The sequence below is a fragment of the Nerophis ophidion genome, linkage group LG10 (assembly GCF_033978795.1).
Source record: "Nerophis ophidion isolate RoL-2023_Sa linkage group LG10, RoL_Noph_v1.0, whole genome shotgun sequence".
NCBI classification, from domain to species: domain Eukaryota; kingdom Metazoa; phylum Chordata; class Actinopteri; order Syngnathiformes; family Syngnathidae; genus Nerophis; species Nerophis ophidion.
Genome location: NC_084620.1, coordinates 56,463,305 through 56,535,393, shown reverse-complemented (window position 1 = coordinate 56,535,393; position 72,089 = coordinate 56,463,305). Strand labels below are relative to the sequence as shown.

Genomic DNA, 72,089 nt, shown 5'->3' with positions numbered 1-72,089 from the left:
AATATTGTCATTTTAATTAAATGAGTTAATTTTAACTGATTTTAAAATTGTTTTAACAACAATCATTATCCCATGTAAAATGTAGAAATTAACACAATAAATGCAATAACTTAATTTTCATTTACTTTATTAATTTTGATTGGTTTATTTTTAATAGCATTTTAACTATTTTTAAATAATTTAATAATTGCTCTCACATTTAAAATCGAAAATAAAATGTAATAAATGATGACATATGTTGATTTTAATTTAATTCAATCATTTTAATAGACATTTGCTTTTTTCTTATCCATTTTATATTTTTGATATCAAACATATCAAATGTGTAATTAAATATATATTGAATACATATCAAAATATTTTTATTTTAATTTACTTTATTTTAATAGATGTTTGTATTATTCTTTTGTATATAATTTATTGATAACTGCCCTCATATAAAATCTGTAATTAAATACACATGAAATAAATAAATAAAAATGTAACAGATGTTTATAAATGTTTTATTTATAATTTCTAAAGTTTTTATTTTTAAAATAATGTGATAATTGCTCTCACATATAAAATCTGTAACTAAATATCTATAATTAAAAAATAAAATGTCTTCTTTTTAATTAACTTTACTAATTTCAACGGATGTTTATAAATGTTTTATTCATCATTTAAAGTGTTTTTATTTTTCAAAATTTTTCTCACATTTAAAATCTGAATTTTAATATATGTTAAATAACAAAGAGTCTTCTTTTTAATTCCCTTTATTTATTTTAACGGATGTTTATATATTTTTTATTTATTTATAATTTTTTTAATGTTTTTATTTTTCCAAAATATTTAATAATTGCTATCACATTTTAAATCTGTAACTAAATACATATTACATAAAAAAAGGTCTTATTTGTTATTGATTTTATTCATTGTAATAGATGTTTATATATTTGTATTCACTTAGCATTTTTGAAATGTTTCTATTTTTCCAAAATATTAAATTAATAATTGCTATCATATTTAAAATCTGTCTCTGAATCCATGTTACATAAATGACAAAATGTCTTCTTTTTTGTATTAATATATTTATTTTATCGGATGTTTATGTTTTTATTAATTTATCTTTTTTGAAATGTATTTAATTTTCCCAAATATTTAATTCATAATTGTAATCACATTTAAAATCTGTAATTAAATATTTATTTAAAAAATACATATATTATTTGTAATTCACTTTTTTCATTTTAAGGGATGTTTACGTATTTTTTATTCATTTATAATTTTTTAAATGTTTTCATTTTTCCCAAATATTTAATTGATAATGGCTATCATATTTAAAATCCATGATTAAATATATTTTAAATAAATAAAACGTACCATTTTTAATTCACTTTTTTATTTCAACAGATAGTTTATTCATCAATTTGAAATGTTTTTATTTTTGCTAAATATTTAAATAACTATCACATTTAAAATCTTTAATTAAACATTAATTAAATAAAACATTATTTTTTCTTCACTTTTTTTTATTTTAACTGTTTGTATATTTTTGTTCTGTTATCATGTTTTTATTGTCCCAAAATATTTAATTAATAATTGCTATTACATTTAAAGTTTGTAATTAAATTTATATGAAATTAAAAAAAAAAAAAAAATGTATTCACTTTTTTTTAATTTAAAGTATGTTTATATATTTTTTTTAATTAATTTATTATTTTTGTAATGTTTTTATTTTTCCCAAACATTAAATCAATAATTGTTACCTCTTTTAAAAACTGCATCTAAATATTTATTAAATACATTTATTATTTTTAATTCACTTTTTTTATTTCAACGGATGTTTATGTATTTTTTATTCATTTATGATGTTTGAAATGTTTTTATTTGTCTTAAATCTTTAAAAATTGCTACCACACTTAAAATCTGTAATTAAACACAAATGTATTCCTTTTAATTCACTTTTTTTTTATTTTAATGTATTTTTATATATGTTTAGTCATTTAACATTTTTAAATGTTTTTATTTTTCCCAAATATTGAATTAATAATTGCTATCACATTTAAAATCTGTAACTGAACACATATTACATAAAAAAAACTAAATGTCTTCTTTTTAATTAAATGTATTTATTTTATCGGATGTTTGTATATATTTTTATTTATCATTTTTGAAATGTTTCTATTTTTCCCAAATATTTAATTAATAATTTCTATCACATTTAAAATCTGCAACTAATACATGTTACATAAACAACACGCTGTCTTGTTTTTAATTAAATATATTTATGTTATCGGATGTTTAGATGTTTTAATTCATTCATAATTTTTTAAATATTTTTATTTTTCCCAAGTATTTAATAATTACTCTCACATTTAAAAACTGGAATTAGATATATTTTCAATAAATACGATTTATTTTTAATTCACTTTATTTTAACGGATGTTTGTATATCTTTTATTCATTTAGCATTTTTGAAATGTTTTTATTTTTCCAAAATATTTTAATAATTGCTCTCACATATCAAATCTGTAATAAAATATCTATAATTAAAAAAGTTGCAAAATGTGTTCTTTCTAATTAACTTTACTAATTTCAACGGATGTTTATGAATGTTTTTATTCATTTAAATTGTTTATATTTTTAAAATAATCACACATCTACAATCTGAAATTTAATATTTGTTAAATAAATAATAAAAGGTATTCCTTTTAATTCCCTTTATTCATTTTAATGGATGTTTACATATTTTTATTTATTTGTTATTTTTTAAATGTTTTTATTTTTCCAAAATATTTTAATTGCTATCACATTTAAAATCCGTAATTAAATATATATTACAAAAATAAGATCCATTATTTTTATTTAACTTTTTTTATTTTAACGGATATTTATATATGTTTCCTTATTTATAATTTTTGAAATATGTATTTTTCCAAAAATATTTAATTAATAATTGCTATCATATTTAAAATCTGTAAATTAAATATATATTAAATAAAAAATTAAAAAAACGTATTATTTTTTAATTCAGATTAATTTTTAATTTAGTGACTGCAGTTATTATTTAAATATTTGGGAAAAATGAAAAAACATTTTAAAAAATTATGAACGAATAAACATATATAAACATCTGTTAAAATAAAAATAAAAGAGTGAATTAAAAATAATACCGTGGATGGATGGATGGATGGTATTTTTAATTAACTTTTTAAAAATATATATATATATATTTTAAAGGATATTTTATATGTTTATTCGCTTATCATATTTTAAAGGTTTTTATTTTTTAAAAATATTTTAATAATTGCTATCACACCTAAAATCCGTAATTAAATATATATTGAAAAAATAAAATGCATTTTTTTTAAAGGCTGTTTCTATATGTTGCTTCATTTTATAATATTTGAAATATCTTTATTTTTCCAAAAATATGTAATTAATAATTGCTATCACATTTAAAATTTGCAAAATAAATATATATTAAATAAATAAAACGTATTTTTCAATTTACATTATTTTTTTATTTGGTGACAGCAGTTATTATTTAAATAATTTGGGAAAAATAAAAAAAATTCAAAAATGATAAATGAATAATGTATAAACATCCGTTAAAAAAAAATTAAAAGACGAATTTAAAATAATACCATGGATGGATGGTATCATTTTTTATTCACTTTTTAAAATTATATTAACGGATATTTGTATATGTTTATTAATTTATATAATTTTTAAATATTTTTATTATTCAAAAATATTTTAATAATTGCTATCACATTTAAAATACGTAATTAAAAATACATTAAAAAAATAAAATGCATTATTTTTAGTTAAAAATGTTTATTTTAACGGATGTTTTTATATATTTCTTCATTTATATTTTTTGAAATATCTTTATTTTTCCAAAAATATTTAATTAATAATTGCTATCACATTTAAAATCTGGAAATTAAATATATATTAAATAAATTCAACATATTTTTTTTATTCACATTAATTTTTAATTTAGTGACAGCAGTTATTTAAATATTTGGAAAAAAAACATTTAAAAAATTATAAATGAATATACATATATAAAAATCCGTTAAAACAAAAATAAAAAAGTGAATTAAAAATAATACCATGGATGGATGGATGGTATTTTTAATTCACTGTTTTTATCATTATTTTGACGGATATTTATATGTTTATTAATTTATCATTTTTTGAATGTTTTTATTTTTCCAAAAATATTTCAATAATTGCTACCACATTTAAAATCCGTAATTAAATATATATTAAATAAACAAAATTCATTATTTTTACTTGACTTGTTTTATATTAACGGATGTTTATATATATATATATATATATATATATATATATATATATATATATATATATATATATATATATATATATATATATCCTTTAAAATAAAATTAAAAAAGTGAATTAAAAATAATACCATGGATGGATGGTATTATTTTTAATTCACTTGTTTTTATTATTATTTAAACGGATATTTATATTTGAATATTAATTATTTTTTAAATGTTTTTTATTTTTCCCAAAATATTTGAATAACTTATAAAAATACTACTCAGGATGGATGGATGGTATTATTTTAAATTCCCTTTTTTATTTTTATTTTAACAAATGTTTATATATGTTCATTCATTCATCATTTTTAAATGTTTTTAATTCTTCCCAAATATTTAAATAATAACTGCTATCACGAAATTAAAAAATAATGTGAATTATAAATAATACGTTTTATTTATTTAATATATATACCATCCATCCATACGGTATTATTTTAATTTACTTTTTTATTTTTATTTTATTTGTATATGTTTATTCATTGATCATTTTTAAAATGTTTTTTTTTTTCCCCAAATATTTAAATAACTTATAAAAAATAATAACATGGATGGATGGTATTATTTTTAGTTTCTTTTTTTTTTTTTGTATTTTTAATTTTAACGGATGTGTGTGTTTATTCATTCATTAATTTTAAATGTTTTTAATTTTCCCAAATACTTGAATAATAACTGCTATCACTAAATTAAAATGTATTTGAATTAAAAATTATACATTTTATTTATTTATTATTTATACCATCCATCAATGGTATTTCTTTTAATTCACTTTTTTATCATATTTTAATGGGTATTTATGTTTATTCATTAATCATTTTTAAATGTTTTTATTTTTCCCCAAAATATTTAAAAAATAACTATCATAAATAACAAAAAAATTTTATTTTGATTTAAGTATATTCCTTTTATCGATTGTTTAAATTCTATTATTTGGGTTCGTCATTTTTAAATTGTTTTATTTCTATAATGACGACATAATTACTGCTATTAAAATAATGCTATTAACTATTAATGGATACAGTATTTCCTTGAATTGCCGCAGGGTCACACTTCACCTGTCATCATTTTCAAAATGGAGGAGGCTGATTTTAATACCGGTAATTTGAAATCGCATAAAGGGAAGAAGATTAAGAGCTATTCAGTAGGATTTAAGGTCCAAGCTTACATCACACTCATTTTTTTTACTGTATGCCTTTGGTAAGTGCAGGAGTGAGAAGAGGTTTTAAAATAATTAGCGCATGCTTACTTTTACCGCATGCCTTTGGTAAGCGCAGGAGTGAGAAGAGGTTTCAAAATAATTAGTGCCATGGCGGTTATTCAATGAAATATGGTATAGACCAGGGGTAGGGAACCTATGGCTCTAGAGCCAGATGTGGCCTCTTTGATGACTGCATCTGGCTCTCGGATAAATCTGAGCTGACATTAACAGGATAAGTAATGAATAATTCCACTTGTAATCATAGTGTAGAAAATAACATTCAAAATATAAAACATTCTCATGCATTTTTATGTTCAAGAAGTTGCGTTAACGGTAAGAAGTATTTTATTTATTATTGGTTAGCGTTGGGCTTGGGGGTTCTTCAGACCACCAAGCACTGACATGAGAGCCTGTTTTAGGGTAAAATATTGTTTTATTTTTGATCAATTAGTCTCTCAGTTGCTTTCCAGCAATTGTCTTTTTGTCTTTCGTCCTCACTCGCGCTCTGGCTCCAGCCCCAACCCTGTCTCTCCTGCTGGCTTATAACAGAGCGACAGGTGATTAGATGAAAAGGCCCAGGTGGGACCATCTACGCACGCACCTGTCGCTGATTTCGAAGCTGATTCCTGGCAACATCCCGCTTTGCTACCCCCCCTCGACAATTTGCTTCAGACTAACAATGTTATTACAAAGAATAAGAGACCTATTATACTCTGGAAATGTTGGTCTTACTTAAAAATGCACGCGTTTAGTTTTGTTCGGTGTTAAAAATGGGGAAAAAATGTAAAAATATTTGGCTTCTTGGCTCTCTCAGCCAAAAAGGTTCCTGTCCCCTGGAATATACCATTCATCAATTCTTATGGTATTCTTAATTCCCTTTTTTTATTTTAACGGATATTTATGTTTGTTCATTTATTATTTAAAAAATATATATTTTTCCCAAAATATTTAAATAACTGCTATCACTAAATGACATAAATAACAAAATATCTTATTTTGACTTAATTATATTCCTTTTATTGGATGTTTAAATTATACTATTTGGATTCGTCATTTTTAAATGTTTGTTTTATTTCTATAATGATGACATTATAGAAATAAAACAGCGCTCCTGCTCCAGCCCCAACCCTGTCTCTCCTGCTGGCTGCTGCTTACAACAGAGCGACAGGTGATTAGATAAAAAGGCCCAGGTGGGACCATGTACGCACCGGTCGCTGATTTCGAGGCCGGTCCTGGCACACCCCAGTTCGCTGCAGGCCGCCAGGCCACGCCCCCTCCACAGTTAGCTCGAGAATAACAACGTTATTACAAAGAACAAAAGACGTATTATACTCTAGAAATGTTGGTCTTACTTAAAAATGCACGCGTTTAGTTTTGTTCGGTGTTAAAAATGGGGAAAAAAATTTAAAAATATTTGGCTTCTTGGCTCTCTCAGCCAAAAAGGTTCCCGACCCCTGGAATATACCATCCATCCATTCTTATGGTATTATTTTTAATTCCCTTTTTTTATTTTAACGGATATTTGTTTGTTCATTTAATATTTGAAAAATGTGAGTGTGAATGTTGTCTATTGGTGTTGGCCCTGTAATGAGTTGGTGACTTGTCCAGGATGTACCCTGCCTTCCGCCCGATTGTAGCTGAGATAGGCGCCGGCGCCCCCCGCCACCCCGAAAGGGAATAAGCGGTAGAAAATGGATGGATCGATATTCCTTTTATCGGATGTTTAAATTATACTATTTGCATTCGTCATTTTTAAATGTTTCTTTTATTTTTATAGCAGGGGTCGGGAACCTTTTTTGGCTGAGAGAGCCAAAAAGCCAAATATTTTGAAATAAATTTCCGTAAGAGCCATATAATATTTTTTTTAACACTTAACACAACTAAAGGCGTGCATTTTACTTAAAAAATGCACGCCTTTAGTTGTGTTAAGTGTTAAAAAAAATATTATATGGCTCTTACGGAAATTTATTTCAAAATATTTGGCTTTTTGGCCACACAGAGTGTGGCGCATAACACCAAGAGTGCCAAAGTTGTTTTATATTGAAGGACACAACGCCAGTGACTAGGATGGCGGAAGCGGGAATCAAACCTGCAACCCTCAAGTTGCTGACACGGCCGCTCTACCAACCGAGGTATGGCATTCCGGGTATTTATAATGTTGTTTTTATAATGTGTTTGTGTTTGTCATTCTTGTTTGATGTGGGTTCACAGAGTGTGGCGCACACCACCAAGAGTGCCAAAGTTGTTTAATACTGAAGGACACAACGCCAGTGACTAGGATGGCGGAAGCGGGAATCGAACCTGCAGCCCTCAAGTTGCTGACACGGCCGCTCTACCGACCGAGCTACGGCATTCCGGGTATTTATAATGTTGTGTTTATAATGTGTTTGTGTTTGTCATTCTTGTTTGATGTGGGTTCACAGAGTGTGGCGCACACCACCAAGAGTGCCAAAGTTGTTTTATATTGAAGGACACAACGCCAGTGACTAGGATGGCGGAAGCGGGAATCGAACCTGCAACCCTCAAGTTGCTTGCAAGGCCGCTCTACCAACCGAGCTATGGCATTCCGGGTATTTATTATGTTGTGTTTATAATGTGTTTGTCATTCTTGTTTGATGTGGGTTCACAGAGTGTGGCGCATAACGCCAAGAGTGCCAAAGTTGTTTTATATTGAAGGACACAACGCCAGTGACTAGGATGGCGGAAGCGGGAATCGAACCTGCAACCCTCAAGTTGCTGACACGGCCGCTCTACCAACCGAGCTATGGCATTCCGGGTATTTATTATGTTGTGTTTATAATGTGTTTGTCATTCTTGTTTGATGTGGGTTCACCGAGTGTGGCGCATACCACCAAGAGTGCCAAAGTTGTTTTGTATTGAAGGACACAACGCCAGTGACTAGGATGGCGGAAGCGGGAATCGAACCTGCAACCCTCAATTTGCTGACACGGCCGCTCTACCGACCGAGGTATGGCATTCCGGGTATTTATAATGTTGTGTTTATAATGTGTTTGTCATTCTTGTTTGATGTGGGTTCACAGAGTGTGGCGCATAACACCAAGAGTGCCAAAGTTGTTTTATATCACGACCATCAGTGTGACCTGTATGGCTGTAGAATAAGTCCACCATAGAGAAAAAACAAACAAAAAAAAACCCTCCTCCGCCATTTTAGAAATGAGGACAGGGGAAGTGCATCAATAATGCATCATTTCGTGTCAACTATTAATGGATAAATGTTTTTTTTTTTTTTTTACATGGGCATTTCAAATCTACCTAAGTGTGTGTGTGTGTGTGTGTGTGTGTGTGTGTGTGTGTGTGTGTGTGTGTGTGTTCTTGGTGTAAAATAAATCATCAGCAGAGTGCAGGTCGATGCTGTTAATTTCAGGTTGAAATTGACACACTAATTATAAACTGGAAGACTGGCGGGAGAGATTACAGACCCCCCCTCCTCCTCCTTTATCAGATTCCCCCCCCCCCCCCCCCCTCTCCTATTTTCGCAATTAAACATGCTAAAAGCATTTTCTCGGCCCCTGCAGGATGAAACCCGGCCATCAGATTCATTGTGATGTATTAGATGCAATAAATTATCCCCGTGTAACAAAACATGGGCGCGCTGAAAGGCTGATAATCTGCAGGGGCGAGATAAGGATTCATTATTCCCCAATCATTATGAATCCAGCCTTGGCGCGCACTTCTTTTCTTAATCAGCTTCTGTGATCCTGGAGACGTGCGGCGGCAGATAAGAGGACGATTCTCCCCACCTCGGCCTAATATTTGCTTTCGCAAATCAGGAAAAAAAAAAAAAAAATGTGTGCAGCGGCGAGGAAGAAGAAGCTGCACCTTTTTTTTTTTTTATTTGTTTTTGTTTGCAATTAAGGTCATCTTTGGCGCTAAAAAAAAAAAAGCACGTGCATCCTTGTGCATGCATCAAAAATATTAATATGCTTTAATTGAATGTTCGCACCACCTTGACCAAAAAAAAAAAACACTTTATTCCGATAAAAACAGCAATCAATCTCCCCCCCCCCCCCCCCTTTTTTTTTCTGTTTGGATACTGCAATACTAATTCCACAAATGAAAAGCTCAGATTAGCCTGCGTGGAAATAGTGAATTATTCATTTTGGCGCCACTTTATACAGCCAATTAATTTATGACTTTAATTCAATTTCTCCGTGGTGAGATAGATCGCTTGACGCTCTCCTTGACAAAGTCCACGCAGTCAAGAAGAGCTCATAGGCAAGAAGATGACAAATCTGGCCACTGGAAGTCGGGAATGTTTCAGCTGGTGAGAGACAGATATTTCGTTTTTTTTTTAAAGCTTTCTCCAAGCTTTATTGCAGACTCCAACGTCCAAGTAGACATATAAACAAACAAAAACAGTACAATTATCACATGATATTAAGATAGCAACATTCCAGCCGGAATAAGCCTTTAATGAACACAAACTATAACAAATTAACATGAATATTGTAACATATTGCATGTAAATTATATTTATTTGTGGCTAGCAGTACAAAAACAGTATAATTATCATATAATATTAATCTAGCAACATTCCATCCGGAATAACCGATTAATAAAGACAAACTATAACAAATTAACATGAATATTGTAGCATATTTTACGTAAATTATATTTATATGTGGCTAGCAGCAACGTGCTAACTGTAAAAAAATAAAAACAGAAACAAACAAAAAACACGGTATAATTATAATATTAATCTAGCAACATTCCCTCTGGAATAACCGATTAATAAACACAAACTATAACAAATTAACATGAATATTGTAGCATATTTTACGTAAATTATATTTATTTGTGGCTAGCAGCAACGTGCTAACTGTAAAAAAATAAAAACCGAAACAAAAAACACAGTATAATTATAATATAATATTAATCTAGCAACATTCCATCCGGAATAAGTGTTTAATATACACAAACTATAACATTAACATGAATATTGTAGCATATTTTACGTAAATTATATTTATTTGTGGCTAGCGGCAACGTGCTAACAGTAAAAAAATAAAAACAGATACAAACAAACAAAAAACACAGTATAATTATGATATAATATTAATCTAGCAACATTCCATCCAGCATAAGTGTTTTAATATACACAAAATATAACAAATTAGCATGAATATTGTAGCAAATGTTATTTAAATTATATTTGTGGATAGCAGCAACGTGCTAACTGTAGAAAAAACAGAAACCAGAAAAAAAACAACTGTATAATTATCATACAATATTAATCTAACAACATTACATCCGGAATAAGTGTTTAATATACACAAACTTTAACAAATGAAAATGATTTTTGTAACATATTTGATATAAATGATAATTATTTGTGGCTAGCAGCAACGTGCTAACTGTAAAAAAATAAAAACAGAAACAAAAGACACAGTATAATTATAATATTAATCTAGCAATATTCCATCCGGAATAAGTGTTTAATATACACAAACTACAACAAATTAACATGAATATTGTAGCAAATGTAATTTAAATTATATTTATTTGTGGCTAGCAGCAGTATGCTAACTGTAGAAAAAAACAGAAACCAAAAAAAAACAACAAACAACAGTATAATTATCATACGATATTAATCTAACAACATTCCATCCGGAATAAGTGTTTAATAAACACAAACTTTAACAAATTAATAAGATTTTTGTAACGTATTTGATATAAATGATAATTATTTGTGGCTAGCAGCAGCACGCTAACTGTAAAAAACAAACAAAAAACAACAGTATAATTATCATATAAATTTAATCTAGCAACATTACATCCGGAATAAGTGTTTAATATACACAAACTATAACAAATTAACATGAATATTGTAGCAAATGTAATTTAAATTATATTTATTTGTGGCTAGCAGCAGCATGCTAACTGTAGAAAAAACAGAAACCAAAAAAAAAAAACAACAACAGTATAATTATCATACAATATTAATCTAACAACATTCGGACCGGAATAAGTGTTTAATGAACACAAACTTTAACAAATTAATAAGATTTTTGTAACGTATTTGATATAAATGATAATTATTTGTGGCTAGCAGCTGCATGCTAACTGTAAAAAAACAAACAAAAAACAAACAAAAAAACAACAGTATAATTATCAAATAATATTAATCTAGCAACATTACATCCGGCATAAGTGTTTTAATATGCACAAACTATAACAAATTAACATGAATATTACAGCAAATGTTATTTAAATTATATTTATTTGTGGCTAGCAGCAGCATGCTAACTGTAGAAAAACAGAAACACAAAAAAAAAACAAAAAAACTGTATAATTATCGTACAATATTAATATAGCAACATTCCATCCGGAATAAGTGTTTAACATCTTTGATATAAATGATAATTATGTGTGGCTAGCAGCAGCATGCTAACTGTACAAAATTAAAAAAAAAAAAAAAAAAAACAGTATAATTATCATATAATATTAAACTAGCAACATTCCATCCGGAATAACGATTAATAAACACAAACTATAACAAATCAACATGAATATTGTAACATACTTAATGTAAATGATATTTGTTTGTGACTATCAGCAGCACACTAACTGTAAAAAAAAACATAAACAAAACAAAAAAACAGTATAATTATCATATAATATTAAACTAGCAACATTCCTTTTGGGAATAAGCGTTAAATAAACACAAAGTATAAAAAATCAACATGAATATTTTAACATGTTTAATGTAAATTATATTTGTTTGTGGCTAGCAGCAGCACACTAACTGTAAAAAAACATAAACAAAACAAAAAAAACAGTATAATTATCATATATTAAACTAGCAACATTCCATCTGGAATAAGCGTTTAATCAACAAAAATTGTAACAAATCAACATGAATATTTTAACATATTTAATGTAAATTATATTTGTTTGTGGCTAGCAGCAGCACACTAACTGTAAAAAAAACAAAAAAAAAACAAAAAAACAGTATAACTATCATATAATATTCAAATAGCAACATTCCATCACAAATTGTAACAAATTAATATGAATATTGTATCATATTCAATAAAAAATGATTTGTGGCTAGCAGCAGGATGCTAACTGCAAAAAAACAACAAAAAACTGTATAATTATGATATAATATTAATCTAATAACATTCCATCCAGAATAAGCATTTAATAAACACAAATTGTAACAAATTAATATGAATATTGTGTCATATTCGATAGAAAATGATGATTTGTGGCTAGCAGCATGATGCTAACTGCAAAAAAACAACAAACTGTATAATTATGATATAATATTAATCTAGCAACATTCCATCCAAAATAAGCGTTTAATAAACACAAATTAGAACAAAATGAATATTGCAACATATTTGATAAAAAAATATATAATTATTTGTGGCTAGCAGCAGCATGCTAACTGCAAAAAACAACAAAAAAACTGTATAATTATGATATAATAAACTAACAACATTCCATCCAAAATAAGCGTTTAATAAACACAAATTAGAACAAAATTAATATTGCAACATATTTGATTAAAAAAATATATAATTATTTGTGGCTAGCAGCAGCATGCTAACTGCAAAAAACAACAACAAAAAACTGTATGATTATGATATATTAAACTCCCAACATTCCATCCGGCATAAGTGTTTAATAAACACAAACTATAACAAATGAACATGAATATTGTAACATTTAATGTCAGTTATATTTGTTTGTGGCACAAACTGTAAACAAAAAATCAAATAAAATAGGATCCGTTTCGCAGCTATCCTCCTCTGAACACGTGACGTCATGACGTCACGTGTTCAGCTCGACCTCCTACCGCCTTTTGTCACATTTTTTTTGTTGTTGTTCTTCAATGTCCTGAAACGAAAAAAGCGACAAACGTTCGCAAAACGGACAAAAAATATCTCGGGGTTTTATTTTGTCAGAGCCGGAAGAGGCCGAGCGCGGCGCGTGCACGTGGGGCGCACGCACGCGCACCCCCCCCCCCCCCCCCCCCCCCCCCCCACCTCCTCCTCTGCGCCGCTCGTGCACACGCGGACTTTCTGCCAGCGCGTGCATCCTCCGCTCATTCGCGGGGAAAAAAGGCGAGTAAGCAGGTCAGTAAAATATTATTATTTATTTAATTATTATTATTAATTTATTTATTTATTACTGCATGCCCGCGTCTTTTCTACGTGCATGCGCGCGTGTGTGCGTGTTTTTTTTTTTTTTTTGGCAGAATGGAACTTTTTTTTTTCAATTTTTATTTATTTATCATCCGGCACAGATCGGGGTCGTTATTATCGCAATTGATTAATATGATCGATACGGATAATATAACGGTGATGTGGGGGGTTGGGGGGGGGCGATATCGTGTCCGGTGCCGACGCCATTGTTGCCTTTTTGCATGGTTGTTGCCTCATCTGCTGCTCAAATTAGAACAAAATATTAATAAGGAAGGCGTAAAAAAAAAGGTCATTTTCATGCATTTATTTTCTGCGTTGCCAATAATTCCACGCCACAATGTCAACATTTTATTGCTATTGATTAAAATAAGACATAATTAAACAAAAGCATTCTAAAAAAATATATTTTTTTTACTTTAATGCGTCATTTTAAGGCCGTCATCAACATTTTCCCGCTTCTTATTCGAGCAATTAATGATCATTAGTGCACTTTATTATTTTCAAACGTCCACACCGTTTATTATCGTGATGCGTTTGTGTTCATTCCTCCGCGTGGTAATTTTGGAAATAATCCTCCAACACGCGATTAAGCGTCTAAATCTAACAATTATCGGCCGCGTAATTATATTAACAATTTCACTCGTCGTTATTTGATCAAAACGGACATTCCTCGATGGAAAAATACACAATTATACCAATCTGAGCTTCTTTTTTATTTTTTTTGGGTGGTTTTCTGTGCCGTCTTTTTGTCGTCCCGCCGATGAATTGGCCCCTGAGAAAAGATCACAGGGCCAAGTGCACGCGCGTACACACGTGCACGCGCACACGCACGCGTTATCAGCAGCATTTCATTCCACGGCGGCTGCCAGCAGAATAATCCACTCCCGTTTTAAATTGTCACAGAACGAAATGCGGGTGACGCGTGCACGCGCGCGCACACACACGAAAAGCAAAACACGGTCCGATTAAAATCTAAACTCTAATTCTATATTGTTTGAAATTCAACAATTTCATTAATTTACCTCTTTTTTTTTTGCCCCCGTGATTTTATTAAAAAATGGATATTAAATTATATAACATAAATACAATTATAATTAGTCGTGTTTATTTTAGTCACACAGGAAAAAAATGATTGTAATCATTTAACATCACGTGTGCGAATGAAGAAAACACGAATGTGTGTGTGTGTGTGTGTGTGTGTGTGTGTGCGTGTGTGTGTGTGTGTGTGTGTGTGTGACGTCATGAGTGAAATGTACCTTTTTTAATCCAATAGATCAGTAGCATCACCTCCTCACTTCCGGGATGTTTACACCACCGTGACGTCACACCCAATCGCCTCCAATGTAATAACAAATTATGTTTTTGTTCCTGCGCAATTAATAACGTGCTTTATTTCGTCATTTTGTATATTTGTACTCTTATTTTTAGTAAACACTTCATATTGTGCCGAATTTTGACGTCAGAGGTGATGTTTTATTAGTGTTTATTTGTTTATTTTTCCCATGAAAACACATATTCAATTTAAAAAAAATACGTGAAGCTTCTAAATGATAAAAAATACATTTAAAGCAAACAGAAACGTGATAAATGTGATGTTTTATCATGGTAAAACATACATAAAAAAACAATAAATGTGACACCATAAAATGATAAAACATTATTGAATATAAAGCAGATCATGTGATGTTTTAGAATGATAAAACATAGATAAATAAAAAACAATACATGTTAAGCTATAAGATGATAAAACATAGATGTATCTAGTAAAAAAAACAGCTATAAAATGATAAAACATAGATGTATCTAGTAAAAAAAACTGCTATAATATGATAAAACATTGATTTATCAAATAAAAAACAGCTATTAAATGCTAAAACACACATTTATCAAATAAAAAGCAGTACATGCCAAGCTATAAGATGATAAAACGTTGATTTATCAAATAATAAGCAGCTTTAAAATGATAAAACATACATTTATCAACTAAAACAGTATATGTTAAGCTATAAGATGACAAAACATAGACGTAAAAAGCAGCTATAAAATGATAAAACAATAATTTATCAAATAAAAAGCATCTTTAAAGTGATAAAACATTGATTTATCAAATAAAAAGCTGCTTTAGAAGGGTAAAACATACATTTATCAAATAAAACGCAGTATATGTTAAGCTATAGGATGACAAAACATACATTTATCAAATAAAAAACATATATAAAATGATATAATATTGATTCATCGAATAAAAAGCAGCTTTAAAATGCTAAAATATACATATATCAAATAAAAAGCAGTATATATTGAGCTATAAGATGACAAAATATTCTTTTTTTTAAAATACAATGTAGCTCTAAAATGGTGAAACATTGATTCATCAAATAAAAAGCAGCTATAAAATGATAAAACATACATTTATCAAATAACAAACAGTATATGTTAAGCTATAAGATGATAAAACACAGAATTATTGAATAAAAGCATCTGTATGATGATAAAACATAGAATTGTCAAGAAAAAATCAGCTATAAAATGCTAAAACATACATTTATCGAATTTGTAAAGTTATAAGATGGTAAAACATTGAATTATCAAATAAAGTTAAGCTAATGTTAATCTATAACATGATGAAACTTTGATTCATCTAATAAAAAGCAGCTATAAAATACTAAAACATAAATTCATCCAATAAAATGCAGTACATGTTAAAGCTAAATGATAATAAAACATAGATTTATCAAATAAAGAGCTGCTATAAAATGATAAAACATACATTTATCAAATAGAAAACAGTATATGTTAAGCTATAAGATGATAAAAACATAAATTTATTGAATAAAAAGCATCTTTAAGATGATAAAACATAGAATTTTCAAATAAAAACCAGCTATAAAATGCAAAAAACATACATTTATCGAATAAATAGCAGTATATGTTAAGATATAAGATGATAAAACATTGATTTCTCAAATAAAGTTAAGCTAATGTTAAGCTATAAGATGATAAAACTTTGATTCATCTAATAAAAAGCAGCTATAAAATACTAAAACATAAATTCATCCAATAAAATGCAGTACATGTTAAAGCTATAAGATAATAAAACATAGATTCATCAAATAAAGAGCTGCTATAAAATGATAAAACACACATTTATCAAATAGAAAACAGTATATGTTAAGCTATAAGATAATAAAACATAAATGTATTGAATAAAAAGCATCTTTAAGATGATAAAACATAGAATTGTCAAATAAAAACCAGCTATAAAATGCAAAAACATACATTTATTGAATAAATAGCAGTATATGTTAAGATATAAGATGATAAAACTTTGATTCATCTAATAAAAAGCAGCTATAAAATACTAAAACATAAATTCATCCAATAAAATGCAGTACATGTTAAAGCTATAAGATAATAAAACATAGATTTATCAAATAAAACGCAGCTATAAAATGATAAAACATACATTTACTAAGTCGTTAAAAGCAGCAAACATGGCTCTCTTCTTCTTACACTTTCAATAAATGATGTGTGTGTGCACGCGCGCCCTTCGCCCGTTTTAAAGCTGACACACATCCCGGCGGCGCGTGAACGGCGTTTAGGAGTCATGTGACCGCGAGAGGACGCAGTGGTGCAGCGGGAAACACACACACACACACACACACACACACACACACACACACTAAAAACGATTTGTTGACGATTTAACTGCAATCTATTACAATATCTCCCGCGCATGCGCACTCGCACAGTCAACCAGTCAACCTCCCGTTGACTGTACTATATAATAAAAGTGTATGTATTTATATTTTCACGTCCCCCGCAGGGGGGTTCAATTAGGACAGGCCCCGCCCCTCCCCTCATTGGGCCGACGATGACACCCACCCGGGACCCTCCTTTAAGTTGCGTCGCGCCACGGCTGTCTGCTCGCATTGAGCCGCCCGGCGCCATCCTGAAAGAATGCCTTCAGTGTCAGGGGAGAGAGAGGCAAATTAGAGCGAGAAAAAGAGAGAGAGAGAGAGGGAAATTAGAGATAGAGCTAACCTGTTGACTCCCCCCCCCCTCCCTCCCCCCCACCCTCCCTTCAAGACTTTTCCCGCGGAGTTGAGATCTTCTTCTTCGTCGTCCTGCCCTCCATGTTGGACCTACTCTGCCCTCCTCCTCCCCCTGTCAGGCGGGCAGCGCGTACCGACAGACGTCCGTCGAAGCGGGCCGCGAGCCCCCCGCTGCTGTAAGGCGTCGCGGGCGCGTCCCTGCGTGTGTTTTCGGTGTCACTGGCGTGTGTGTGCGTGTGTGTCAGCGCCGTGACTTGTTGGATTTTAACCTGCCAGACAAAGAAAAGGGGATTTGTGACGTCCGCTCCGTTTGCTTGACCCCCTTTCCCTCCTCCTCCACCTTCCCCCCCACCCCGCATGAACGTGGAAGAGCTGAGAATGGAAGTAAGTGCGGAGCAGCCGCGCTGGATGAGCCCGCACCCGGCGGTGCTGAACGAGCAGCATCCCGGCTCCCATCACCCGGGCCTGGGCCACTCCTGGGAGCCCACGCAGTACCCGCTGGCGGAGGATGTGGATGTACTCTTTAATATCGACGGCCAGGGCAACCACGTCTCGCCCTACTACGGCAACTCTGTGCGGGCCGTGCAGCGCTACCCGCCCCCTCCGCACAGTAAGTCCACTATTCCATATTCTTACATTTTTTATTAAAAAAAAAAAAGGACGTAGTAAGTCCATTATTTTATATTCTTAGATTTTTTTATATATATAGAAAAATAAGGACGTTTTTTTTTTTTTCATTGAAGGTGTTTCAAAATAAAAGCCCGGCCGTGTGCGCAGGTGTGCCTTTGTAAGCCCATCCATCCATCCATTTTCTACCGCTTATTCCCTTTCGGGGTCGCGGGGGGCGCTGGCGCCTATCTCAGCTACAATCGGGCGGAAGGCAGGGTACATCCTGGACAAGTCGCCACCTCATCGCAGATAGACGGACAACATTCACACTCACATTCACACACTAGGGCCATTATTTTATATTGGTCCATTTTTTTTTTCAATAAAAAAAAAAAAAGAGGATATAGGCGCCAGCGCCCCCCGCGAAGCCAAAATGGAATAAGCGGTAGGAAATGGATGGATTGATGGACGTCTATTTAAAAAAAAAAAAAAAAAAAGGCCATGGTAAATCCATTATTTTATATTGTTCCATTTTTTTTATTAAAAAAAGGGAAAAAAAGGCCATAGTTTTGATTTATATTGTTCCATTTTATAAAAAAAGGCCATAGTAAGTCCATTATTTTATATTGTTCCATTTTTTATAAAAAAAAAGAAAATAAAGGCCATAGTAAGTCTATTAATTTATATTGTTACATTTTTATAAAAAAAAGACCATAGTAAGTCTTATTTTATATTGTTCCCTTTTTTATTAAAACAATAAAAGGCCATAGTTTTAATTTATATTGTTCCATTTTTTATAAAAAAAAAAGCCATAGTAAGTCCATTATTTTATATTCTTCCATTTTTTATTAAAAAAAAAGAAAATAAAGGCCATAGTAAGTCTATTAATTTATATTGTTACATTTTTATTAAAAAAAAGGCCATCCATCCATCCATTTTCTACCGCTTATTCCCCTTTGGGGTCGCGGGGGGCGCTGGCGCCTATCTCAGCTACAATCGGGCAGAAGGCGGGGTACACCCTGGACAAGTCGCCACCTCATCGCAGGGCCAACACAGATAGACAGACAACATTCACACTCACATTCACACACTAGGGCCAAGTCTTTTTTATATTGTTCCATTTTTTCTAAAAAAAAAAAAAAATGCCATAGTTTTTATGTATATTGTTCCATTTTTTATAAAAAAAAAAGCCATAGTAAGTCCATTATTTTATATTGTTCCATTTTTTATATATATAAAAAAGAGGCCAGAGTAGGCCTATTATTTTATATTGTTGCACTTTTGTATAAAAAAATACATTAAAAAAAGGTCGTAGTAAGTCCATTATTTTATATTGTTCCATTTTTTATAAAAAAAAGAGAGAAAAAAGGCTATAGTAAGTCTATTATTTTATATTGTTCCATATATATATATATATATATATATATATATATATATATGTATATATATGTGTATATATATATATATGTGTGTGTATATATATATATATATATATATATATATATATATATATATATATATATATATATATATATATATATATATATATATATATATATATATATATAAGGCCATAGTGAGTCTATTGTTTTATATTATTCCATTTTTTTATTTAAAAAAAGGCCATAGTAAGTATATTATTTTATTATGTTTCATTTTTTATAAAAAAAGAAAAAAAAGGCCTCAGTAAGTCTATTATTTTATATTGTTCCATTTTTTATATAAAAAAGGCCATAGTAATTCTGTTTTATATTATTCCATTTTTTTTTATTAAAAAAAGCCATAGCAAGTATATTATTTTATGTTTAATTTTTTATTAAAAAAAAAGAAAAAAAGGCCACATTTAGTCCATTATTTTATATTGTTCCATTTTTTTAATTTAAAAAAAGGCCATTGTAAGTCCATTATTTTATATTGTTCCATTTTTTTTTATAAAAAAAGAAAAAAAAGGCCACAGTATATATATATATATATATATATATATATATATTTATATATATATAAAGCCATAGTAAGTCTATTATTTTATATACCATTTTTTATTTAAAAAAAAGACCATAGTAAGTCTATTTTATATTGTTCCTTTTTTTATAAAAAAAAAAGAAAAAAAAGGCCACATTAAATACATTATTTTATATTGTTCCATTTTTCTTTATTAAAAAAAAGCCATAGTAAGTCCATTATTTTATATTGTTCAATTTTTTTATTTAAAAAAAAAAAAGGCCATAGTAATTCCATTATTTTATATTGTTCCATTTTTGATAAAAAAAAAAGAAATTTTTTCATTGAATGTGTTTCAAAATAAAAGCCCATCTGGTGTCCGCAGGTAGCCAGGTGTGCCGGCCCTCGCTGCTCCACGGCTCCCTGCCCTGGCTGGAGGGCAGCAAGGGCATCGCTCCCCACCACAGCGCGTCCCCGTGGAACCTGAGCCCCTTCCCCAAGAACCCTCTGCACCACGGCTCCCCGGCCGGCCTGTCCGTCTACCCGCCGGCGTCCTCGTCCTCCACCGGACACTCCAGCCCGCACCTCTTCACCTTCCCCCCCACCCCGCCCAAAGACGTGTCCCCGGACCCGGGCCTCTCCGCGCCGGGCGCGGGCGGCCCCGGCGGGCGTCCGGAGGACAAGGACTGCATCAAGTACCAGGTGACGCTGGCCGAGAGCATGAAGCTGGAGTCCGCTCACAGCAGGAGCATGGCGGCCATGGGGCCCGGCTCGTCCTCGGCCCACCACCCCATCGCCACATACCCACAATATGTCCCCGATTACGGGCCAGGCCTCTTCCCACCAAGTAGCCTGATAGGTGGGTCCTCTTCTAGTTATGGTTCCAAAACAAGACCAAAAACAAGGTCCTGTTCAGGTAGGCGTGCGCTTTACTCCATTTCTGCTTTTTAATGCACCTCACATTTTACATAGCAATGTTTATTAATATTCAAAATGCCATTGTAAAAATACGTGGCATTAGCACATTATTGCACTTTATTATATTGCATTTGATAACAAATAGCACGTGATTGCACCATATTATATTTAAATGGACTAAAAATAGCACATTATTGCAGTATATTATATTGTATTTCTGCTTTTTAATGCACCTCACATTTCACCTAACAATGTTTATTAATATTAAAAATGCCACTGTAATAATACATGGCATTGTATTAAACAAAATAGCACTTTATTGCAATTAACATATTTAAATTGATTAAAAAAATAGGACATTATTGCATTATATTATGTTTAATTTGATTAAAAAATAGCACATTATTGCACTATATTGCATTTGATTAAAAATGGCACAATATTGGACGATATCATTTTGTATTTAAAATAAAATAGGACATTATTGCAGTATTGTGCATTTTATTAAAAATAGCACATTATTACACTATATTATATTGCATTTTATTAAAAATGGCACAATATTGGAGAATATTATATTGCATTTTATTAAAAATAGCACAATATTGGACGATATTACATTGCATTTTATTAAAAATATATATTTTTTAACATATTTAAATTGATTAAAAAAATAAGACATTGCATTATATTATGTTTAAATTGATTAAAAATAGCACATTATTGCATTTTATTAAAAATAGCACAATTTTGGACAATATAATTTTGCATTTAAATAAAAATAGGACATTATTGCACTATAGTGCATTTTATTAAAATAGCACCTTATTACACTATATTATATTGCATTTTATTAAAAATGGCCCAATATTGGAGAATATTGTATTGCATTTTATTAAAAATAGTACATTATTGCCCTATATTATATTGCATTTGATTAAAAATAGCACAATATTGGACGATATTATATTGCATTTGATCAAAAATAGCACATTATTGCACTACAGTGCATTTTATTAAAAATACCACATTATTGCATTATATTATATTGCATTTTATTAAAAATAGGACACTATTGCATGATATTTTATTGCATTTTATTAAAAAGAGCACATTATTGCCCTAAATTAGATTGCATTTTATGAAAAAAATAGCACACTATTGCACTATAGTGAATTTTATTAAAAGTAGCACATTAATGCATTGAATTGTATTGTATTTTATTAAAAAATTGCAAAATATTGCACAATATTATATTACATTTAAATTAAAAATAGCACATTATTGCACTAGAGTGCATTTTATTAAAAATAGCACATTATTGCACTATATTATATTGCATTTTATTAAAAAAAACCTATTAGTGCACTATATTATATAGCATTTTATCTTAAAAAAAAGCCTATTTTTGCATTATATCATATTGCATTTTATTGAAAATAGTACATTATCGCACTGTATTATATAGTATTTTATTAAAAAACAGCACATTTTGGCACTATATTATATTGCATTTTATTAAAAAGCACATTATTGCACTAAATTAGATTGCATTTTATAAAAAAAAGCACACTATTGCACTATAGTGCATTTTATTAAAAGTATCACATTAATGCATTAAATTGTATTGTATGTTATTAAAAAATTGCTAAATATTGCACAATATTATATTACATTTAAATTGAAAATAGCACATTATTGCACTAGAGTGCATTTTATTAAAAATAGCACATTATTGCACTATATTATATTGCATTTTATTTAAAAAAAACTATTATTGCATTATATAATATTGCATTTTATTAAAAATAGTACATTATTACACTGTATTATATAGTATTTTATTTAAAAAAAATACCACATTAGTGCAGTATATTATCGCATTTTATTAAAAAAAGCCTATTATTGCATTATATTATATTGCATTTTATTTAAAAAAAACATTATTGCACTGTATAATATTGCATTTTATTAAAAATAGTACATTACACTGTATCATATAGTATTTTATTTAAAAAAATAACACATTAGTGCAGTATATTGCATTTTATTAAAAAAAGCCTATTATTGCATTGTATTATATTGCATTTTATTTAAAAAAAAACTATTATTGCACTATATAATATTGCATTTTATTAAAAATAGTACATTACACTGTATCATATAGTATTTTATTTAAAAAAATAACACATTAGTGCAGTATATTATATTGCATTTTATTTAAAAAAGCCTATTATTGCATTATATTATATTGCATTTTATTAAAAAAAAAAAAACATTATTGCACTATATAATATTGCATTTTATTAAAAATAGTACATTACACTGTATCATATAGTATTTTATTTAAAAAATAACACATTAGTGCAGTATATTGCATTTTATTTAAAAAAAACTATTATTGCACTATATAATATTGCATTTTATTAAAAATAGTACATTATTACACTGTATTATATAGTATTTTACTAAAAAAATAACACATTAGTGCACTATATTAAATTGCATTTTATTTAAAAAAAAGCCTATTGCATTATATTGCATTTTATTAAAAATAGTACATTATTGCACTGTATTATATAGTATTTTATTAAAAAAACAGCACATTATGGCATTATATTATATTGCATTTTATTAAAAAGCTCATTATTGCACTATATTATATGCATTTTATTAAACATAGCACATTATTGCACTATATTATATGCATTTTATTAAACATAGCACATTATTACATTATTATATTGCATTATATTAAAGATGGCACAATATTGCACGATATCATATAATAAATATGTCAAATCTGCAAAAGGGCGTGTGTATATGAGCAATAATCTCATTACTCTCACACCAGTGCGCGCCTCTTTTGCTTTTGTTTAGTCCGTGAAGACATTCAGTTAGCTTCTTCTTCCTCTTTTTTTTTTCTTCTTCTTCAAATCATAATCACCTTCAAGGTTTTTACCAGCAGATTAATATCTGCCGCTCATTCCCCTTCATGGGAGGATTAGATCCCATCGGGATGATTATTTCCATTTTAATAGGAGGATGATGTGCCGTTTAGACACAATTAATAAAACGTGCGTAGAGAAGCACGCGTACAAAATAATAAAAACAACAACATTTCTTGACATAATAAAACATGATGAAAAAAAAGGACCTTATTATTATTAAAGCATGCATGTGTTTATACTGCTAGTCCTGCATGTTTTATTACACATAAAATAACATTTATTGAAGTCTGTGTTTTTATTTTATTTTTTTATTCATTTATTTGGCTTCTTCCTTGTGTGTTCTGTGCATGCGCGCCCCCACCCCCCCTCCTCTTCCTCCCTCCCCCCCACCACCCCGCAGAGGGCAGGGAGTGCGTGAACTGCGGGGCCACGTCGACCCCGCTGTGGCGGCGGGACGGTACGGGCCACTATCTGTGTAACGCCTGCGGACTGTACCACAAGATGAACGGCCAGAACCGGCCCCTCATCAAGCCCAAGCGGCGGCTGGTACGTGAACGCGCCACGCTTGTCTCTTGATGACATGTGCGTCTCTCTCTCTGTGTTTCCCTCTCCAGGAAGAAGTAGGCCTATTAGCTGCAGGAAATTGACTCGACAAGTGCAGGTCTCTGCTTTCAGATACTATGACAGAACTGCACTGTTTATGACTTTTATTACTACTGTCTTTAGTCTGTGCAGTCCGATCCTTTACTTAGTCCGGGGGTGCCCACACAAGTCCAAGGGGGTCCGCCTCATTCTTATAAATAAATACAAACCCCGTTTCCGTATGAGTCGGGAAATTGTGTTCGATGTAAATATAAACGGAATACAATGATTTGCAAATCCTTTTCAACCCATATTCAGTTGAATATGCAACAAAGACGACATATTTGATGTCCAAACTTCAAATAATAATTAACTTGGAATTTCATGGCTGCGACACGTGCCAAAGTAGTTGGGAAAGGGCATGTTCACCACTGTGTTACATCACCTTTTCTTTTCACAACACTCGGAACTGAGGAAACTAATTGTTGAAGCTTTGAAAGTGGAATTCTTTCCCTTTTTCGGTTGGTAGAGTGGCCGTGCCAGCAACTTGAGGGTTGCAGGTTCGATTCCCGCTTGTGCCACCCTAGTCACTGCCGTTGTGTCCTCGGGCAAGACACTTTACCCACCTGCTCCCAGTGCCACCCACACTGGTTTAAATGTAACTTAGATATTGGGTGTCACTATGTAAAGCGCTTTAAGTCACTTGAGAAAAGCGCTATATAAATATGCTTCACTTATGTAGAGCTTCAGTAGTTCAACAGTCCGGGGTCTCCGCTGTCGTATTTTACGCTTCATAATGCGCCACACATTTTCCATTCGAGACAGGTCTGGACTGCAGGCGAGCCAGGAAAGTACCCGCACTCTTTTTTTTTTTTTTTTTACGAAGCCACGCTGTTGTAACACTTGTCTTGCTGAAATAAGCAGGGGCGTCCATGATAACATTGCTTGGATGACATACAAAACCTGTATGGACCATTCAGCATTAATGGTGCCTTCACAGATGTGTAATAATAATAATAATAATAATAGATTTTATTTGTAAAAAGCACTTTACGTTGAGCAAACAACCTCAAAGTGCCACAGTGTAAAAAAATAGTAATAATAAAAATAAATAAAATATAAAACTAGAAACAGCCCAAAGGCTACAACCAGCATGCATGTCTACAGAAAGGCTTTTTTAAAAAGATGGGTTTTTAAGCCTTTTTTAAAAGCATCCACAGTCTGAGGTGCCCTCAGGTGGTCAGGGAGAGCGTTCCACAGACTGGGAGCAGCGGAGCAGAAAGCCCGGTCTCCCATTGTTCGAACTGTAAGTTACCCATGCCTTGGGCGCTAATACACCCCCATACCATCACACATGCCGGCTTTTGAACTTTGCGCCTATAACAATCTGAATGGTTATTTTCCTCTTTGTTCCGGAGGACACCACGTCCACAGTTTCCAAATATAATTTGAAATGTGGACTCGGCAGACCACAGGAACACCTTTCCACTTTGCATCGGTCCATATTAGATGAGCTCGGGCCCAGCCAAGCCGGCGGCTTTCCTGGATGTTGTTGATAAATGAGTTTGGCTTTGCATAATAGAGTTTTAACTTGCACTTACAGACGTAGTGACAAACTGCAGTTACTGACAGTGGTTTTATGAAGTGTTCCTGAGCCCATGTGGTGATATCCTTTACACACCGATGTCGGTTTTTGATGCAGTACCGCCTGAGGGATCGGAGCGTAGATGGTAAAATCCCTAAATTCCTTACACTAGCTCGTTGAGAAATGTCCAATACCACATGTCCGGCTTCCATACTTCTTTTTATACACTTTACAAGAAATACTGTTCGCGCAGGCAGGACGAAGCAGGGCTTTTATTGTGAAGGCAAGAACTGTGCAGTTGGTTTTTTGAGTTTTGATGCGAGTGTGTTGAAATAAAAAGGGTTTCTCGCCTTCCTGTCGGTCGTTTTTTCTTAATAATGAGCTCACAAGACCCTGGGGTGTCGTGACTGTCAATCAAGTGACAAAAAATACGTCTTAGTAAACATTGCTGATCCCTCAGTTTTAGGACTATTTTTAAAATGTACTACCTGGCCCACCCTAGGGTTTTTGCCATCTTTTTTGCCAGCTTCCATACTTCTTTTTATACACTTGACAAGAAATACATTGGCGGCAAACGCTAGCTTTCTGAGACTCTTATTTTGTGAGCGTAGGCAGGACGAAGCAAGGCTTTTATTGTGAAGACAAGAACTGTGCAATCAGTTTTTATAGGTTTTTGACAATAGTCTGTTGAAATAAAAAGTGTTTCTCGCCTTCCTGTCGGTCGTTTTTTCTTAATAATGAGCTCACAAGACCCTCTGGTGCCGTGAATGTCAATCAAGTGACAAAAAATAGTGAAGATTGATGATCGCAAATTTATAGGACTATTTTTTAATGCCTTCAGTTTATGGCATCTTATTTGTCCAGCTTCCATACTCCTTTGTATACACTTTACCAGAAATACATTGGCAGCAAATGCCGTAGCGTGCTAGCTTGCGTGCGCCGGCTCTCTGAGACTATTATTTTGTTAGCGCAGGCAGGATGAAGCAGGGCTTTTATTGTGAAGACAGGAACTGTGCGGTCGTTTTTTTGAGTTTTGATGTGAGTCTGTTGAAATAAAAAGTGTTTCTCGCCTTCCTGTCGGTCGTTTTTTCTTAATAATGAGCTCACAAGACCCTCGTCTGCCTTGACTGTCAATCAAGTGACAAAAAAATAAGTCTTAGTAAATATTGATGATCACAAATTTTTAGGTCTATTTTTTAATGCCTTCGGTTTATGCCATCTTATTTGTCCAGCTTCCATACTCCTTTTTTCATACTTTACAAGACATATATTGGCGGAAAACGCCGTAGCGTGCTAGCTTGCATGCGCCGGCTCTCTAAAACTCTTATTTTGTTAGCGCAAGCAGGACGAAGCAGGGATTTTATTGTGAAAACAGTAACTTTCGAGTTTTGAAAAGAGTCTGACGACATAAAAAGTGTTTCTCGCCTTCCTGTCGGTCGTTTTTTCTTAATAATGAGCTCACAATACCCTCAGGTGCCTTGACTGTCAATCAATTGACAAAAAATATGACTTTGTGAAAATTCAATCAATCAATCAATGTTCATTTATTTAGCCCTAAATCACTAGTGTCTCAAAGGGCTGCACAAACCACTACGACATCCTCGGTAGGCCCAGATAAGGGCAAGGACGATGAGAACCTTGGAGAGGACCACATATGTGGGCAACCCCCCCTCTAGGGGACTGAAAGCAGTTGATGATCACAAATTTTTAGGTCTATTTTTTTAATGCCTTCGGTCTATGCCATCTTATTTGTCCAGCTTCCATACTTCTTTTTATACACTTGACAAGACATATATTGGCAGCAAACGCCGTAGCGTGCTAGCTTGCGTGCGCCGGCATTCTGAGACTCTTATTTTGTTAGCGCAGGCAGGACAAAGCAGGGCTTTTATTGTGAAGGCAGGAACTGTGCGGTCGGTCTTTAGTTTTGAGAAGAGTCTGTTGACATAAGTGTTTCTCGCCTTCCTGTCGGTCGTTTTTTCTTAATAATGAGCTCACAAGACCCTCGGGTGGCGTGACTGTCAATCAAGTGACAAAAAATAAGTCTTAGTAAATATGGATGATCACAAATTTTTAGGTCTATTTTTTAATGCCTTCAGTTTATGGCATCTTATTTGTCCAGCTTCCATACTCCTTTTTTATACACTTGACAATAAATACATTGTCGGCAAACGCCGTGGCGTGCTAGCTTGCGTGCACCGGCTCTCTAAAACTCTTATTTTGTTAGCGCAGGCAGGACGAAGCAGGGATTTTATTGTGAAGGCAGGAACTTTCGAGTTTTGAGGAGAGTCTGTTGACATAAACAGTGTTTCTCGCCTTCCTGTCGGTCGTTTTTTCTTAATAATTAGCTCACAAGACCCTCGGGTGGCGTGAATGTCAATCAAGTGACAAAAAATAAGTCTTAGTAAATATTGATGATCACAAATTTTTAGGTCTATTTTTTTAATGCCTTCAGTTTATGGCATCTTATTTGTCCAGCTTCCATACTCCTTTTTTATACACTTGACAAGAAATACATTGTCGGCAAACGCCATGGCGTGCTAGCTTGCGTGCGCCGGCTCTCTAAAACTCTTATTTTGTTAGCGCAAGCAGGAAGAAGCAGGGATTTTATTATGAAGACAGGAACTTTCGAGTTTTGAGGAGAGTCTGTTGACATAAAAAGTGTTTCTCGCCTTCCTGTCGGTCGTTTTTTCTTAATAATGAGCTCACAAGACCCTCGGATGCCTTCACTGTCAATCAAGTGACAAAAAATAAGTCTTAGTAAATATTAATGATCACAAATTTTTAGGTCTATTTTTTTAATGCCTGCGGTTTATGCCATCTTATTTGTCCAGCTTCCATGCTCCTTTTTTATACACTTGACAAGACATATATTGGCGGCAAACGCCGTAGCGTGCTAGCTTGCGTGCGGCGGCTCTCTGAGACTCTTATTTTGTTAGCGCAGGCAGGACGAAGCAGGGATTTTATTGTGAAGGCAGGAACTTTTGAGTTTTGAGGAGAGTCTGTTGACATAAAAAGTGTTTCTCGCCTTCCTGTCGGTCGTTTTTTCTTAATAATGAGCTCACAAGACCCTCGGATGCCTTGACTGTCAATCAAGTGACAAAAAATAAGTCTTAGTAAATATTGATGATCACAAATTTTTAGGTCTATTTTTTAACGCCCTCAGTTTTTGCCATATCCCATACTCCTTTTTATATACTTTACAAGACATATATTGGCGGCAAACGCCGTAGCGTGCTAGCTTGCGTGCGGCGGCTTTCTGAGACTCTTATTTTGTTAGCGCAGGCAGGACGAAGCAGGGATTTTATTGTGAAGGCAGGAACTTTCGAGTTTTGTGGAGAGTCTGTTGACATAAAAAGTGTTTCTCGCCTTCCTGTCGGTCGTTTTTTCTTAATAATGAGCTCACAAGACCCTCGGGTGGCGTGAAAGTCAATCAAGTGACAAAAAATAAATCTTAGTAAAGATTGATGATCGCTCATTTTTAGGACTATTTTTTAAATGTACTTACTGGCACACCCTAGGGTTTTTGCCATCTTATTTGTCCAGCTTCCATACTTCTTTTTATACACTTGACAAGAAATACATTGGCGGCAAATGCTAGCTTTCTGAGACTCTTATTTTGTTAGTGCTGGCAGGACGAAGCAGGGCTTTTATTGTGAAGACAAGACCTGTGCAATCAGTCTTTATAGGGTTTTGACGACAGTCTTTTGAAATTAAAAGGCATTTATTGCCTTCCTGTCGGTCGTTTTTTCTTAATAATGAGCTCACAAGACCCTCGGGTGCCGTGAATGTAAACCAAGTGACAAAAAAATAGTGAAGGTTGATGATCGCAAATTTTTAGGTCTATTTTTTTAATGCCTTCAGTTTATGGCATCTTATTTGTCCAGCTTCCATACTCCTTTTTTATACACTTGACAAGACATATATTGGCGGCAAACGCCGTAGTGTGCTAGCTTGCGTGCGGCGGCTTTCTGAGACTCTTATTTTGTTAGCGCAGGCAGGGTGAAGCAGGGATTTTATTGTGAAGGCAGGAACTTTCGAGTTTTGAGGAGAGTCTGTTGACATTGAGTGTTTCTCGCCTTCCTGTCGGTCGTTTTTTCTTAATAATGAGCTCACAAGACCCTCGGGTGCCGTGAATGTCAATCAAGTGACAAAAAATAGTGAAGATTGATGATCGCAAATTTTTAGGTCTATTTTTTTAATGCCTTCAGTTTATGGCATCTTATTTGTCCAGCTTCCATACTCCTTTTTTATACACTTGACGAGAAATACATTGTCGGCAAACGCCGTGGCATGTTAGCTTGCGTGCGCCGGCACTCTAAAACTCTTATTTTGTTAGCGCAAGCAGGACGAAGCAGGGATTTTATTGTGAAGACAGGAACTTAAAAGTTTTGAGGAGAGTCTGTTGACATAAAAAGTGTTTCTCGCCTTCCTGTCGGTCGTTCTTTCGTAATAATGAGCTCACAAGACCCTCGGATGCCTTGACTGTCAATCAAGTGACACAAAACAAGTCTTAGTAAATATTGATGATCACAAATTTTTAGGTCTATTTTTTAACGCCTGCGGTTTATGCCATCTTATTTGTCCAACTTCCATACTCCTTTTTATACACTTGACAAGAAATGCATTGGCGGCAAACGCCGTAGCGTGCTAGCTTGCGTGCGCCGGCTCTCTAAAACTCTTTAGTTAGCGCAGGCAGGACAAAGCAGGGATTTTATTGTGAAAACAGTAACTTTCGAGTTTTGAAAAGAGTCTGACGACATAAAAAGTGTTTCTCGCCTTCCTGTCGGTCGTTTTTTCTTAAAAATGACAGGGCAGCAGCCAGCGTCATCTCACAATGTGAAAATTGGTCTATTATTTTAGTACCTGGCTGGCATTAAAAAAGTTATGTAATGGGCACCCCTGATTTAGAGGCTTGGTTAGAAACGGGGAGGTTGTGGGGGGGGGCGGGCGAGTCTCTTTAAAGAGCTATACCCCCCCACACCCCCCCACACCCCCCAAAAAATAGTAAACATGGCAGACCCACCGGAAGTGAGCTAGTAGTCCCGACAGCGCTTAAAGGCTGCTAAAAGCGGACCCTCTTTTCTTGTATCTGCTGGAATATTCCGAGCACGCGTGGAGGTGTTTATAATTGGAAAGATAATCAACGCCGGCGTGCCCTTCACGCTCACCTGCCTATTGATTTTTTTTAAGAAGAGATTAGAACATCAATGTCAAGCATCCAGGCAGTAAAATCCATCAGCACTTCCACTGGAAGCTCGGCTGCAGCCGCCTGGAGCGAAGCAAACCGAAAAAAAAAAAGAACCCACCCCTCTCGCTTTAATTAGCCGGCTCTTTATTAGCCAGGGAACGCATTCCCGCGTCCAAATGCGGGCACCGGGCTTGTCAAGGTGGCGCTGCCAAGACTTTATTTGGAGAGGACGCTTTAATCCAGGGGTCACCAACCTTTTTGAAAGCAAGAGGTATTCTTGGGTACTGATTCATGCGAAGGGCTACCAGTTTGATACACACTTAAATAAAATGCCAGAAATAGCCAATTTGCTCAATTTACCTTTTAATAAATAAATAAATATATATATATATATATATATATATGTATATATATATATATATAAATGGGTATTTCTGTTTGTCTATCAGTCGTACATTTTTTTTCCTTTTACGGACGGTTTTTTTGTAGAGAATAAATGATGAAAAAAACACTTAATTGAACGGTTTAAAAGAGGAGAAAACAGGAAAAAAAAAATTTTGAAACATAGTTTATCTTCAATTTCGACTCTTTAAAATTCAAAATTCTGCCGGAAAAAATAAGACAAAAACTAGCTAATTCAAATATTTTTGAAAAAATTAAATTATGGAACATCATTAGTAAGTTTTCCTGATTAAGATACATTTTAGAATTTTGATGACATGTTTTAAATAGGTTAAAATCCAATCTGCACTTTGTTAGAATATATAACAAATTGGACCAAGCTATATTGCTAACAAAGATAAATCATTATTTCTTCTGGATTTTCCAGAACTAAAAATTTAAAAGGAAATTCAAAATACTTTGAAATAAAATTTACATTTGATTCTACAGATTTTCTAAATTTGCCAGAATATTTTTGGGGAATTTTAATCATAAGAATTTTGAAGAAATATTTCACAGAAGCTAAAATGAAAAATTTAATTAAAATTGATGTGTTATTCTTTACAATAAATAAAATAAATTCACTTGAACATTTATTTAAATTGTCAGGAAAGAAGAGGAAAAAATTTAAAAGGTAAAAATGTAAATGTGTTTAAAAATCCTAAAAGCATTTTTAAGGTTGTATTTTCTCTCTAAAATTGTCTTTCTGAAAGTTGTAAGAAGCAAAGTAAAAAAAATAAATGAATTTATTTAAACAAGTGAAGACCAAGTCTTTAAAATATATTCTTGGATTTTCAAATTCTATTTGAGTTTTGTCTCTCTTAGAATTAAAAATGTCCAGCAAAGTGAGACCAGCTTGCTAGTAAATAAATACAATTAAAAAAAAAATAGAGGCAGTTCACTGGTAAGTGCTGCTATTTGAGCTATTTTTAGAACTCATCTGGTCCTTACGGGCACCGTGTTGGTGACCCCTGTTTTAATCACATTTAATGGCTCTCTCTTTTATGTCTGAAATGTTTATTCTGCCTGCTGCTATTTTTAGCTCCGCTGCTCTTTTCCCCCTTCCTGCTCTCGTGTGTGTAAAAAAAAATAAAAAAAAATTGGTAAAATTCACAGGAAAACTTCCTGCTAATTTTCACTCTTTCCAGTAATTTCCTGTGAAGTAACTGTCATTTGCACGCTTGTTGTGTGGCGGCGCTGCGGCGCCCGCGTGTGTCCGCGTGCTCGCCGTGTGACGCTCCGTTTCCTGTGCGCAGTCGGCGGCCCGGCGCGCTGGAACGTCGTGCGCCAACTGCCAGACGACCACCACCACGCTGTGGAGGCGGAACGCCAACGGCGACCCCGTGTGCAACGCCTGCGGCCTCTACTTCAAGCTGCACAATGTAAGTTAACACACTGGAACGCCGCCCTGTTACCATAGAAACCATCCTGCGACACCTGTCGCCATAGAAACCATGCCAACACAAAAACGCGCGTTCTTCGGTACGCGCATTTTGACGGTGTAACTCCTGGCATTGACCAAAATCTCCATGCCTTCTTCTCTCTTTTTTAATGCTGATTTGCAAGCACAAAGTGGGGTCACGATTCCATTCCCAATTTAAAATCAATAATTTTGCAATAACATCGGGTGTCAGTCCCAGTAGGCACAAGACTTTGCTACAGCGTCGATTCTACGTACGTGTCCTTTAAAACTGACGTTGAAACAACGTTGCTAAATAGTTGTAACGTTGTGGTCTTAACGTTGGTTGTTGGTTGGGAAAATAACGAAAATTCAATGGTCGAATCAACCCGACATTGAATAAATGTCGTCAAAAAGTATGTTGTTTTAATGTTGTGTTTGTGTTGGAGGATAATGGTTGGGGAAATTACCACTTTTCAATGGTAAAATCAACGTAGGAACCCAACATTGATTAAAGTATGTTGTTTCAACGTTGTATTTGTGTTGTAGAATATTGGTTGGAAAAATGACCAAAATTCAATGGTCAAATCAACGTCAGAACCCGACATTGATTAAACGTCAAAAACCATGTTGTTTCAACGTTGTATTTGTGTTGTAGAATATTGGTTGGGAAAAGACCAAAATTCGACGGTAAATCAACGTTAGAACCCGACATTGATTAAACATTGTCAAAAAGCTTGTGGTTTCAACTATTTATTTGTGTTGGGAAATGACCAAATGTCAGTGGTTAAATCAACGTCAGAACCCGACATTGATTAAACGTCGTCAAAAAGCATGTTGCTTCAACGTTGTATTTTTGTTGTAGAATATTGGCTGGAAAAAGACCAAAATTCAATGGTAGATCGTCAGAACCTGACATTGATTAAACCTTGTCAAAAAGTATGTTGTTTTAACGTATTTGCGTTGGGAAATGACCAAATTTCAATGATTAAATCAACGTCAGAACCCGACATTGATTAAACGTCGTCAAAAAGCATGTTGTTTCAACGTTGTATTTGTGTTGTAGAATATTGGTTGGGAAAAGACCAAAATTCAATGGTTAAATCAACGTCAGAACCCGACATTGATTAAACGTCGTCAAAAAGCATGTTGTTTCAACGTTGTATTTGTGTTGTAGAATATTGGTTGGGAAAAGACCAAAATTCAATGGTTAAATCAACGTCAGAACCCGACATTGATTAAACGTCGTCAAAAAGCATGTTGTTTCAACGTTGTAATTGTGTTGGAGAATAATGGTTGGGGAAATGACCACATTTCAATGGTTAAATCAACGTAGGAACCCAACATTGATTAAACGTTAAAAAGTATGTTGTTTCAACGTTGTATTTGTGTTGTGGAATATTGGTTGGAAAAATGACCAGAATTCAATGGTCAAATCAACGTCATAACCCAACATTGATTAAACATTGTCAAAAAGTATGTTGTTTTAACGTTGTATTTGCGTTGGGAAATGACCAAATTTCAATGGTTAAATCAACGTCAGAACCCGACATTGATTAAACGTCGTCAAAAAGCATGTTGTTTCAACGTTGTAATTGTGTTGGAGAATAATGTTTGGGGAAATGACCACATTTCAATGGTTAAATCAACGTCAGAACCCAACATTGATTAAACGTTAAAAAGTATGTTGTTTCAACGTTGTATTTGTGTTGTAGAATATTGGTTGGAAAAATGACCAAAATTCAATGGTCAAATCAACGTAATAACCCAGCATTGATTAAACATTGTCAAAAAGCATGTTGTTTTAACGTTTTATTTGCGCTGGGAAATGACCAAATTTCAATGGTTAAATCAACGTCAGAACCCGACATTGATTAAACGTCGTCAAAAAGCATGTTGTTTCAACGTTGTAATTGTGTTGGAGAATAATGTTTGGGGAAATGACCACATTTCAATGGTTAAATCAACGTCAGAACCCAACATTGATTAAACGTTAAAAAGTATGTTGTTTCAACGTTGTATTTGTGTTGTAGAATATTGGTTGGAAAAATGACCACAATTCAATGTTCAAATCAACGTCAGAACCCGACATTGATTAAACGTCAAAAAGCATGTTGTTTCAACGTTGTATTTGTGTTGTAGAATATTGGTTGGGAAAAGACCAAAATTCGACGGTAAATCAACGTTAGAACCCGACATTGATTAAACATTGTCAAAAAGCTTGTGGTTTCAACTATTTATTTGTGTTGGGAAATGACCAAATGTCAGTGGTTAAATCAACGTCAGAACCCGACATTGATTAAACGTCGTCAAAAAGCATGTTGTTTCAACGTTGTATTTGTGTTGTAGAAGAATGGTTGGGGAAATGATCACATTTCAATGGTTAAATCAACGTCAGAATTCGACATTGCGTAAACGACGTCAAAAAGTATGTTGTTTTAACGTATTTGTGTTGGGAAATGAACAAATTTCAATGGTTAAGTCATCGTAAGAACCCGACATTGATTAAACGTCATCAAAAAGCATGTTGTTTCAACGTTGTATTTGTGTTGTAGAATATTGGTTGGGAAAAGACCAAAATTCAACGGTAAATCAACATTAGAACCCGACATTGATCAAACATTGTCAAAAAGCATGTTGTTTTAACGTTGTAATTGTGTTGGGAAATGACAACATTTCTATGATCAAATCAACGTTCGAACACAACATTGATTAAACGACGTCAAAAAGCATGTTGTTTCAACGTTGTATTTGTGTTGTAGAATAATGGTTGGGGAAATGATCACATTTCAACGGTTAAATCAACGTCAGAACCCGACATTGAGTAAACAACGTCAAAAAGTATGTTGTTTTAACATTGTATTTGTGTTGGAAAATGACCAAATTTCAATGGTCGAATCAATGTCAGAACCCGGCATTGATTGAACGTCGTCAAAAAGCTTGTGGTTTCAACGTTGTATTTGTGTTGGGAAATGACCAAATTTCAATGGTTAAATCAACGTCAGAACCCGACATTGATTAAACAACGTCAAAAAGCATGTTGTTTCAACGTTCTATTTGCGTTGTAGAATATTGGTTGGGGAAATGATCACATTTCAACGGTTAAATCATCAGAACCCTACATTGATTGAACGTTTTCAAAAAGCTTGTAATTTCAACGTTGTATTTGTGTTGGGAAATGACTAAATTTCAATGGTCGAATCAACATCAGAACCCGACATTGATTAAACGACGTCTACAAGCATTTTGTTTCAACGTTGTACTTGCGTTGTAGAATAATGGTTCGGGAAAAGATCACATTTCAACGGTTAAATCAACGTCAGAACCCGACATCGATTAAACGTCGTCAAAAAGTATGTTGTTTTAACGTTGTATTTGCATTGGAAAATGACCAAATTTCAATGGTCGAATCAACGTCAGAACCCGACATTGATTGAACGTCGTCAAAAAGTTTGTGGTTTCAACGTTGTATTTGTGTTGGGAAATGACCAAATTTCAACGGTTAAATCAACGTCAGAACCCGGCATTGATTAAACAACGTCAAAAAGCATGTTGTTTCAACGTTGTATTTGCGTTGTAGAATATTGGTTGGGGAAATGATCACATTTCAACGGTTAAATCAACGTCAGAACCCGACATTGAGTAAACGACGTCAAAAAGTATGTTGTTTTAACATTGTATTTGTGTTGGGAAATGACCAAATTTCAATGGTCGAATCAATGTCAGAACCCGACATTGATTGAACGTCGTCAAAAAGCTTATGGTTTCAACGTTGTATTTGTGTTGGGAAATGACCAAATTTCAATGGTTAAATCAACGTCAGAACCCGACATTGATTAAACGACCTCAAAAAGCATGTTGTTTCAACGTTGTATTTGCGTTGTAGAATATTGGTTGGGAAAATAATCACATTTCAACGGTTAAATCAACGTCAGAACCCGACATTGAGTAAACGACGTCAAAAAGTATGTTGTTTTAACGTTGTATTTGTGTTGGGAAATGACCAAATTTCAATGGTCGAATCAAGGTCAGAACCCAACATTGATTAAACGACGTCAAAAAGTATGTTGTTTCAACGTTGTATTTGCATTGGAAAATGACCAAATTTCAATGGTCGAATCAACGTCAGAACCCGACATTGATTGAACGTCGTCAACAAGTTTGTGGTTTCAACGTTGTATTTGTGTTGGGAAATGACCAAATTTCAATGGTTAAATCAACGTCGGGTTCTAACATTGATTAAACGACGTCAAAAAGCATGTTGTTTTAACGTTGTATTTGCGTTGTAGAATAATGGTTTCGGGAAATGATCACATTTCAACGGTTAAATCGTCAGAACCCGACATTGAGTAAACAACGTCAAAAAGTATGTTGTTTTAACGTTGTATTTGCGTTGGGAAAAGATCAAAATTCAATGATCAAAGCAATGTCAAAACCCAACATTGATTAAACGTCATCAAACAGCATGTTGTTTCAACGTTGTATTTGCGTTGGGAAGTGACCACATTTCAATGGTCGAATCACCGTCAGAACCCGACTAAGATTGAACGTCGTCAAAAAGCTTGTGGTTTCAACGTTGTATTTGTGTTAGGAAATCACCAAATTTCAATGGTTAAATCAACGTAGGAACCCAACATTGATTAAACGACGTCAAAAAGCATGTTGTTTCAACCTTGTACTTGCGTTGGAGAATAATGGTTCGGGAAAAGATCACATTTCAACGGTTAAATCAACGTCAGAACCCGACATTGTTTAAACAACGTCAAAAAGTATGTTGTTTTAACGTTGTGTTTGCGTTGGGAAATGACCAAATTTCAATGGTCGAATCAATGTCAGAACCCGAAATTGATTGAACGTCGTCAAAAAGCTTGTGGTTTAAACGTTGTATTTGCGTTGGGAAATGACCACATTTCAATGGTCGAATCACCGTCAGAACCCAACTAAGATTGAACGTCGTCAAAAAGCTTGTGGTTTCAACGTTGTATTTGTGTTAGGAAATCACCAAGTTTAAATGGTTAAATCAACGTAGGAACCCAACATTGATTAAACGACGTCAAAAAGCATGTTGTTTCAACCTTGTACTTGCGTTGTAGAATAATGGTTCGGGAAAAGATCACATTTCAACGGTTAAATCAACGCCAGAACCCGACATTGTTTAAACGACGTCAAAAAGTATGTTGTTTTAACGTTGTGTTTGCGTTGGGAAATGACCAAATTTAAATGGTTAAATCATCGTCAGAACCCGACATTGATTAAACGTCGTCAAAAAGCATGTTGTTTCAACGTTGTATTTGTGTTGGGAAATGACCAAATTTCAATGGTTAAATCAACGTCGGGTTCTGACATTGATTAAACGACGTCAAAAAGCATGTTGTTTCAACCTTGTACTTGCGTTGGAGAATAATGGTTGGGGAAATGATCACATTTCAATGGTTAAATCAACGTCAGAACCCGACATTGAGTAAACAACGTCAAAATGTATGTTGTTTTAATGTTGTATTTGCGTTGGGAAATGACCAAAATTCAATGATCAAAGCAACGTCAGAACCCAACATTGATTAAACGTCGTCAAAAAGTATGTTTTTTCAACGTTGTATTTGCATTGGAAAATGACCAATTTTCAATGGTCGAATCAACGTCAGAACCCGACATTGATTGAACGTCGTCAAAAAGTTTGTGGTTTCAACGTTGTATTTGTGTTGGGAAATTACCACATTTCAATGGTTAAATCAACTTCGGGTTCTAACGTTGATTAAACGACGTCAAAAAGCATGTTGTTTCAACGTTGTATTTGCGTTGTAGAATAATGGTTTGGGAAAAGATTACATTCCAACGGTTAAATCGTCAGAACCCTACATTGATTGAACGTTGTCAAAAAGCTTTTAACTTCAACGTTGTATTTGTGTTGGGAAATGACTAAATTTCAATGGTCGAATCAACGTCAGAACCCGACATTGATTGAACGTCGTCAAAAAGCTTGTGGTTTCTACGTTGTATTTGTGTTGGGAAATGACCAAATTTCAATGGTTAAATCAACGTCGGGTTCTGACATTGATTAAACGACGTCAAAAAGCATGTTGTTTTGACGTTGTACTTGCGTTGTAGAATAATGGTTGGGGAAATATTCACATTTCAACGGTTAAATCAATGTCAGAACCCGACATTGTTTAAACGACGTCACAAAGTATGTTGTTTTAACGTTGTGTTTGCGTTGGGAAATGACCAAATTTCAATGGTTAAATCAACGTCAAAACCCAACATTGATTAAACGACGTCAAAAAGCATGTTGTTTCAACGTTGTATTTGTGTTGGGAAATGACCAAATTTCAACGGTTGAATCAACGTCAGAACCCGACATTGTTTAAACGACGTCACAAAGTATGTTGTTTTAACGTTGTGTTTGCGTTGGGAAATGACCAAATTTCAATGGTTAAATCAACGTCAAAACCCAACATTGATTAAACGACGTCAAAAAGCATGTTGTTTCAACGTTGTATTTGTGTTGGGAAATGACCAAATTTCAATGGTTAAATCAACGTCGGGTTCTGACGTTGATTAAACGACGTCAAAAAGCATGTTGTTTCAACGTTGTACTTGCGTTGTAGAATAATGGTTCGGGAAAATATCACATTTCAACGGTTAAATCAACGTCAGAACCCGACATTGTTTAAACGACGTCAAAAAGTATGTTGTTTTAACGTTGTGTTTGCGTTGGGAAATGACCAAATTTCAATGGTTAACTCAACGTCAGAACCCGACATTGATTGAACGTCGTCAAAAAGCTTGTGGTTTCAACATTGTATTTGTGTTGGGAAATGACCAAATTTCAATGGTTAAATCAACATCAGAACACAACATTGATTAAACGACGTCAAAAAGCATGTTGTTTCAACCTTGTACTTGCGTTGTAGAATAATGGTTCGGGAAAAGATCACATTTCAATGGTTAAATCAACGTCAGAACCCGACATTGTTTAAACGACGTCACAAAGTATGTTGTTTTAACGTTGTGTTTGCGTTGGGAAATGACCAAATTTCAATGGTTAAATCAACGTCAGAACCCGACATTGATTAAACGACGTCAAAAAGCATGTTGTTTCAACGTTGTACTTGCGTTGTAGAATAATGGTTCGGGAAAAGATCACATTTCAACGGTTAAATCAACGTCAGAACCCGACATTGTTTAAACGACGTCAAAAAGTATGTTGTTTTTAACGTTGTGTTTGCGTTGGGAAATGACCAAATTTCAATAGTTAAATCAACGTCAGAACCCGACATCGATTAAACGTCGTCAAAAAGCATGTTGTTTCAACGTTGTATTTGCATTGCACAACGTCAACGAGTTGTCAACCTAGTTTCAATGCCTTGTGCCCGCTGGGGTTCTATGATGAACTACATCCTTCCATGAAATACTCAAACAGCTGTGATAATGTTTTATATTATTTATCAAAATGCTTCCCAAACAGTTTTATAAAGTCTGATCAAAAAAAAGAATAATTATATACTTTTTATTTTTCTAAAATACATCTGAACAGCAGACATCAGCGTCATTCTACTTGTCTCAGTCACTGGCCAAGACAGTCCAAAAATAAATATATATATATATATGTATACATTTTTTTTATTTTTGTAATGGATTAAGAATGGTTACAAATTGCTGTTGAATTAAAAATGGAGGTGTTGGCAGCATCGTAAGTAAACATGTGCTGTGTATATATAATTGGTGTCCACGGCGTCGCCTTACCCCGACGCCATCTTTCTTTTCTCGCCGCGTCCCCGAGCGCTGATTGTCCCCGCAGAAAGCGAGCGTGCGTCCCTCGCCGATGAAGTGAACACATGATTTATTGGCAGCCGGGCTGTGAATCGGAAAAGCCTGCCCGACTTAAAGATGAGGTTTAATTAAAATCCCATTAACTTCCCAGCCTCGCTCCTTCATCTGACCTTCGGCTTTTAGCCCCGCCCCCGTCCGCGGCCTCAGCGCGGGAGCACCCCAGGGGGTCGTTGTTCCGAGTGGGCCACCGCGAAAGCTGTCAAATTCCATCCGGCGGCGAAAGAGGCGGCAAATAAAAGTGAGTTTCCTCATGGCGAGGAGGAGGAGTAACGATGGACATTAGATCTCACCTTTAAAAAAAGTCAAATTGCGAAGAGCGCCCAATGACGCGAGACTTTGATCCTGGTTTGATTCCCCGAGCAGGAAGAAAAAGTATCGTCTTCGTTTTCGAATGATTGTTCCGATATCCTCCTTTGAAGAAGCGTCCACTACAGTGGACATTTGTTTTAGTGAATTATATTGTGAAGTGAATTATATTTATATAGCGCTTTTCTCTAGTGACTCAAAGCGCTTTACATAGTGAAACCCAATATCCAAGTTACATTTAAACCAGTGTGGGTGGCACTGGGAGCAGGTGGGTAAAGTGTCTTGCCCAAGGACACAACGGCAGTGACTAGGATGGCGGAAGCGGGAATTGAACCTGCAACCCTCAAGTTGCTGGCACGGCCGCTCTACCAACCGAGCTATGCCACCCCTTTTAATCCTGTTCTTTTGCTCCACATATGTATTATTACTTAAAACACAAACGTCCACTGCAGTGGACAACTGTCTCGTCAATTTCTTTTGTCAGAGTTTTATGCATTTGGAAATTATTGAGATTATGTTCAACACAAACGTCCACTGCAGTGGATATTTGTTTTAATCCTGTCCGTTGGCTCAACATATGTATTATTACTTAAAACACAAACGTCCACTGCAGTGGACAACTGTCTCGTCGATTTCTTTTGTCAGAGTTTTACGCATTTGGAAATTATTGAGATTATGTTCAACACAAACGTCCACTGGAGTGGACATTTATGTTAAATGTATTCATTTTGTCGGAAAAAATGTTGTAAAAAACAAACGTCCACTACAGTGGACATTTATGTTAAATGTATTAATTTAGTCAGAACATTTTTTGTAAAACACAAAGGTCCACTGCAGTGGATATTTGTTTTAATCCTGTTCTTTTGGTCAACATATGTATTATTACTTGAAACACAAACGTCCACTGCAGTGGACAACTGTCTCGTCGATTTCTTTTGTCAGAGTTTTACGCATTTGGAAAACATTGAGATTATGTTCAACACAAACTTCCACTGGAGTGGACATTTATGTTGAATGTATTCATTTTGTCAGAAAAAATGTTGGAAAACACAAACGTCCACTGGAGTGGACATGTATGTTGAATGTATTCATTTCGTCAGAAAAAATGTTGGAAAACACAAAAGTCCACTACAGTGGACAGTTGTTTTTATCCTGTTCTTTTGGTCAGAATTATGCATTTAACAAAACATAGGTATTATTATGCATAACACAAATGTCCACTGGAGTGGACATTTGTTTTTAATTTTTTAAATTTTGTCAGTTACACATTTAGAAACAATTTTGTAAAACACAAACGTCCACTGGAGTGGACATTTGTTTTTTTTTGTTTTTTCATTTTGTCAGTTACACATTGAGAAAAAATATTGTAAGACACAGACGTCCACTGCAGTGGACATTTTTTTTTGTTTTTGTTTTTAAATTTTGTCAGTTACACATTTAGAAAAAATATTGTAAAACACAAACGTCCACTAGAGTGGACATTTGTATTTATCCTGTTCTTTTAGTCGGAATTATGCATTTAACAAAACACATGTATTATTATACAAAACACAAATGTCCACTGCAGTGGACAACTGTCTCGTCGATTTCTTTTCTCAGAGTTTTACGCATTTGGAAAGCATTGAGATTGTGTTCAACACAAACGTCCACTGGAGTGGACATTTGTTTTTAATCTTTTTAATTTTGTCAGTTACATGTTTACAAAAAATGTTGTAAAACACAAACGTCCACTCGAGTGGACATTTGTTTACGAAAGGTCTACTACACTACTGTATTTTAATGTTGTCATTATGGTAGTACGACTGACACTAAAATCCAGTAGTGTAGTAGACCTAAGTATTCATCAAGTACCACCTAATGACAATATTAAAATAGAGTGGCGTAGTAGACCTAAGTATTCATTAAGTACCACCATAATGACATTAAATACAGTAGTGTAGTAGACCTAAGTATTCATTAAGTACCAGCATGATGACAACATTAAATACAGTAGTGTAGTAGACCTAAGTATTCATTAAGTACCAGCATGATGACAACATTAAATACAGTAGTGTAGTAGACCGAAGTATTCCTTAAGTACCACCAGAATGACAATATTAAAATAGAGTGGCGTAGTAGACCTAAGTATTCATTAAGTTCCACCATGATGACAACATTAAATACAGTAGTGTAGTAGACCTAAGTATTCATTAAGTACCACCATAATGATATTAAATACAGTAGTGTAGTTTACCTAAGTCTTCATTAAGTACCACCATGATAACATTAAATACAGTAGTGTAGTAGATCTAAGTATTCATTAAGTACAACCATAATGACAATATTCAAATAGAGTGGCGTAGTAGACCTAAGTATTCATTAAGTACCACTGTATTAAAAACATTAAATACAGTAGTGTAGTAGACCTAAGTATTCATTAAGTACCACCATGATGACAACATTAAATACAGTAGTGTAGTAGACCTAAGTATTCATTAAGTACCACCATAATGACAACATTAAATACAGTACTGTAGTAGACCTAAGTAGTCATTAAGTACCACCATAATGACAACATTAAATACAGTAGTGTAGTAGACCTAAGTATTCATCAAGTACCACCTAATGACAATATTAAAATAGAGTGGCGTAGTAGACCTAAGTATTCATTAAGTACCACCATAATGACATTAAATACAGTAGTGTAGTAGACCTAAGTATTCATTAAGTACCACCATAATGACATTAAATACAGTAGTGTAGTAGACCTAAGTATTCATCAAGTACCACCTAATGACAATATTAAAATAGAGTGGCGTAGTAGACCTAAGTATTCATTAAGTACCACCATAATGACATTAAATACAGTAGTGTAGTAGACCTAAGTATTCATTAAGTACCACCATGATAACATTAAATACAGTAGTGTAGTAGACCTAAGTATTCATTAAGTACAACCATAATGACAATATTCAAATAGAGTGGCGTAGTAGACCTAAGTATTCATTAAGTACCACTGTATTAACAACATTAAATACAGTAGTGTAGTAGACCTAAGTATTCATTAAGTACCACCATGATGACAACATTAAATACAGTAGTGTAGTAGACCTAAGTATTCATTAAGTACCACCATAATGACAACATTAAATACAGTACTGTAGTAGACCTAAGTAGTCATTAAGTACCACCATAATGACAACATTAAATACAGTAGTGTAGTAGACCTAAGTATTCATGATTACCACCATAATGACAACATTAAAATAGAGTGGCATAGTATGCCTAAGTATTCATTAAAAACAATGCAGAGGTTTTATTTAACAAGTATATTTCATATTTTTGTCCACTGTAACATTACACACAGTTTGAACACTGAGACTGTGTTTGAATATAGGGGAATAAAACACTGTACTTTAATTAGGTGAGTCCATTAGACGGATAAACGCTGTACTAGAAATTTTACTTCTGAAAAAACGTTTTTCATCACAGGGTTAATTTTTGGGAACGGATCAAAAAGAAACGTCAACTGCAGTGGACGCGTGGCAACGTTATGATGAGGTCTGGATAAACGCGGGGTCAGCGTTCTTCCACAATCTCGTCTTAAAGGCTCGGCGCGCTCGTCCGTCCGCCCGAAGTCGTGCCGTCTGTCAGAGCCTGGCGAGGGCGGGGGGCGGTTGGGCTTACAGATCTCGGGGGGCCTCCGCTAATCATCGAGGCCTCGCCGCTTTTTCGGAGTCAGCGTAAAAAACGCCAACGTCTGAGGCGGACGGCGCCAGAGCGAGGAAGAAATCCCTGTTCCCATTTCCTGGGGAAGAAACGCCTCCCCTCCCCCCCCTTGCCCCGTAATCCTGCCCACACGGAATTCCATCATCCGGCTCTCGTTCCGGGCTCAACCTAAACCGCGACATGGCAGCCGGGGGGCCGCTTTGGCCCCGGGTCCGGGCGCGGTTGAGGAGGACTTGGCGTTAACCGCCAGGCTAGGCTACGTCGCTCTCTGTCTCTCTCCTCCTGGCATGGGCGCCGCCCGGACAAAATGGACGCCAACATACTAACCTACCCTCTTTTCTTCTGTCCCTTTGGAGAGCAGATCAACCGACCTCTGACCATGAAGAAGGAGGGCATCCAGACCCGCAACAGGAAGATGTCCAGCAAGTCCAAGAAGAGCAAAAAGTCCCAGGACAACATGGACGACTTCTCCAAGAGTCTGATGGACAAGGGCAGCTCCTTCAGCCCCGCCGCCCTCTCCCGCCACATGTCCTCCTTCCCGCCCTTCTCGCACTCGGGCCACATGCTGACCACGCCCACCCCCATGCACCCTTCCTCCAGCCTGAACTTCGCCCCCCACCACCCCTCCAGTATGGTCACGGCCATGGGCTAGACCCCGCCCTAACCCTCCTTGCCGCAGGCCGCCATCTTCAGTTGATCTTATTTTTATAAAACCCCTTCCAGGGGGGAGGAGCCCCGACCCAAACGGGACGGAGGGGCGGGACTTTCGACTCCCCCCCCCACACCCCAGCTCCATTTGTGTACAAAAATCAAACGGTCACAGGACTTTGACTCAGCCCCGCCCCCTCGTCTTGCACCTGTGTAACAGGACACGCCCTCCACCCCTTTGTACAAAATGTATCAAATACGTTTAATGAAGACTTTGAGAAAGAAGAAGAAAAAAATAAAAAAAAAGGAAAGGAAAGGTACGAGGACGAGCGAGGGAGGGAGAGAGGGAAGGGGCTCGCGCCGCCATCTTGGATTCGATGTAATGCTAGACGTTTTTATTTTTTGGATGTGCTTTAAGTCTCGGCCTGTTGGTTTGTGTTGATGCGCACGCCTACACACACACACACACATACACACACACACACACACACACACACACACACATTGTTGTTCAGGACTTGTGGGGACCACCCTTTCTACAGGTGGTGGAGGCATGAAATTTTTTAGGTAAAATGTCCACTGCCTAGTTAGCTCATACACGTCTCTAAATCTCTGGATTGATGAAGTAATGTGCTGATCATACTTACTGGGGACCCTGGGGAAAAATACTTAATATGGTTCATGGAGGCGACCAAATTTCAATCATTTTGCATAATTCACACACATTTGTACGTGACTACTGAGGACCATTAAAAAAAAAAAGAAAAAAGTTCACACTCAAACTATTTAGTAAACATTTTTTATAGGCCAAAGCTTAAAAACACTTATGGATCTGACTATCATTTAAAATGTTTCCCAGGACATGTTTTTTGGTCCCCATACTGTCAGAAGTCCCCCAAAGGTGACTGTGTAAACAGAGCGATGTCCCCATTAAGTAAGCTTTGCCAGTACACACACACACACACACACACACACAAACAAATACACATATACTGGTTATTATTTGGAATGGGGACAAAGTTGTTGTTCGGGACTTGTGGGGACCACCCTTTCTACAGGTGGTGGAGGCATAAAAAAATTTAGTTCAAATGTCCACTGCCCAGTTAGCTCATACACGTCTTTAATTCTCTGGATTGATGAAGTAATGTGCTCATCATTCTTACGAGGGACCCTGGGGAAAAAGAGTTAATATGTTTCATGGGGACCAAATTTCAAGCAATTTGCATAATTCACACACATTTGTACGTGACTACTGAGGACCCTTTGAAAAAAACTTAAGTTCACACTCAAACTAATTAGTAAACATGTTTTATGGGCCACAGCTTAAAACTCACTTAGGCATCTTCAGAATGGATCTGACTATCATTTAAAAAGGTTTCCCAGGACATGTTTTTGGTCCCCATACCGTCAGAAGTCCCCTAAAGGTGGGTGTGTAAACAGAGCGATGTCCCCATTAAATAAGCATTGCCAGAACACACACACACACACACACACACACCGACTTTCTTCCCGCCCACAGATTATATGCATTGTGAAACAAAGTTCCTGTATTTGTTATTTGTATGTATAAATCAGAGTACCAAAAATACGAAAGAAACAAAGATGTAGAATTATTTCTTTATGTTACGCAGACTGAATGGTTGTACAAATTTAATAATAATAATAATAATAATAATCACTGGTGTAAAATATGGCTGCTTTGCTTTTCCTTTTTGTTTGGTGCCCACCTTGAAGAACAATAAAGGGACTTCCATCTTTGTTGGCGTGTTGGCGTGTTGGCGCTGTGGCGGCGAGTCGTCCTTGTCGGCCGCAGGAAGAGCTTTTGGAGGCTGACAGGAAGTGCGCACGTAAACAGAAACACATCAAACGGTGGTGAGGTCGCGGGGGGTTGGCGCACTCAGGCTCTGTGGGGGGGGTTGCTATGACGAGGGATGTCGGCTCTTTTGTGGCGCTCGCAAAACATGACAGGACATTATTGTGTGAATGTTCCTATTATTATTATTGAATGAATGTTTCAATTATTATTGTGTGAATGTTCCAATTGTTATCATTGTGTGAATGTTTCAATTGTTATTATTATTGTGTGAATGCTCCAATTGCTATTATTATTGTGTGAATGTTTTAATTATTATTATTATTATTGTGTGAATGCTCCAATTGCTATTATTATTGTGTGGATGTTTTAATTATTATTATTATTATTGTGTGAATGCTCCAATTATTGTTATGATTGTGTGAATGTTCCAATTATTATTATTATTATTGTTATTGTGTGAATGCTCCAAATGTTATCATTTTTGTGTGAATGTTTCTATTATTATTATTAGTAGTAGTAGTATTGTGTGAATGTTCCAATTATTATTATTGTATGAATGTTCCAATTATTATTTTTGTGTGAATGTTCCAAATACTATTATTAATATTATTATTGTGTGAATGTTCCAATTATTATTATTGTGTGAATGCTCCAAATGTTATATTTGTGTGAATGTTACAATTAGTATTATTATTATTGTTTGAATGTTCCAATTGTTATTATCATTGTGTGAATGTTCCAATTATTGTTATTATTGTGTGAATGTTCCCATTACTATTAATAATATTATTATTGTGTGAATTTTTTAATTATTCCTATTATTTTGTGAATGTTCCAATTATTATTATCATTATTATTGTGTGAAAGCTCCAATCATTATTATTATCGTGTGAATGTTCCAATTGTTATCATTGTGTGAATGTTTCAATTGTTATTATTATTGTGTGAATGCTCCAATTGCTATTATTATTGTGTGAATGTTTTAATTATTATTATTATTATTGTGTGAATGCTCCAATTGCTATTATTATTGTGTGGATGTTTTAATTATTATTATTATTATTGTGTGAATGCTCCAATTATTGTTATGATTGTGTGAATGTTCCAATTATTATTATTGTTATTGTGTGAATGCTCCAAATGTTATTATTTTTGTGTGAATGTTTCTATTATTATTATTAGTAGTTGTAGTATTGTGTGAATGTTCCAATTATTATTATTGTATGAATGTTCCAATTATTATTTTTGTGTGAATGTTCCAAATACTATTATTAATATTATTATTGTGTGAATGTTCCAATTATTATTATTGTGTGAATGCTCCAAATGTTATTATATTTGTGTGAATGTTACAATTAGTATTATTATTATTGTTTGAATGTTCCAATTATTATTATCATTGTGTGAATGTTCCAATTATTGTTATTATTGTGTGAATGTTCCCATTACTATTATTAATATTATTATTGTGTGAATTTTTTAATTATTCCTATTATTTTGTGAATGTTCCAATTATTATTATCATTATTATTGTGTGAAAGCTCCAATCATTATTATTATTGTGTGAATGTTCCAATTGTTATTATTATTATTGTGTGAATGTTCCAATTGTTATTATTGTGCGAATGCACCAACTGTAATTATTATTGTGTTAATGTTCCAATTATTATTACTATTGTGTGAACGTTCCAATTATTATTAATGTGTGAATGTTTCAATTATTATTGTGTGAAGGTTGCAATTATTATTGTGTGAATGTTCCAATTATTATTATTGTGTGAATGTTCCAATTATTATTATTAATATTATTATTTTGTGAATTTTCCAATTATTTTTTTCATTTTTTGAATGTTATTATTATTGTGTCAAAGCTCCAATCATTATTATTATTTTGTGAATGTTCCAATTGTTATTATTATTAATGTGTGAATGTTCCAGTTTTTATTATTGTGCGAATGCTTAAATTATTATTACTATTTTTGTGTGAATGTTCCAATTAATATCATGATTGTGTGAATGTTTCGATTATTATTATTATTATTAATGTGTGAATCTTCCATATATTATTATAGTGTGAATGTTCCAATTTGTATTATTATTATTGTGTGAATGTTCCACTTATTATTATTATTGTTGTTGTGTGAATTCTCCAATTGTCATTATTATTGTGTGAATGCTCCAATTATTATTGTGTGAATGCTCCAATTATTATTATTACAATTATTATTGTGTGAATGCTCAATTTATTATTATTATTATAATTATTATTAATATTATTGTGTGAATGCTCCAATTACTATTACTATTGTGTGAATGTTCTAATTATTATTATTGTGTGAATGCTCCAATTATTATTGTATGAATGCCTCAATTACTATTAATATTGTGTGAATGTTCCAATTACTATCAATATTGTGTGAAAGTTTCAATTATTATTATTGTGTGAATGCTCCAATTACTATTAATATTGTGTGAACGCTCCAATTACGATTAATATTGTGTGAATGTTACAATTATTATTACAATTGTGTGAATGCTCCAATTATTATATTTGTGTGAATGTTCCAATTATTGTTATTATTGTGTGAATGTTCCAAATACTATTATTAATATTATTATTGTGTGAATGTTCCAATTATTATTATTGTGTGAATGCTCCAAATGTTATTTTTGTGTGAATGTTTCAATTATTATTATTATTATTATTGTGGGAATGTTCCAATTATTATTTTCATTCTGTGAATGTTCCAATTATTGTTATCATTGTGTGAATGCTCCAATTACTATTAATATTGTGTGAAAGTTCCAATTATTATTATTATTGTGTGAATGTTCCAATTACTATTAATATTGTGTGAAAGTTCCAATTATTATCATTATTGCGTGAATGCTCCAATTACTATTAATATTGTGTGAATGTTCCAATTAATATTATTATTGTGTGGATGCTCCAACATTATTGTGTGAATGCTCAAATTATTATTATTATCGTGTGAATGCTATAAATATTCACACATATGGTTTTCTACACCAAAATTAATTTATTAATTAAACTTCTTCTCCTTGTTCTTCTTCTTCTTCTTCTCCAAATTTTGGCACGCTCTACCTTCCACATTTTTCACCCAATTCAAACCGTTCCAACTTCAAACTGTTCAGCCTTTTTGGGAATCGCGGTCTTTCTCTTGACAAATTACAAAAATTCCCAGATTTCCCAGAGTTCCAGGTTTTCCAGGACATTTTTGCAACTCAAAATGACAATTTTTCAAATTTCAACCATTTCCGCATTTTTCCAACCTATTCAAACCAATCCACCTTCAATACATTCCATTCATCCTGAAAATTCAAACTATAATTTTTTTCAAGTTCAAAATTCCCAGAATTCCCCTTTTTTCAAACTCTTTTTTCACCCTTTTTTTCTGTCGACTTCTCCTTCTACATTTTTTAACCCACTTCAATCGTTCTACCATCCCAACATTCCTCTTAATCTGGGCCAAAAAACAAAGTTGTTTTTTTAACTGGAAAATTCCAGTTTTTTCCGAAACTCCTGGAATTCCTTAATGCCCTTAATGTTACTACTTCAACATTTCTTGACTGATTAAAAAAATTCCAAAACCATCCATTTCAACTCTTTCAGAACATTCAAGTTTTTTAACATTTTCCCCAAAATTCCCGGTTTTCCAGGAAATTCCCAAATTTCCAAGGAATTCCCAATGGGACATTTTTCAAAGTTCCACAATTCCCACATTTTTCATCCATTTCAAACCATTCCAAATACCAAATATTAAGCCTCTTCAAAATGATGTGTTCTCCTTCAACAGTTTTTGAAAAATTCCAGGATTTACAAGAATTCCCAGTTTTCAGGGACATTTTCCCAATTGAAAATAAATTGTCCATTTTTCTAATGTACACAATTCCCACAATTTTCAACCTATTCAAACCATTCCACCTTCAACACATTCCACTCATCCAATGAACACTTCCCCAAGTTCCAAACAAAATTCAGTTTTTCCTGGAAATTCGAACTCTTCAATATTCAAGCTGTTCTTACAAACCCTGTTTCCAGACGAGTTGGGAAATTGTGTTAGATGTAAATATAAACAGAATACAATGATTTGCAAATCCTTTTCAACCCATATTCAGTTGAATATGCTACAAAGACAACATATTTGATGTTCAAACTTATTTTTTGCAAATAATCATTAACTTTAGAATTTGATGCCAGCAACATGTGACAAAGAAGTTGGGAAAGGTGGCAATAAATACTGATAAAGTTGAGGAATGCTCATCAAACACTTATTTGGAACATCCCCCAGGTGTGCAGGCTAATTGGGAACAGGTGGGTGCCATGATTGGGTATAAAAACAGCTTCCCAAAAAATGGTCAGTCTTTCACAAGAAAGGATGGGGCGAGGTACACCCCTTTGTCCACAACTGCGTGAGCAAGTAGTCAAACAGTTTAAGAACAACCTTTCTCAAAGTGCAATTGCAGGAAATTTAGGGATTTCAACATCTACGCTCCATAATATCATCAAAAGGTTCAGAGAATCTGGAGAAATCACTCCACGTAAGCGGCATGGCCGGAAACCAACATCGAATGACCGTGCGTGACTTTCAATCCCTCAAAAACCGACATCAATCTCTAAAGGATATCACCACATGGGCTCAGGAACACTTCAGAAAACCACTGTCACTAAATACAGTTTGTTTCTACATCTTTAAGTGCAAGTTAAAGCTCTACTATGCAAAGCGAAAGACATTTATCAACAACATCCAGAAACGCCGCCGGCTTCTCTGGGCCCGAGATCATCTAAGATGGACTGATGCAAAGTGGAAAAGTGTTCTGTGGTCTGACGAGTCCACATTTGAAATTGTTTTTGGAAATATTCGACATTGTGTCATCCGGACCAAAGGGGAAGCGAACCATCCAGACTTTGATGGTATGGGGGTGCATTAGTGCCCAATGCATGGGTAACTTACACATCTGTGAAGGCACCATTAATGCTAAAAGTTACATACAGGTTTCGGAACAACATATGTTGCCATCTAAGCGCCGTCTTTTTCATAGACGCCCCTGCTTATTTCAGCAAGACAATTCCAGGCCACATTCAGCAGTATTACAACAGCGTGGCTTTGTAAAAAAAGAGTGCGGGTACTTTCCTGGCCCGCCTGCAGTCCAGACCTGTCTCCCATGGAAAATGTGTGGCACATTATGAAGCGTAAAATACGACAGCGGAGACCCCGGACTGTTGAACGACTGAAGCTCTACACAAAACAAAAATGGGAAAGAATTCCACTTTAAAAGCTTCAACAATTAGTTTCCTCAATTCCCAAACATTTATTGAGTGTTGTTAAAAGAAAATGTGATGTAACACAGTGGTGAACATGCCCTTTCCCAACTACTTTGGCACGTGTTGCAGCCATGAAATTGTAATTTCGTTATTATTTGCAAAAAAAAAAAAAAAATTTATGAGTTTAAACATCAAATATGTTGTCTTTGTAGCATATTCAACTGAATATGGGTTGAAAACTATTTGCAAATCATTGCATTCCGTTTATATTTACATCTAACACAATTTCCCAACTCACATGGAAACGGGGTTTGTAAATGAAATAGAGGACGTAAGTAAAGGAAATTAAATGAGCTCAAATATAGCTACAAACGAGGCATAATGATGCAATATGTACAAACAGCTAGCCCAAATAGCACGTTAGCATCAATTAGCTTGCAGTCCAACACGTCAATAACATCAACAAAGGTCACCTTTGTGCATTCACGCACAGCATAAAACGTTTGGTGGACAAAACGAGACGAAGAAGGAGTGGCGTTAAACACGTCTCTCAGAAAGTTGTACATGTAAACCGACTATGATGAGTTCAAGGATCTTTGAAATCAGTGGGACAAAACGGAGCTCCCCAAATCCTCTCATCAATGTTTGATATAAACATTGGGATTTTTAACAATTAGGAAGGTTTGTCATCCTACAGAAAATATATTAAAACAAAAAAAATTATGTTTTTCTTAAAGGGGAACATTAATACTCTAAGACCTATGTAAGCTTCAATATATACCTTGATATTGCAGAAAAAAGACCATATATTTTTTTAACCGATTTCAGAACTGTAAATGGGTGAATATTGGCGAATCAAACGCCTTTCTGTTTATCCCTCTCTGAAAGACGACGTCAGAACGTGACGTCACATCGGTACTCAACGCCATTTTTCCCTACCACATCACACGCATCGAGCTCAGTTATTTTCCGTTTTTTCCGACTGTTTTCTGTACCTTGGAGACATCATGCCTCGCCGGTGTGTTGTCGGAGGGTGTAACAACACGTTCAGGGACGGATTCAAGTTGATTTACGTAGAATGTGCATCGATTAGCACGGCATGATAGTCGATGCTAACATGCTATTTAGGCTAGCTGTGTACATATTGCAGCCTTATGCCTCATTTACATCTAGCCTTTCCCTCCATCCAGATTTAATGCCAAACAAACACTTAGCAATCGGCGGATTTAAGTTGCTCCAGTGTCAAGAGATGCGAAAGTCCCCCGTTTGGTTTTTACCGGCGATGCTATGACAGAGATGACAAGAATGTCTGGATATCCTGCGACACTCCAAGCAGATGCATTCCCAACGATAAAGTCAACGAAATCACAAAGGTGAGTGTTGTTGTTGTCATTGACTTCTGTGCTAATCAGACATATTTGGTCGCGGCATGACTGCCAGCTAATCGATACTAACATGCTATTTAGGCTACCTGTATATACATTTGAAACTATATTTACATCCAGGGTTTCCTTCCACCCACATTTAATGCGAAACAAACACTTACCAATCGACGGATTTAAGTTGCTCCAGTGTCAAGAGATGCGAAAGTCCCCCGTTTGGTTTTTACCGGCGATGCTACGACAGAGATGACAAGAATGTCTGGATATCCTGCGACACTCAAAGCAGATGCATTCCCAACGATAAAGTCAACGAAATCACAAAGGTGAGTGTTGTTGATGTTATTGACTTCTGTGCTAATCAGACATATTTGGTCGCGGCATGACTGCCAGCTAATCGATACTAACATGCTATTTAGGCTACCCGTATATACATTTGAAACTATATTTACATCCAGGGTTTCCTTCCACCCACATTTAATGCGAAACAAACACTTACCAATCGAAGGATTTAAGTTGATCCAGTGCCAATGCGAAAGTCCTGATCGGTTGGTCCGCACATTTTACCGGCGATGCTAACGCAGACATGCACGGCCGAATAGCGTCAATAGCTATTCGCTCAATAGCTTCAGTTTCTTCTTCAATTTCGTTTTCGCTATCTGCTTCCATACTCCGACCATCTGTTTCAATACATGCGTAATCTGTTGAATCGCTTAAGCCGCTGAAATCCGAGTCTGAATCCGAGCTAATGTCGCTGTATCTTGCTGTGCTATTTGCCTTTGTTTGTATTGGAATCGCTACGTGACGTCACAGGGAAATGGACAGTGGCTTAAGCAAATAGCGAAAATTAAGCACTTTAAAGCTTTTTTAGGAACATTCCGGGGCGGGTAAAATTTTGAAAACAACTTCAAAAAATAAAATAAGCCACTGGGAACTGATTTTTATTGGTTTTAACCCTTCTGAAATTGTGATAATATCCCCCTTTAATCTTTCGCCATTTTTCACACATCTCTTAAATAGGTCCGGAGAGCCACTAGGTCGGCGCTAAAGAGTGCGAATACAAACTCGGAGAATATGTTTATGATCTTTTAGTACCTATCAATCAATCAATCAAAGTTTATTAATATATCCCTAAATCACCAGTGTCTCAAAGGGCTGCAATAGCCACAACGACATCCTCGGTTCAGATCCCGCATCAGGGCAAGGAAAAACTCAACCCAACGGTTGAACCCAACGCAACCTAGAAAACATCTAGAACGGGTGTCAGACAAGCGGCCCCCACCTTAATATGAAAAGTTAGTACGGCCCGCAAGTTTTATATAAACGCCGCTGGACAGCATTGTGTTATTTAGCTCCAAAATGGCTCTTTCAACGTTCTGGGTTGCCTACCCTTGCATTCGTGGATAAGCGGCCAATAAGAGGCGTTGCCATGGAGATGAGGGTTTTCTAACGTGTCTGGCTACAGTCATACCGTGACACCTGTCCGTCAGTAATAACAGTCCCCGATAACCTGGACCAATTCAAACCGATATTTGTTTTTTTTTAATGATTTAAATTGCATTGCTTTGTATTTATTAATTCTCATTTTCTTCCTTTATATTTTGATTTTATTTTGTGTTGAAAATAAAAATAAAGACGTTTCAATATTTTCTTGCGGCCCAGCCTCACCCAGACTCTCCATCCAGTGGCTCCCAGGCAAATTGAGTTTGAGACCCCTGATCTAGAAGGTCCATGTGGTCTCCGGGCTGCTCAGGTATTCTCCGTCATTTGTTTGGGATCCGCGTGACCAATGAGCAGATCTGCCGTGTTTTAGTAGCAGGTCAGGCGGGGGGGCGCTCTGGCGGGATGGGAAGGGTGTGTGTGTGTGTACAGAGGGGTTGAGGGATGGGGTTAGGGGGATTTTCCCCATGACGGGACCCCCTGGCCTCCGTCTGACCCCGTCCTGAGTGGACGGGCTGAACTCTACCTGATCCGAAGCTCCTTTCCACGCCAAAGCATTTTTCTGCGCCTCGGCCTCTCAGGTGGACACGGCGACAGATCTGTGGGCGGGGCCTGACATTCTGGAATAGTCCGTCTTCATCAGGTACAGGGGTCAGGTCAAAGGTGGGGTCAGGGGACTAAAATGATGACAAAACCCTTAGGTTTCATTTGACTACTTGACTACCTTTGAGAACTTTAATGGTTCGGGAATAAGCTAGCTGACATTTTTTGGGTAATATCCTGGCATGGTGGGGTAAGTCGGAAGGTTGTAAAGAAAACAGGGGAGGCTCAGGGCTTTTGTAGAGTTCAAAGATGTTTTAGTGCTATCCAAACAGTGGTGGGCGGTCAGGACCAGCATGGTCTTCTCTGCTGGCCTAACAAAACCAGAACTCATGATCCTAACTAAAGATACATGTCATTTTTAATTGACTTTCCCTAAATATGTCAAAGTATTCATATTCTCTTCATGTCATATTATCCTCCGTCCAGTTGTTTTTAGGTTAGACTTTGTATCCAATCAGAATTCAGCTAGCTTTTGTTGCCATGCTGTACCAAAATCTGCCCTTCAGATTCAACAATGTCTGAACGGACACATACAGTTGATAGACAATTGCCATAGCCAATCAGATCACCAGTTGTTGCTAGTAAGGCTTTTTAGCTGGCCTCACCTTGAACGCCTCCTGTGATTGGCTACTCACTGGTTTGAGCCACGGCGGTGCTATGCAGAGCCACACCCTGGACCGTTTGCGGATGAATTTCAGAACACATACAGTTGATAGACAGAAGCGATAGCCAATCAGATCACCAGTTGTTGCTAGTAAGGCTTTTTAGCTGGCCTCACCTTGAACGCCTCCTGTGATTGGCTACTCACTGGTTTGAGCCACGGCGGTGCTATGCAGAGCCACACCCTGGACCGTTTGCGGATGAATTTCAGAACACATACAGTTGATAGACAGAAGCGATAGCCAATCAGATCACAAGTTGTTGACAGTAGCCTATCTAGGTAGCTAGACGATGCGGGGGTTGTTCTCCCAAGATGCAGACGGACTCCGGACACAGCATGGTAAGAAATTATTTATTGGGATAAATCATACCGGGAAAAATTAAGGTGTGCTCATAGCAAGGGAGGCAAAACTAAGGGGGTTAGCATGGAAGCTAATATACGGAAACGGGAATCAAATACTGTCGTCAACTGTTGCATAACGCAAATTAGGAAGCCAGACCGACTGACCGGCAAAGGCAGGACTAAATAGTGCTTCTGATTAGTGCTCGGGAATCAGCTGAGCGTCCCGAACACCAATCAGAGACAGGTGGAAACAATAAGCACTCATGGTAACTGAAAACAAACTCAAGGGTGCACAAAAACAGGAACTGAGGGAGTCCAAAACCCAAACAGCACAAGATCCGGGGCAGCGGATCAGAACATTGTCACTCCAAGGTGAGTATCCAATCTCAAGTTGCAATTTACTAAAAACGCCGTAGCCATACTGGGCTAGCAGATAAACACTTTTTTTTTAGCCCACGAAGAAGGAGAAAACAAGGTTGATTGGGTGGCAGACATATATTTGCAAGGCTGTTTTCAAGAAGGATATTTAAAGAGTAGACTTTTAACAAGAACAAGAAAGTTTGATCAAATTACGCCTGTACTGTATATACCTTTACTGTATATACCTATATAAATACCTATACTGTATATACCTTTATAAAAATATATACCTATATACATACCTATACTGTATATACCTTCATATACATATATACCTACATATATACGTATACTGGCTCACCTGCACTGGCTTCTTGTGACTTTAACGTTTTACTACTTAGGTATAAAATAGTACACGGTCGAGCTCCATCCTATCTTGCTGATTATATTGTACCATATGTCCCGGCAAGAAATCTGCCTTCAAAGAACTCCGGCTTATTAGTGATTCTCAGAGCCCAAAAAAAGTCTGCAGGCTATAAAGCGTTTTCTATTGGGGCTCCAGTACTCTGGAATGTTCTAGGGGTAACAGTTAGAGATGCTACCTCAGTAGAAGCATTTAAGTCCCATCTTAAAACTCATTTGTGCACTCTAGTCTTCAAATAGACCCCCTTTTTAGACCAGTTGATCTGCCGTTACTTTTCTCCTCTGCCCCCTCTCCCTTGTGGAGGGGAGGGCAGAGGTCCGGTGACCATGTATGAAGTGCTGGCTGTCCAGAGTCCGGACCCTGGGTGGACCGCTCGCCTGTCCATCGGTTGGGGACATCTCTGTGCTGCTGACCTGTCTTTGCTCGGGATGGTCTCCTGCTGGCCCCAATATGGACTGGACTCTCACTATTATGTTAGATTCGCTATGGACTGGACTCTCACTATTATGTTAGATCCACTATGGACTGGACTCTCACTATTATGTTAGCTCCACTATGGACTGGACTCTCACTATTATGTTAGATCCACTATGGACTGGACTTTCACACTATTATATTAGATCCACTATGGACTAGACTCTCACTCTATTATGTTAAATCCACGATGGATTGGACTCTCACTATTATGTTAGATCCACTATGGACTGGACTCTCACATTAGTATGTGAGATCCACTATGGACTGGACTCTCACACTATTAACTAGATCCACTATGGACTGGACTCTCACACTATTTTGTTAGACCCTCTATGGACTGGACTCTCACACTATTAACTAGCTCCACTATGGACTGGACCCTCAAACTATTATGTTAGAGCCACTATGGACTGGACTCTCACACTATTAACTAGATCCACCATGGACTGGACTCTCACACTATTATGTTAGATCCACTATGGACTGGACTCTCACACTATTATGTTAGATCCACTATGGACTGGACTCTCACACTATTATGTTAGATCCACTATGGACTGGACTCTCACTATTATGTTAGATCCACTATGGACTGGACTCTCACTATTATGTTAGATCTACTATGGACTGGACTCTCACTAATATGTTAGATCCACTATGGACTGGACTCTCACTATTATGTTAGATCCACTGTGGACTGGACTCTCACTATTATGTTAGATCCACTATGGACTGGACTGTCACTATTATGTTAGATCCACTATGGACTGGACTCTCACTACTATGTTAGGTCCACTATGGACTGGACTTTCACCATATTATGTTAGACCCACTCGACGTCCATTGCATCCGGTCTCCCCTAGAGGTGGTGGCGGCTTTAACGGCATCGAACGGGTGCTACAAATTGTGAGTTAAAATCTTCTATTCCTTTATTTTGTCTTGATCTGTGGTCTAGATCGTGTTTAGTTTAGTTATTTTCTGTTAGTTTTGGACTCTTAGTTCCTGTTTGACACCTCTGGAGTTTGGTTTGGTTGCCATGGCAGCCGGTTGCTTTCACCTGCCTCTGGTGTTCGGGATGCCCACCTGTGTCTAATCAGAGGCACTATTTAAGCCTGCTTTTGCCAGTCAGTCGGCCTGGCGTCATTGTTGGATTCATGCCGTGTCCACTTAAGTTCTGGTACCTTGCCAAGTAAGTCTTGCTTGTTTCATGCCACAGTTCCCTGAGTGTTCCAGGCCATAGTTTATGCTAAGTATTTAGCTTCGAGTGTGATCGCCAGCTTGTTCCTTCGCCTTGTTTACCATTTTTTTGTACCTCTTTGGGTTTTTGTTCAAGATTAAATCATGTGCAAGTCCTGTCCGGAAAGATCCGTTTGCATCCCGGGGGAACAAACCATCTCAGTAAGTTGTGACCTGCGTCATTACATATTTTTTCACTTTTAATGTTTTTTACAATTTTAATTTTGACACTACCACATAAGATATCGCTAAACTGCTAATGCTGTTATGTCTTGTGATCATGTTCTGTTTGTTTTTGACTCCATTAGTTCCTGGTTTTGCGCACCCTGGTTTGTTTTAGTTTCCATGACAACTCTTTAGTTTCACCTGCCTCATTTGTTTGAACTCACGCACCTGTTGTTAATCATGTCACTATTTAAGCCTGCTTTTGCCAGTCAGTCTGCCTGGCGTCATTGTTGGATTCATGCCGTGTCCACGTAAGTTCTGGTACCTTGCCAAGTAAGTCTTGCTCGTTTCATGCCACATTTCCCAGAGTGCTCCAGGCCATAGTTTATGCTAAGTATTTAGCTTCGAGTGCGATCGCCAGCTTGTTCCTTCGCCTTGTTTACCATTTTTTTGTACCTCTTTGAGTTTTTGTTCAAGATTAAATCATGTGCAAGTCCTGTCCGGAAAGATCCGTTTGCATCCCGGGGGAACAAACCATCTCAGTAAGTTGTGACCTGCGTCATGACATATTTTTTCACTTTTAATATGTTTTTTGCCATTTTAATTTTGACACTACCACATAAGATATCTCTAAACTGCTAATGCTGTTATGTCTTGTGATCATGTTTTGTTTGTTTTTGACTCCATTAGTTCCTGGTTTTGCGCACCCTGGTTTGTTTTAGTTTCCATGAAAACTCTTTAGTTCCACCTGCCTCATTTGTTTGAACTCACGCACCCGTTGTTAATCATGTCACTATTTAAGCCTGCTTTTGCCAGTCAGTCTGCCTGGCGTCATTGTTGGATTCATGCTTTGTCCACGCAAGTTTTGGTACCTTGCTAAGTAAATCTTGCTCGTTTCATGCCACAGTTCCCTGAGTGTTCCAGGCCATAGTTTATGCTAAGTATTTAGCTTCGAGTGCGATCAGCACCTTGTTCCTTCGCCTTGTTTAACATTTTTTTGTACCTCTTTGAGTTTTTGTTCAAGATTAAATCATGTGCAAGTCCTGTCCGGAAAGATCCGTTTGCATCCCGGGGGAACAAACCATCTCAGTAAGTTACATATTTTTTCACTTTTAATATGTTTTTTACAATTTTAATTTTGACACTACCACATAAGATATCTCTAAACTGCTAATGCTGTTATGTCTTGTGATCATGTTGTGTTTGTTTTTGACTCCATTAGTTCCTGGTTTTGCGCACCCTGGTTTGTTTTAGTTTCCATGACAACTCTTTCGTTCCACCTGCCTCATTTGTTTGAACTCACGCACCTGTTGTTAATCATGTCACTATTTAAGCCTGCTTTTCAATCAATCAATCAATCAATACATTTTTATTTATACAACCCTAAATCACAAATGTTTCAAAGGACTGCACAAACCACTATGACTACGAAATCCTGGGAAGAACCATAATTTAATGTCCAAAAATGTAAAACAGTGAGTGAATTGTGAATTATATTTATATAGCGCTTTTCTCAAGTGACTCAAAGCGCTTTACATAGTGACACCCAATATCTAAGTTACATTTAAAGCAGTGTGGGTGGCACTGGGAGCAGGTGGGTAAAGTGTCTTGCCCAAGGACACAACGGTAGTAACTAGGATGGCACAAGCGGGAATCGAACCTGCAACTCTCAAGTTGCTGGCACAGCCGCTCTACCAACCGAGCTATGCCGCCCCAATAATAAAAAAGAAACACAAACCAAGAACCAGGAACACACACACTGGAAGCAGGGAACAGGAATCAGCAAACAGGAACTAGGAACAGAAAAACTGGGAATAGCTAACAGGAAAATACTAAACAAGGAGCTAGAAGAAAACAAACTACAAATAGCTAGCAGGAACAGCTAACCGCTACGACGACAGTGACGAGGATAGGAAGTAGTAGCACGACAGGTAGTAGCTATAACGAAATCGACAACGTTACGACAATACTCCAACACAGAGTGGAGGACAAAGCAGGTTTAAATAGTACCTGGCTGATTGACACCAGGTGTGGCCAGGTGCCAATCAGCCACAGCTGAGGGCACACAGCGCTCAGGGAGAACAGCAGGAAATCAAGTCAAAATAAGAGCGCTGACAGGAAATAAGACAAACACAGAGGAAAAACTAAACCATGATCAAACTGTCAGGGACAAGCCTGACACACTGGAGGCTTCCCACTGTATTTAAATAATACAAAAATACTTCATAAATGTTAATATATAATGTATAGAGCTGTGAAAGTTCAATAATACGGTTGCTTGAATCAAATTAGGAATGTCTGAGACTAAACCAACAACCTGACCAAAATACCAAATGCTTAGTCGCGCCTGACTCTTTGAAGGCTTCACTCGACGCGGACGTCACGATCGTCGTCAAAGTTGACCTTCAAGCGTTCCCACGCCGCGCCGCCGTGTTGAAAGGAGGACGGTTGCAGGATAAACATCTGATACATTTCTCCGTGGCAGCACAGGAGAAAGTTATGCAATAGATTCATCTCATTGCGCATAACTGCGGTGCGTTCGAGGACCCTGATTAAAGTTGAAAACGGCGTGTTTTTTTTTGTGGCACTAATAATGTTATAATCATAATAATAATTAAAGCTGCAAGAAGCGATGGACGGGACCAACTTTTGCTGGGGTTTCCTGCCTTTACCCATTCAACATATCTTTACCTGCACATTACCTACCTTCCCTGCATCCTGGGGTCACACTGGTGCTTCTTTATTTCATTCATACACGCTGGTGCTTACTGCCACCCCCCAGTCAACATATCTTTACCTGCACATTACCTACCTTCCCTGCATCCTGGTGTCAAACTGGTGCCTCCTTCTTTCACCCAGTCAACATATCTTTACCTGCACATTACCTACCTTCTCTGTATCCTGGTGTCAAACTGGTGCCTCCTTCTTTCACCCAGTCAACATATCTTTACCTGCACATTACCTACCTTCTCTGCATCCTGGTGTCAAACTGGTGCATCCTTCTTTCACCCAGTCAATATATCTTTACCTGCACTTTACCTACCTTCCCTGCATCCTGGAGTCACACTGGTGCTTCTTTCTTTCATTCATACACACTGGTGCTTACTGCCATCCCCCAGACAACATATCTTTACCTGCACATTACCTACTTTCCCTGCATCCTGGTGTCAAACTGGTGCCTCCTTCTTTCACCCAGTCAACATATCTTTACCTGCACATTACCTACCTTCTCTGTATCCTGGTGTCAAACTGGTGCCTCCTTCTTTCACCCAGTCAACATATCTTTACCCGCACATTACCTACCTTCCCTGCATCCTGGTGTCAAACTGGTGCCTCCTTCTTTTACCCATACATGCTGGTGCTTCCAGCCATCACCCGGACAACATATCTTTACCTGCACATTACCTACCTTCTCTGTATCCTGGTGTCAAACTGGTGCCTCCTTCTTTCACCCAGTCAACATATCTTTACCTGCACATTACCTACCTTCTCTGTATCCTGGTGTCAAACTGGTGCCTCCTTCTTTCACCCAGTCAACATATCTTTACCCGCACAGTACCTACCTTCTCTGTATCCTGGTGTCAAACTGGTGCCTCCTTCTTTCACCCAGTCAACATATCTTTACCTGCACATTACCTACCTTCTCTGTATCCTGGTGTCAAACTGGTGCCTCCTTCTTTCACCCAGTCAACATATCTTTACCCGCACAGTACCTACCTTCTCTGTATCCTGGTATCAAACTGGTGCCTCCTTCTTTCACCCAGTCAACATATCTTTACCCGCACAGTACCTACCTTCTCTGCATTGTGTGGTCACATTGGTGCTTCCTGCTTTTAAGCGGCCATCTTGAGACGGCAGCAGCGCTACAGCATCAGCGCAGCAGTTCTTTGAAGGCTCGTAAAATCAAAACCCGGAGCAGTTAGAAAAACTCTTTCGGCAACTTTTAATCAGAAGGGTTCAATCACTCTCCTGTGGTAGTTTGAAGCCGACACGACAAACGCGCTCAGAGGAGATAATGTTTGAAAAAAGGTGAGGGTTTTTTTTACAAAACTTTTGTTTTGAAGGGGTAATTGCAAACTTCCTGTTGATTTTTGCTAAAGGATGTCAGGCGGATCAGCAGCGACCTGGTCGCATCGTGGTGCGGATTTCGGATGCAGACGGGCTTTGGACACAGCATTCAGGTACGAAATGATTTATTTAAGCAATAAAACAGACTTTGACCAAACCAAAAGAGCTAGCATGGGAGCTAGAAAACCAATAGCCTATCGTGGAAGCTGGCAGGTAGCGAGCAGCAAAACAGAAGTCGTCACTTGTTGTGTAAAAACAAACTAGGAAGCAAGACTGACTGACTGGAGAAGGCAATCTTAAATAATGACAGTAATCACAAAACAGGTGCACGTATGGAAGTAGAACACTTCTCAAGTGTCGGCTTCTCACGAATTAAGACGTTGTTCGCGAGTCTTCCAGGAAAAGGAATAAGTAAATGTGGACTAATGAGTGACTTTTTAAAGATGAAACCAAAGATACGACGACAAGACAAACAATCTGAAGATAATCTGAGACATGACAGCAGATTAAAGATAATTTAGCACATCGTGGTGCGGATTTCGTTCTCCCAGGGATGCAGACGGGCTTCGGACACAGCATTCAGGTACGAAAAAATTTATTTAAGCAATAAAACAGACTTTGACCAAACCAAAAGAGCTAGCATGGGAGCTAGAAAACCAATAACCTATCGTGGAAGCTAGCAGGTACCGAGCAGCAAAACAGAAGTCGCCACTTGTTGTGTAAAAATAAACTAGGAAGCAAGACTGACTGACTGGAGAAGGCAGGCTTAAATAATGACAGTAATCACAAAACAGATGCACGTACGGAAGTAGAACACTTCTCAAGTGTCAGCTTCTCACGAATTAAGATGTTGTTAGCGATTCTTCCAGGAAAATGAATAAGTAAATATGGACTAATGAGTGACTTGTTGGAGATGAAACCAAAGAGACGACGACAAGACAAAACAATCTGAAGATAATCTGAGACATGACAGCAGATTAAAGATAATTTAGCACATCATGGTGCGGATTTCGTTCTCCCAGGGATGCAGACGGGATTCGGACACAGCATTCAGGTACAAAATGATTTATTTAAGCAATAAAACAGACTTTGACCAAACCAAAAGAGCTAGCATGGGAGCTAGAAAACCAATAGCCTAGCGTGGAAGCTAGCAGGTAGCGAGCGGCAAAACCGAAGTCGCCACTTGTTGTGTAAAAAGAAACTAGGAAGCAAGACTGACTGACTGGAGAAGGCAGGCTTAAATAATGACAGTAATCACAAAACAGGTGCAGGTATGGAAGTAGAACACTTCTCAAGTGTCGGCTTCTCACGAATTAAGAAGTTGTTAGCGATTCTTCCAGGAAAATGAATAAGTAAATGTGGACTAATGAGTGACTTGTTGGAGATGAAACCAAAGAGACGACGACAAGACAAAACAATCTGAAGATAATCTGAGACATGACAGCAGATTAAAGATAATTTAGCACATTGTGGTGCGGATTTCGTTCTCCCAGGGATGCAGACGGGCTTCGGACACAGCATGATTTATTTAAGCAATAAAACAAACTTTGACAAAACCACAAGAGCTAGCATGGGAGCTAGACAACAATAGGCTATCGTGGAAGCTGGCAGGTACCGAGCAGCAAAACAGAAGTCGTCACTTGTCGTGTAAAAAGAAACTAGGAAGCAAGACTGACTGACTGGAGAAGGCAGGCTTAAATAATGACAGTAATCACAAAACAGGTGCACGTATGGAAGTAGAACACTTCTCAAGTGTCGGCTTCTCACGAATTAAGAAGTTGTTAGCGATTCTTCCAGGAAAAGGAATAAGTAAATGTAGACTAATGAGTGACTTGTTGGAGATGAAACCAAAGAGACGACGACAAGACAAACAATCTGAAGATAATCTGAGACATGACAGCAGATTAAAGATAATTTAGCACATCGTGGTGCGGATTTCGTTCTCCCAGGGATGCAGACCGGCTTCGGACACAGCATTCAGGTACGAAATAATTTATTTAAGCAATAAAACAGACTTTGACAAAACCAAAAGAGCTAGCATGGGAGCTAGACAACCAATAGGCTATTGTGGAAGCTGGCAGGTAGCGAGCAGCAAAACAGAAGTCGTCACTTGTCGTGTAAAAAGAAACAAGGAAGCAAGACTGACTGACTGGAGAAGGCAGGCTTAAATAATGACAGTAATCACAAAACAGGTGCACGTACGGAACAGGCGGCACTTGATCAATCCAAAGACCTGTAGAACACTTCTCAAGTGTCGGCTTCTCACGAATTAAGACGTTTTTAGCGATTCTTCCAGGAAAAGGAATAAGTAAATGTGGACTAATGAGTGACTTTTTAAAGATGAAACCAAAGAGACGACGACAAGACAAACATTCTGAAGATAATCTGAGACATGACAGCAGATTAAAGATAATTTAGCGAGTAAAAGGAGCCCAGATTACGTCTGCTTTTATCTCTTTGTCTGGGGAAGACCTCAAGGCTGCAGCTCGGCGGCTCGGTGGGAGTTCCTTCACTTGTCGGGGAGCCTCTCGCCTCGCCGCCGCGTGGCGTTCAATTGTCTCCTTAACAATCGTAAATTTCAACCATAATCTCCCGTCACAACATAGCAGATAAAAGATAATTATCTCTTTTAGTGCGCTGCCCCGGGGCTTCTTGGACCGCCTCGCCGATGACGAGACTAAACCCTCCTGCACACACACACACACACACACACACCGCTCAACATGAAGAGGCGCTCATCCAAACCTTCTGTTGAACACCAATGACTCATTTCATGCAAGAAAAAAAGACTTTTTGCTCACATTCATTCATTCATTTTCTATTTATCTCCTTCATTGATCAATTGACAATTCAACTTCAGCAACTAAACACGTATTTACTCACCCACGCTGGAGAAGGAACAGGATGAAAAACGTCTTATATTTCCTGCCCCCTTTCAACGTAATAAGTAGTTTTACTTCATGGTTCTCTCACTGGACTCTAATTATTATGTTAGATCCAATATGGACTGGACTCTCACTATTATGTTAAATCCACTATGGACTGGATTCTCACACTATTATGTTAGATCCACTATGGACTGGACTCTCACTATTTTGTTAGATCCACTATGGACTGGACACTCACTATTATGTTAGATCCACTAAGGACTGGACTCTCACCATTATGTTAGATCCACTATGGACTGGACTCTCAAAATATTATGTTAGATCCACTATGGACTGGACTCTCACTATTATGTTAGATCCACTATGGACTGGACTTTCACTATTATGTTAGATCCAATATGGATTGGACTCTCACTATTATGTTGGATCCACTATGGACTGGACTCTCACTATTATGTTAGATCCAGAATGGACTGGACTCTCACTATTATGTTAGATCCAGAATGGACTGGACTCTCACTATTATGTTAGATCCACTATGGACTGGACTCTCTCACTATTATGTTGGATCCACTATGGACTGGACTCTCACTATTATGTTAGATCCACTATGGACTGGACTCTCACTATTATGTTAGATCCACTATGGACTTGACTTTCACTATTATGTTAAATCCACTATGGACTGGACTCTCACTATTATGTTGGATCCACTATGGACAGGACTCTCACAATATTATGTTAGATCCAATATGGACTGGACTCTCACTAGTATGTTAGATCCACTATGGACTGGACTCTCACTATTATGTTGGATCCACTATGGACTGGACTCTCACTATTTTGTTAGATCCACTATGGACTGGACTCTCACTATTATGTTACATCCACGATGGACTTGACTTTCACTATTATGTTAGATCCACTATGGACTGGACTCTCACTATTATGTTGGATCCACTATGGACAGGACTCTCACAATATTATGTTAGATCCACTATGGACTGGACTGTCACTAGTATGTTAGATCCACTATGGACTGGACTCTCACTATTATGTTAGATCCACTATGGACTGAAATCTCACACTATTATGTTAGATCCACTATGGACCAGACCTTCACACTATTATGTTAGATCCACTATGGACTGGACTCCCACTATTATGTTAAATCCACTAAGGACTGGACTCTCACTATTATGTTAGATCCACTATGGACTGGACTCTCACTATTATGTTAGATCCACTATGGACTGGACTCACACTATTATGTTGGATCCACTATGGACTTGACTCTCACTATTATGTTAGATCCACTATGGACTGGACTCTCACACTATTATGTTAGATCTACTATGGACCGGACTCTCACTATTATGTTAGATCCACTATGGACTGGACTCTCACTATTATATTAGATCCGCTATGGACTGGACTCTCACTATTATGTTAGATCCACTATGGACTGGACTCTCACTATTATATTAGATCCACTATGGACTGGACTCTCACTATTATATTAGATCCACTATGAACTGGACTCACGCTATTATGTTAGATCCACTATGGACTAGACTCTCACTATTATGTTGGATCCACTATGGACTAGACTCTCACTATTATGTTAGATCCACTATGGACTAGACTCTCACTATTATGTTAGATCCACTATGGACTGGACTCTCACTATTATGTTAGATCCACTATGGACTGGACTCTCACAATATTATGTTAGATCCACTATGGACTGGACTCTCACTAGTATGTTAGATCCACTATGGACTAGACTCTCACTATTATGTTAGATCCACTATGGACTGGACTCTCACTATTATATTAGATCCACTATTGACTGGACTCTCACTATTATTTTAGATCCACTATGGACTGGACTCTCACACTATTATGTTAGATCCACTATGGACTGGACTCTCACTATTATGTTAGATCCACTATGGACTGGTCTTTCATCATTATGTTAGATCCACTATGGACTGGACTCGCACTATTATGTTGAATCCACTATGGACTGGACTCTCACTATTATGTTAGATCCACTATGGACTGGACTCTCACTATTTTGTTAGATCCACTATGGACTGGACTATCACTATTATGTTAGATCCACTATGGACTGGACTCTCACTATTATGTTAGATCCACAATGGACTGGACTCTCACTATTATGTTAGATCCACTATGGACTGGACTCTCACTATTATGTTAGATCCACTATGGACTGGACTCTCACTATTATGTTAGATCCACTATGGACCGGACTTTCACTATTATGTTAGATCCACTATGGACCGGATTCTCACTATTATGTCAGATCCACTATGGACTGGACTCTCACTATTATGTTAGATCCACTATGGACTGGACTCTCACTATTATGTCAGATCCACTATGGACCGGACTCTCACTATTATGTTAGGTTGTCGACACCAACAAAGTGGTACAAAAACGGCAAAGATTGTGCTTACAAATAAAGTTGATTAGCTTTGCATTAACGAACAAAACAAACAGAGAATATCTTCCTGCCGAGTCCCGATTGGCTCCTGTGCAGCCAGCAGACCCCCGGGGGGCCAAACTGATTCTCACCTGGAGACACTTCCAGACACATTTGCATGAAGCCGCACGCACAAACCGTCGCCGTTGTCCTTTCTAGTTTCGCTGTGACGCAAGAACGCCGCAGCCAAGCGCCGGCAATTAGCGGAGGCGCCCACCACCTGCGACCTGCCGCCTGTAAATCCTCCACAGGCAGGTGTAGGTCGCTCTTCCCCGCCAACCCGCTTCAGCTTAGCCGTGTTGATGACAACTTCCTGGCAGCGGCCGCCATGTTTGAGGAGAGCCGCCAGACGCCCGCCAAGTCAGGACGTCCGTCACTTAAAGGCCTACTGAAATGAGATTTCTATGTGTCATACAAAATCATTTCGCCATATTGCCATATTTTTGCTGAAAGGATTTAGTAGAGAACATCGAGGATAAAGTTTGCAACTTTTGTTTGCTAATAAAAAAGCCTTGCCTGTACCGGAAGTAGCAGACGATGTGCGCGTGACGTCACGGTTTGTGGAGCTCCTCACATCTGAACATTGTTTACAATCATGGCCACCAGCAGCCAGAGCGATTCGGACCGAGAAATCGTCGATTTCACCACTAATTTGAGCGAGGATGAAAGATTTGTGGATGAGAAAAGTGAGAGAGAAGGACTAGAAAAAGGAAAAAAAAAGACTATAGAGTGGGAGCGATTCAAATGTTATTAGACAAATTTACTCGGATAATTCTGGAAAATCCCTTATCTTCTTATTGTGTTACTAGTGTTTTAGTGAGATTATATGGTTGTACTTGTACAACCTAAAGGTGGTTCCCGCACCTTTCTTCAGCACCAGTCCGTCAAGCTTGGACTGTGGATGTTTGTTCTTCCTCGATGCAAGAATGATGTGGGACAAGTCAGCCATGATATTTATTAAATAAACAAACAAACTACAAAAAGGCAAACCAAGGACGCGCTCTGTGGCGGATAAAAACCTATACTATACTTAAAACAAAACAGCACAATGGCCTGACTATATACAAAGAAAACAAAACAGCACAATGGCATGACCATGTACAAACAAAACAAAACTAGCACAATGGCATGAATACAAAAAACTTACACGGCATGGAACTATGGACAAGGACATGAAGGAGGTTGCAGCATGGGTAGGGTGCGTGCGGGTGTGAGGATCCCAGAATGAGGAACAGAAAAAGAGTGACTTAAGTAGCAGACGACGTGCGCGTGACGTCACGGGTTGTGGAGCTCCTCACATCTGAACATTGTTTACAATCATGGCCACCAGCAGCCAGAGCGATTCGGACCGAGAAATCGACGATTTCACCACTAATTTGAGCGAGGATGAAAGATTTGTGGATGAGGAAAGTTAGAGTGAAGGACTAGAAAAAGGAAAAAAAAAGACTATACAGTGGGAGTGATTCAAATATTTCTAGACAAATTTACTCGGATAATTCTGGAAAATCCCTTATCTTCTTATTGTGTTACTAGTGTTTTAGTGAGATTATATGGTTGTACTTGTACAACCTAAAGGTGGTTCCCGCACCTTTCTTCAGCACCAGTCCGTCAAGCTTGGACTGTGGATGTTTGTGCTTCCTCGATGCAAGGATGATGTGGAACTAGTCAGTACATGATATTTATTAAATAAACAAACAAACTACAAAAAGGCAAACCAAAGACGCGCTCTGTGGCGGATAAAAACCTATACCATACTTAAAACAAAACAGCACAATGGCATGACTATGTACAAACAAAACAAAACTAGCACAATGGCATGAATACAAAAACGTACACGGCATGGAACTATGGACGAGGACATGAAGGAAGTGCAGCATGGGTAGGGTGCGTGCGAGTGTGAGGATCCCAGAATGATGAACAGAAAAAGAGTGACTTAAGTAGCTGCGATGATTAGTGACAACAGGTGAGGCTGAGAACAGGGACCTGACATGACAGGTGAAAAGTAATGAGTTGGCATGGAAACAAACAAAACCAGGAAGTGCAAAATGTGACTGAATGTCCAAAATCAAAACATAACATGACAAAACAAAACATGTTCCATAGGTGTGACACAGTCGACGGGTGGTGGTGGTGATGCCCTTCACAAGGGACCCTCTTCCAACACCTTTCGAAATGATGGCTGCATAATACGCTGTACTTTGTGTGTGTGGTCCAATCCAGTAGCGTGTGGCAAGAAAGTGGCATAAACCTGGCACTTTTGTCAAAGGAATTTGGCACAGCAGGGGGGGGGGGAAAGCCGGAGGGGTGTGGCCGGTGGGAGGAGGCAAAAGTGTCCACAGCTGCCTCTTCGACAGGCGAATGAGGAACGACGCAAGCTCTCCGCTCATGTCTACGGTAAGAGCAGACTTATTACCACCATTTTCTCACTGAAACCTGCCGGTTGACTTCTGCTACCTCAGGAGAAGCATTTAAGTCTCATCTTAAAACTTATTTGTATACGCTAGCCTTTAAATAGACTCCCTTTTAGACCAGTTGATCTGCCGTTTCTTTTCTTT

The 72,089-nt window shown here is 36.3% G+C and overlaps 1 protein-coding gene and 1 long non-coding RNA gene across 9 annotated transcripts; both read left to right on the top strand.

Moving 5' to 3' along the window:
• Positions 1 to 7,788: 7,788 nt before the first annotated feature.
• On the top strand, positions 7,789 to 8,506 carry LOC133559932 (uncharacterized). The gene is made up of 3 exons (XR_009808341.1): positions 7,789 to 8,111; positions 8,218 to 8,317; positions 8,424 to 8,506. It is a non-coding gene; the product is annotated as an uncharacterized LOC133559932 (long non-coding RNA).
• A 5,075-nt stretch (positions 8,507 to 13,581) lies between these two features.
• Positions 13,582 to 47,634, top strand: gata3 (GATA binding protein 3). 8 transcript variants are annotated; one of them, XM_061914199.1, is made up of 7 exons: positions 13,584 to 13,646; positions 17,805 to 18,380; positions 20,706 to 21,179; positions 24,590 to 24,646; positions 24,804 to 24,850; positions 33,242 to 33,367; positions 45,590 to 47,634. In XM_061914199.1, the coding sequence occupies exons 2-7, from the start codon at positions 18,128 to 18,130 to the stop codon at positions 45,878 to 45,880; spliced, it is 1,248 nt and encodes a 415-aa protein (XP_061770183.1). In that variant the 5' UTR covers positions 13,584 to 13,646; positions 17,805 to 18,127; the 3' UTR covers positions 45,881 to 47,634. The 8 variants fall into 8 exon arrangements, with proteins under 8 accessions (XP_061770186.1, XP_061770183.1, XP_061770179.1 ...); XM_061914195.1 differs by having other exon boundaries at positions 13,585 to 13,646; positions 20,706 to 21,236; XM_061914202.1 differs by lacking the exon at positions 24,804 to 24,850 and having other exon boundaries at positions 13,582 to 13,646; positions 20,706 to 21,236; positions 24,590 to 24,735; positions 45,585 to 45,797.
• The last annotated feature ends 24,455 nt before the right edge of the window (positions 47,635 to 72,089 follow it).

Excerpts from the sequence above, each read along its gene's own strand:
- gata3 (XM_061914194.1), top strand. The coding sequence starts at position 18,128 with ATGAACGTGGAAGAGCTGAGAATGGAAGTAAGTGCGGAGCAGCCGCGC. Across the intron at positions 21,237-24,589 it reads AAAAACAAGGTCCTGTTCAG|AGGGCAGGGAGTGCGTGAAC; the intron begins GTAGGCGTGCGC and ends ACCACCCCGCAG. Across the intron at positions 24,736-33,241 it reads TCAAGCCCAAGCGGCGGCTG|TCGGCGGCCCGGCGCGCTGG; the intron begins GTACGTGAACGC and ends TCCTGTGCGCAG.